Source organism: Nicotiana tabacum, chromosome 10, assembly GCF_000715075.1.
Source record: "Nicotiana tabacum cultivar K326 chromosome 10, ASM71507v2, whole genome shotgun sequence".
NCBI lineage: Eukaryota > Viridiplantae > Streptophyta > Magnoliopsida > Solanales > Solanaceae > Nicotiana > Nicotiana tabacum.
Window position 1 is genome coordinate 27,196,799 of NC_134089.1, and position 72,089 is coordinate 27,268,887.

At 38.0% G+C, this 72,089-nt stretch overlaps 2 protein-coding genes across 6 annotated transcripts; one reads left to right on the plus strand and one right to left on the minus strand.

The window, feature by feature from the left end:
• Positions 1-24,362: 24,362 nt before the first annotated feature.
• Positions 24,363-24,677, minus strand: LOC142165042 (putative mitochondrial protein AtMg00820). The gene has a single exon (XM_075223686.1). The coding sequence runs from the start codon at positions 24,675-24,677 to the stop codon at positions 24,363-24,365; it is 315 nt and encodes a 104-aa protein (XP_075079787.1).
• A 7,389-nt stretch (positions 24,678-32,066) lies between these two features.
• On the plus strand, positions 32,067-46,170 carry LOC107814625 (ultraviolet-B receptor UVR8). Of its 5 annotated transcripts, none has more exons than XM_075222747.1 (11): positions 32,067-32,411; positions 42,436-42,512; positions 42,607-42,688; positions 42,852-42,983; positions 43,091-43,324; positions 43,496-43,735; positions 44,023-44,066; positions 44,437-44,625; positions 44,995-45,085; positions 45,631-45,674; positions 45,749-46,170. In XM_075222747.1, exons 1-11 carry the CDS (start codon positions 32,186-32,188, stop codon positions 45,869-45,871), a joined length of 1,482 nt encoding a protein of 493 aa, XP_075078848.1. In that variant the 5' UTR covers positions 32,067-32,185; the 3' UTR covers positions 45,872-46,170. The 5 variants fall into 5 exon arrangements, with proteins under 5 accessions (XP_075078848.1, XP_075078849.1, XP_075078850.1 ...); XM_075222748.1 differs by having other exon boundaries at positions 42,439-42,512; XM_075222744.1 differs by having other exon boundaries at positions 32,068-32,411; positions 42,604-42,688.
• Positions 46,171-72,089: the final 25,919 nt, after the last annotated feature.

Consider the following 72,089-nt stretch of genomic DNA (forward strand, 5'->3'; position numbering starts at 1 on the left):
GGTATAAATATGAGAATAAAGTAAGTTATTCACCAAAATAATAATTTTGGGAATAATTATTGGTTTTTGTACTGCTAAAATGGGCAATAAATCAGTTTAAAAATCTTTTAGAAATTAGGAAAATTATTGAAACACTTGGACATGCTTATATATGCATATATATGCTATTTTGAAAGTATTTGCATGTAAAAATACATAGGAAAAAATTGGTATCAACAATGAACACCTATAGTAGGCCCAAAGTGTACTGATTAGGCATATTTTGCACTGGCTTGGAAATACGATAAAGGGTGAAAAGTGCATATTTTGAGTGTGTTTGTATATTAATTCTTGTATGAGTTGCAGGAGTTCACACCGTTTTTGAAGTGAAAATATGCTCATTATATTTTTCTTATGTGTAGGAACAAACTTGCACGGAAAAGGGTCAAATGGGAGAAAAATTGGTGAAAACTGAGCTGAAGAGAAAAGTCCTGGACAACGAAGCGAGAGTCACTTTGCCAGATCGGGACCGGAGCATAAAAATATCAGCTTTTACAATCTGAATTAGGAGAAGTCAAACCTGCCCCTACTAAACCCTAAACCATATAAATATGATTTTTAGTCACTTTTTGAGGGAGAAAAGACCTTGGGGAGGCAAGAACACACTTGGAAGCAGAGAGAATCCATAGCAGAGTTTGAAAACCGTGGAATTCATCTTGAGTTCTTCTTTTTCCCTTTTATTATTGATTTTTATGTATACTTGGGAATTAATTGAGATTGCTACCATGACTATGCGTTGCTAAAATCGTTCATTATAAGATTATGATTTTATAAGAATGTTGATATTCGAATATTGATTTGACAAGTTGATTTAACATATTGGGTTATTTATTCATATCCTGACCTAGTTATTTACTGCCTAGCTATCAGTGAAATACTATATATGAATCTAGAGTTGAACTTGAAAGAGATAATTCGTGATTGCAATATGATTGAATAGAGCGCGATCTTGAACCTAGTCATTAGGGAATTGATTTGCGCATATGGATAGAAATATACCTATCTGTCGTGCTTAGCCAATTTGTAAGAGATTATTAATGTGTTTTCTTTATCTCTAATCTCATAGGAATATAGCGTTAGAATAGAATGAATAGGTAAGTCGAAGTTGTTAAATTTTTACGAGTATTATTGTCCTTGCTGGTTAATAACCCGAATAATTAATAAGTTGAGTTAATTGATGAATTCGACAGGATTGTTATATAAGCATGATACCAGAATATTATTTCTCATTGAATTAAACCTTTCATGCTATATGTGCTAGTTGATTAGTTCTTCTCTTAATGGTAACTTTAGTTAGTAGAATTAATCAAACAAAAATTACCTTGAAATTGTTCTTGACTTGATCAATTGGAAATTGCTTAATTTAGTATATAATTGATCACAAGTCATCGTGGGAACAATACTATACTCACTATTTATTACTTGATTGACTGTGTATACTTGCATGTACGGTTTATGGCAACAAGTTTTTGGCATCGTTGCTGGGGACGTAGAAATTAATTATTTTACTACATTAAGCTTTTACTACTCATTGAGTTTTTTTTAATCTTCTTTTTGGCTGGGTGTTTGATCTCAGGTACTTTTCTTGAATACGACGGGTTAGAAGCCATGATAGACTACATGATTTTGACCCAGAACCTGAGAGAGCATTTCGTAGAAGGTTGAGAGAAGCTCGGGAGGCAAATAATCTACAACCACCCATTCAATTTCCTGTGGAAATGGCGGAAGAACACCCATTGGCGGTACAAAAGATGTCTATGCCCAACATTGCTATTGTCACCTCAAATATTGTTAAGCCTAGGATCACTAGGCATTTTGAGCTTAAGCCGAGCATGATCCAACTACTTCATGCAAATGGACAGTTCATGGGACTGCCATACAAAGACCCCCACCAATATATTCTGAATTTTCTGGAGATTAGTGATACTTATATCACTAACAGGGTCACACCTGATTATGACAGGCTCACATTGTTCCCTTTTTCTCTATTGGGAGAGGCCAAGAGATGGCTGAAATTTGAGCCAGCTAACTCTATGTATCGTGAAATGAATTGGCTCGCAAATTCTTGGCTAGGTTCTTTCCTTCTGGTAAAACTGCAAATATAAGAAGTGAGATAGTTGCATTCAAATAGAGAGAAGGTGAATCACTTTATGCAGCCTAGGAGCAATTCAAGGGGCTACTAAGAGATTGTCCATAACCAAACCAACAAGGTACTGGCTCACACTTTTACTGAAGGTATGCACCCTGAAACAAAAATAGTGGTAGACGCAGCAGCTAGTGGTCAAGTATTGGAAAAGTGCTTTGATGAGATCTACGCATTGTTGAACAAGTTTTCCAAAAGCAACCTAGATTGGCAAGGGGAAGCAGGTAGACACACAGTCCATAAAGCTGCTGAGGTACTAAAATTGGATGTTATATCAGCACTATCTACAAAGGTAGCATCTTTCGCAAATCAAATCAGCAAGATGAATGTGACCCAGAACCAACAACAGTTCCCACCAATGCAACAAGTTCAACCACTACAGCAAGTGTAGGTGTTCTGTGAAGTCTACAGCGACGGCCATACCAGTGATGCCTATCACGTAAATCCAGAGTCAGTTTACTTTATGGGGAAAGTGAATAGAATCCAAGATAATCAGAATCAGTATGGTAATACTTATAATCCAAATAGAAGGAACCACTCAAATTTCTCATGGTGTGAAAATTAGGATAATCAGAATCAGTTCAAACCACAAGGTCAATACCAGCAATTTCGCCTACCACAAGCAGATCAGTCCCCAAATCTGATGGGTAATATTGAGGAGATGCTCAAGAAGATTATGGCTGATAATTAGAATCAAGCTACTGCTATTCGAAATTTAGAGCGACAGATGGGGAAACTTGCTAGTGCCCAGAACACCAGACCAGCAAGAGCATTACCTAGCAACACTGAGGCTAATCATAAGGCCCTATTAATGTTGTGCCATTGAGGAATGGGGGAGAATTAGAAGAAGTCCCATCGAAGAAGAGAAAGCAAGTGACGTTTAGTGAAAAATAGCCCACCACAGAAGTCGAATCGGAAACTGCAAAGGAGTTAGAGAAGCCAATTGAGGAGGCCGCGGCAAAGCAACCACAACCAATAGATGCAAAGCCAACACCTCCATTCCCTCAGAGATTGCAGAAAGTGAAAGATAATGCAGCGTACAAGAAGTTCCTTGATATTTTGAAATAAGTGCAGATTAATATCCCATTGGTGGACATTCTACAAGAAGTGACAAAGTGTCACACCCTAACCTTGGGGAACGCGACCGGCTCAATCGAGTGGACCCGATCGAGCAAGCCTATTACACATTTTCTACCCAACCCACTTATGACCAAGAGAAGGCGCATTTCCATTTGTTTAAATAGTAGAAGGATCATACATTTACAACATTACTAATTCACTTTATTTTACTACATCATTGTTTAGTTTCTAAAATACATAAACTTTACAATCTAGTGGAACAAGAGTCCAAAACACATTATAACCCACCTGACCTTTCTGGCACCCATACACAACCCAAATAAATGTCTACGAACTCTCTAAAGAAATAAAAGATAATTATAATAATGTCAGCAACAAGGCCCCGGCTATACCTCAAAACGTGTTAAACATATAAACAAAAGAAGCATTACATGACCCCGGGATGGAATGGGGCTCACCAAGTCTGCTGGAAAGATAATGATGATGCACTGCTAGCTACGATCAACACTATCTGCTATGGAACCACCTACATCCATTTAAAGATGTAGCGCCCCCGACAAAAGGGACGTTAGTATTATCGAATAGTACTAGTATGTAGAGCTAAAACAACATCTTAATAGAATAAACAATGAAACAAAGGGGAACAATCATGATGTACAATAAGAGCTTCAAACATTACTAAAACATCAAGTAAGGATCACATAAGTTCTCAAGTTAGTTTCCATCTTTATTAGATTGGTAATATTTAGTGTCATATTTCACAATCCATAATACCATCGTGTTCTTACACGGAGTCCGATCCTGACCCGATCGGCTAGATCATCTCATTTGAGACATCATCCATATCCACAATTTCAATCATCATTTCCAGCACAATTACCACCATGTGTGCGGCATGGCATCCGATCACGGCTCGATCGGCTAGGCCATCTCACTTGAGACATCATCCTTTCAATCATTCATCTCACTTCACACTTCTTTCCCATCTTTCAATGTGTTGGCACGACTGACCTCTTTTATTAAGTCGTTCTTGGCATTTGACTGTATTTTACAATTCAAGTTTCCCTTTTTACACATTCAATATTATTGTCATATCAAAGCAACAAGGTCTTTCATTCAAGACTTAACTACACGCGAGAGCGATTTAGATTCTAGAGCACCTAGAGGCCTTTCAAACAATTTGACATAATAATCTTTATTTGAATTTGACTTGAAGTCTAAGCATTTGTAGCACATATTACATATCTTTAGCACATTCCCAAATGATAAGATAACACGATAAAAGCACAAGGACACATATTGAAACTATATCCATCAATGCAAGCACATTTGGAATAGCAAGTTTTATACGATCAATTTGGGACTTACACCGATTTCATGAACACCAAGGGGGTTCAATTCTAAGAAAAGGGGTTTTTAGTCATACATACCTCAATTGAGCCTCTTAAAACTTTAAGCTTTTCCAGAATTAGCAACTTCAATATCTTGTGAACAAGACCTAGGTACCTCTTTTGATAATCTTTAAGGATTTAGCAAGAATGATGGATATTAGTGTGAAGGTTTCTCTCTCCCTCTAAAAACTCTCCCCACCACTCTACAACATCAAAAAAAATAGCTCAAAATGGTGTATGATATGTGTTTTAATGAAATAGGGTCAAGCTTAAAGATTAGAAAATAAGAGCCCTGACATAGATCTACGGTCGCATATGCAATCGCATAATGTCTATGCGGTCCCCCAAAAGACCACGAAAGGTGGCAGGGACCTGAATTTTCTACCTCGGTATACGGCCAATATGTGGTCTGTAGACCTGTTTTGCGGTCGCATAATGCTCCGCAAAACCTCCCTTCACAAAAATCCAAAGTTGATTATGCAACCAAAGTGCGGCCCGCAAAATAGATATGCGGTCGCATAATTGGCCGTGAAGCTGACCTCAAAATTGGTCAAAAAGACAACCTCACTCTGCGACCTGCAGAGTGATTATGCGGCTGCATAATGGGTCGCAGAAATGCACAATTCTGCAAAACATTTTCCTTTAACTCTATAGCGTACTGTTCAATCCAAAAAGTCCGAACTTCAAAAATCTCTACACATAATCCTAACTTGGCACCACAAAATTCTAGATTTTAGGAAATATTTTACGGGGCCTTATATAAAGTATGCAAAGTACATTAAGGAAATTGTGGCAAACAAGTGGAAACTAACTGAGTTCGAGATTGTATCACTCACTGAGGAATGTAGTTCCAGAATTCATAATAAGTTGCCTCCTAAATTGAAGGACCTAGGAAGCTTTAGAATTCAAATTTCAATTGGGAAACATGTGGTTGAGCAGCATTGTGTGATCTTGGGGCGAGCATAAACCTAATGTCGTTGTATGTGTTTCAACAATTAGGGTTGGGAGATCCTCGACTGACTATGGTGGTATTGTAATTGGAAGATAGATCATTAGCCATCCCCAAGTGCGTCATTGAAGATGTGCTGGTCCAAGTGGGCACATTCATATTCCCAGCTGATTTTGTCATCCTGGATTACGAGCTTGATCAGGAAGTCCCATTTATTTTGGGACGACCATTTCTAGCCACGGGTCGCGCAATTATTGATATATGTAAAGGACTAATGACCATGAGAGTAAGTGACAAGGTGGAGGTCTTCAATGTATACCGAGCACTTAAATTGCCAGCATATTATAAAGATTTGTCCATGATCACAATTGTAGATGATGATGGCAGGCATAACACCATACTTGGTATCTGAAGATCCTTTGGGAAGAGCTTTAATTGACGAAGAAAAAGAAGAGGATGAGCTGGTGGAAGAAATTGTACAAGTTTTGAACATGACATGCCAGTATGTCAACGGGTTGAAGAGATTTGAGGAAATCGATGGGCCATTGACATTAACACCACCTGAACCAAAGCTTGAGGAGTCTCCAAAGTTGGAGCTCAAAACTTTACCTTCTCATCTTTGGTACACGTAATTAGATGTTTCAGAATCCTTACCTGTGATCATCTCATCTTCATTATCACATGTGCAAGAGGACAAGTTGCTGCAGGTTCTGAGGGAACACAAAGGGGGCATTGGTTGGACTATTTTCGATATCAAGGGAATTAGTCCATCATTTTGCATGCACAAAATATTCCTGGAGGATGGACAATGACCAAGTGTGGAGCAGTAGAGGCGATTGAATCCTATTATGAATGAGGTGGTAAAAAAGAAGATTATCAAATGGATGGATGCGGAGATCATATTTCTTATTTTTGACAGCAATTGGGTGAGTCCTGTTAGTGCATGCTGAAAAGGGGAGGCATGACAGTTGTGGCAAACGAGCAAAATGAGTTGATACCTACCAGAATGGTGACAGGCTATAGGGTATGCAGTGATTACAGAAAACTCAACAATGCTTCGTGTAAGGACCACTCCCCTCTCCCTTTTATTGATCAGATATTAGACAGGCTAGCCGGGCATGAATATTATTGCTTTCTTGCTGGTTACTCCGGTTTTAACCAGATAGTGATAGCACTAGAAGACCAGGAAAAGACTATATTTACATGCCCCTATAGCACCTTCGCCTTTAAAAGGATGCCATTCAGGTTATGCAATGCACCAGCGACTTTTCAAAGGTGTATGATGGCCATCTTCACCAACATGGTGGAGAAATTTGTGGAGGTGTTCATGGATGATTTTCACTCTTCAGGTCGTCCTATGATAATTGTCTGAAGAACTTGGAGTTGGTGCTAGCACGCTGCGAGGAAACTAACCTGGTGCTTAATTGGGAGAAGTGTAATTTTATGGTTCAAGAAGGTATTGTATTGGGACATCGAGTGTCCAAGCAAGGAATTGAAGTCGACAAGGCCAAGGTGGAGGCGGTGGAAAGACTACCACCCCCCATCACTTTTAAGGGCATCCGCAGCTTCTTGGGATATGCAAGTTTTTATAGACGCTTCATTAAAGATTTTTAAAAATTTCTAATCCCTTGTGTTGGTTGCTAGAAAAGGATGCCACATTCAAGTTTGATGATGTATGTCTGTAGGCATTCTAGGAGATGAAATTGAAGTTAGTGCCTGGCCCAATCATTATCCCATCTGACTGGAGTCTGCCCTTTGAGTTAATGTGTGATGTGAGTGACGTAGTAATTGGGGTTGTTCTAGGACTGAGGAAGAACAAAGTGTTTTATTCAATTTACTATGCCAGCAAGATCCTAACAGATGCACAACTCAATTACACTACGACGGAAAAAGAATTGTTGGCAGTTGTCTATGATTTTGATAAGTTTTGGTCCTACTTAGTAGGAAATCATGTGATCGTGTACACAGATCATGCGGCGATTAGGTATTTAATCTAAAAAAAGATACTAAGCCAAGACTGATTAGATGGGCACTTCTTTTGCAAGAGTTTGACTTGGAATATCATGACCTAATTTCCCTCCGTAGAATGTCGTGACGACACCTAGTCTCTAAGACTAGGTAAGACTAGCCCTTACTCAATTATTAGAAGAATTTAACCATTAACTACAAAATATGAAATAGAAACCTTTGAACACAACTTACAATTTCCCAAAATTGGGTGTACAAGTCATAAGCTCTACTAAGTTTGCTAAGAAAATCTTTAAGGATAACTATTTGGAATGGAAATCAAACAGTACATAAATGAAATCAGAATGTGACTCCGAGGCTTGCGAATGCGATGACACGTTTACCTTGATCTCCACAGCTCGACCAGCCAACTAATATTCAACAACTGTGGCACCTGGATCTGCACAAAACATGCAGAAGCATAGTATGAGTACACCACAACGGTACCTAGTAAGTATCAAGACTAACCTCGATGGAGTAGTGACAAGGGACAGTCAAGACACCTAAGGTGAACTAATAGAGAACAATAATAACATAAAGTTAAGCGGGATAAGGGATACAAAACAATACTTGCAATGATATACTAGTAACAATAATATCTAACAGGAAGCAGTCAGGTAATAATACTATAGAGTAAACTGAACACAGTCTTAGTACGCAAAACCAAATAAGGAAAACCAGCAACAACTCAATAAGAACAATCTCTTTCACTCCATATTTGTTCAAGCATTTCCACGAGGTACCGACCTCAAAATCACAGCTCGCGGGTTCCAATTCTTGAACCCTAATCACTTGGCACCTTGTGCCCATATTTCAATTTATAACCGCATGGACTACTTACAAGCCATGAGGACAACTCTCACACAGAAGTCAAGTAGACAAGAGTGTATGTAATGGTCAATAACGTTAGGATTCACCCCCTTAAATCGATATGGGGGATTCATCTACGTGTATGCTTGTGCAAGTGTTCTACCACAATTCAAGTCCATAATTAAGAATAGAGATAAGGAATGGCACATAAGAAGTGATCTCCACGAAATATATAGTGTAAATAAGACAACAATGAAGTGGGCGTAACGACAAGCACAACACTATTGGCTACATAGAACTGAGCAAATAGAGCAACACACAGGAATACAATTAGCAGTATGCTAAGGAAAACAATAGTTAAAGACAAGTGCGTAGAAAGGGGAAATGACAACAGAACCCTCCTGAGGTACCGCCTCGTAGTCTCAAATCATAAATGAATCACAAGCACGGGTAAAACCCTCGTACAAGCAATAACCACCGCACGGTAAAAACCTCGTGCAACAATAAACCTCATGCCACAATAGTATTCACATGGTAGAAATTGCGTGCCATCATAACATCCGCACGGCAGAAACCTCATGCCACAATAACATCCGCATAACAGAAACCTCGTGCCACAATAACAATCCGCACGGCAGAAACCTCATGCAAACACAACACTGAATACTACGGCAACAACGGCAATAACACAGGAATACAATAAGTAAATCAACTCAGGAACTCCAAAACACAAAAAATATGGAAGAACGAACTCACAAGGAAAGACACAACAGGAGATAATGGTACAACATAGCAATAACTCAACAAGGAAGAGATATTGTGTAGCAATGATCCCACATAAATACAATTCAAAGATAAGAGGGATAACATGAATCAATGACTCCAATTAAGGGTAAGCCAACAGTGATAAGGGATAACAAGTCTTCACTTAGGGTGGAGAAATTATGGAAGAGGTTCAGGAAATTCAATTAAATATGAGCAAATTATGGAAAATATAATAATAACTTCAATCAAGGATAAACAATTATGGAAGAGGTTCAGGAAATTTAATTAAATATTAGCAGATTATAAAAAATATAATAATAACTTCAATCAAGGATAAACAATTATGGAAAGGATAACATAGCAATAAAAGAGGCAATAATTTCAGTTAAGGCACATAAGAGCTTAATCGACAATAAGGGTAAAACATGGAGCAATTAATTTCAAATAAGATAGATAAGGGTGAATTTAGTAAATGGGGTATTTAACATAATAAAGCAACTTCATATCTAATGAACATAAGAACCTAAGAACCCTAAATAGTCAAATTTTCACAGATAAGCCCGAGTACGTACTCGTCACCTCGCGTACACGGGCTTCACATGACATAATTAGCACCAAAGACTCAAATCTTAAGGGGTAGTTCCCCTACACAAAGTTAGGCAAGATACTTACCTCAAAAAAGATAGATCGTTACTCTAAAATGAACTTCTCAAGTGAAACAACCTCCAGACGGCTCAAATCTAGCCAAAATAACTTCAAATTATAAATAAAACTCATAGAAAAATAATTTCAGATAATAAAGCTTCAATATTTAACAAGAACTAAAAGTCGACCCAAAAGTCAAACCCTGGGCCTGCACCTCGTAACCCGATAAAATTTATAAAACCTGAACACTCATTCCGATACGAGTTCAACTATACCAAAATTACAAAATTCTGATACCAATTCGTCCCTTAAATCATCATTTTACGTTTTGAAAGATTTCTTCAAAAATATCCACTTTTCCTCAACTCAAAACACTAATTTAATGATAAACATAAAGGTAAAATCATGAAATGTAATGAATTTTGGGTGAACAACACTTACCCCATTGATTTGTTTGAAAAACCCACGAAGAATCTCTCAAAACCAAGCTCTACAAGTCAAGATATGATAAAAATGGCTAAACCCTCGATTTTGAAAGATATATTTTGCTGCCCAGGTGTAACACATCGCGATCGTGGAACAAGTAATGCAATCACGTACAAGGAATTACACTGCCCAAAAAAAGCACTACGTGATCGCGTGAACAGGAATATGATTGCGTAAAAGAGCACACTGCCCCACCAGAAGCCCTTACGCAAATGTGGACAGAGTGATGCAAAAGCGGAGAAGGGTGATGCACCCGTACGCGATCATGGGTAGTAGCATGCGAACGCGAAGAACAAATATTTCCTGCCTCCAAATTACACTACGCGAATGCAGAGGAGTTGGCGTGAACGCGCTGAACAAAAGCAGATACCAGCAAAATAGTAGTCCAACAACATGGAGAAATTGCCCGTAGCCCATCCGAAATACACCTGAGGTCCCCGGGGACCTCACCCAAATATACCAACACGTCCTAAAATATGATACGAACTTAGTCAATATCTCAAATCACATCAAACAACATCGAAACTACGAATCGCACCTCGGGTCAAACTTATGAAATTTCAAATCTTCTAACTTCCAAAACTCACGCTGAAAAATATCAAATCAACCCGGAATGACGTCAAATTTTTCGTGCAAGTACCAAATGGAATGAAGGGTATTATCCAACTCTTAGAATTGCATTCCAACCCCTATATCACCAAAATCAACTCTCAGTCAAACCTCTCAACCTTCCAAAATTTCAACTTTCTAATTTTCGCCAAAATACTTCAAATTACCCTACGGACCCCCAAATCCAAATCTGGATGCGCGCCTAAGTCCAAAATAACCATATGAAGCTATTGAAATAATCAAAATACCATTTTGGAGTCGTCTACATAAAAGTCGAATTCCAGTCAACTTTTATCGCTCAAGCTTCTAAAACATGAATCCTTCTTCCAAGTCAATCCTGAATCATCCAAAATCCGAACTCGACTACGCACACACGTCATAACACTCAATACGGAGCTGCTCGAGACCTTCTTCTTCCGAACAAGACGTTAATTTTCAAAATGACCAGTCGGGTCGTTACATAGAAATTTCTGATCAGAGGGGCATAGAGAATTAGGTGGCTGACCACTTGTCAGAGCTGGAAAATCATGAGCATGTGGAGAAAGGAGGGATGATTAAGGAGACATTCCTAGATGAGCAACTCTTTGCAGTCAGACATGACTTGCCACCATAGTATGCGGATTATGTAAGTTTCATAGTAAGCAGAGTACTTCCCCCAGAAATGCCACTTGAAGGGAGGAAGCGATTCCTACATGACATAAACTACTATTTCTGGGATGAGTCGTTCTTGTATCGGCAATGTGCTGACCAACTGATGAGGAGATGCATTCCAAAGAAATAGGTGGAGCAGGTTTTGTACGATTGTCACTCCTCACCTTATGATGGGCATCCTGGTAGTGATAAAACAGCTGCAAAAGTTCTGCACTCAAGATTCTATTGGCCGAATCTGTTTAAAGATGCACATTCATTTGTGAAGAAGTGTGATCGGTGTCAAAGAACTGGGACAATCACTGTAGACATGTGATTTTTGTCCCTCCCCAAGATTTTAATATTTTAGCATGTAAATATTTAATTTAGGCATAATATAGCTATTTCAACTAATTTTTACTCTTTTACTTTATTTTATTACAAGAAAAATGAAAATTACAAAAAGATATTTTAGTTTATGTATTTTTCATAAATTTAAAAAAAAATACAAAAATAGTACCTTATTTTTATATTTATATAATTTTGAAAACACAAAAATAGTTTCATGTTTAGTTTAATTAATTAGGATTAGCTTTGGCATTGTGTAGTATTTCTATCTTATTTTAAAAGGAGTTAATTAAGGTGTTAGACCACAATTTTAAGAGTTTTAGAGCCCAATTCTTGGCCCAATACCCATTAAGCCAACCCTATGGACCCTACTAGACTCTTCTTTGGAACAAAAAATAAATAAAAAGACCCTAAGGACTTAACACAAAAGACTTAGGGACTAATTAGTAAAATACACAAAATGTAAACCTAGACTCGACCTATAAGACCCTAGAGCTGAAAAATAAAAAGGGAGAAAAAAGAGAGAAAGAACTGGAAAAAAGGATTAAAACAGAGAGTGACGAGAAAAAAAAACCGTCAACCTTCTTCCTCAATTGGAATTCCCGTTTCTATAGGAGAAAATTCATAGACTTTCAGCTCTCTTCTCCAGCTTTAACACCACAAAATTTTCACCCATCGCACCACCATTTCCCACAAAAATCAGCCCAAAACAGTTGCAACGCACCTCTTAAATGCAACTGAAAAATAAAGTAACAAAATTCAGCCAAAGAAGCAGCCATTTAACCCCAAAATCTCCCGAGAAACAGTCCTCAAAGCAGCAACATCAGCCGCAAAACCCAGTTGAAATCGATCTTGAAATCAACTCCAAATAACCACCAAATCCCGTTATAAATAGCTTCTTCCTTCTAGTTTTTGTTGTTGTGGGGATTCGAGTTTTTCGGCAGGTTTCGAGGTCGCCAGCGAGGTCCTATTTGAGTTCGACGATTGGTTTCCGGTCTCTGTTCGTTGGAATCAATTTCTCTGTATGTTGTCTTTGAGTTTAAACATTTTTGCTCCAAGCTCTGTTCAAATGTGAGACCCTCTACGCAAATTGAGTTTCAGAAATAAAAGACAATTAAGGTTATTCCCTTCACTGTTCATTATAGATTCACATTATGTTTCTTTTTGTTGCAATTTTGGAGTGATTTGCATCTTATTCACTATTTTTGCTTGATAAAGTATCGTATTAGTTCATTGCTTTCTCTACGATAATTGTAGAGTATGGTTAATTAATTTTTTTTTAAAAGAAGTTTAGTTTTTTTTTTCAAAAGAAATCTACAGAGAGCCTTGAGGTTTGATAAATAGAACTTAGAAGAATTTTTGGGTCCATGTGTTTTAATATTAAAGAAGATAAAAGATGAATTTAAAATGGACTTTTAAGGCATTGAGGCCGTGATTGGGTTTTAAATGAGCCATTGAGTAGTTAAAGGATTAGCCCTCACTGAGGGCTGATATTGGCTCATAGGAGAATCAACTTTGTCACTTAGGAATTAAATATAGAATACCCAAACGTTGTCCCTGTTATTAAGGCCAAACGTTGAACGATTTCTTGATAGAGATAGCTAACAATTTGATAAGTTGTAGGTATCTCAAATTTATATTTTTCTACAATAATTTTCATAACCTATGGCCTTCACTATAATCTCAAAGTCGTTTAAGGAAAAATAGTTCATGAAGTGTGTAGCTGCTTTAGGTGCGCTATTTAAAATTACTTCCCTAAACTCAGGTGTGCATTTATGTGACCCAAATCCAAATCTCAACAATGTAAAATAAAATGTATCGTGGACCGCGGGTGCATTTATGTGACGTGGTTCAAGATGTGTTTTAGATAACGTTGAAATTTTCCTTAAAAATAATTAAAGCGGTTATAAAGTTTAAAATTGAACCATAGGTTAAAACATATGTTAAAATCAGATAATAGGCCAATTATAACAGTTGAGCGACCGTGCTAGAACCACGGAATCTGAGAATGCCTAACACCTTCTCCCGGGTTAACAGAATTCCTTACCCCAATTTATGTGTTCGCAGACTGTAAAACAGAGTCAATCTTTTCCTCGATTCGGGATTTGAACCTGTAACTTGGGACACCCTAAAACTATCCCAAGTGGCGACTCTGAATTTTTAAATAAATAATCCCGTTTTGATTGTCACTTTAAGTTGGAAAAAACTTCCTTTATACACTCCTTTTCCGGGGTAGGTAAAAAGGAGGTATGACAATCACTAGAAAAAATAAGATTGTGTTCACAAACATTCTTGAGGTGGAGATTTTTGATGTTTGGGGGATCGATTTTATGGAACCATTCCCATCATCTAGAAGGAAAAAATACATCTTGTTAGTAGTGGACTACTTGTTTAAGTGGGTAGAGGCCATTGCTTTACCTACTAATGATGTGAAGGTGGTAGCTAATTTTGTCAAGAAGAACATTTTTACACGTTTCGGGATTCCTCGAGCTCTGATAAGAGATGAAGGTACACGTTTTTGTAAGAGACTTTTGAACAACCTTCTAGCTAAATATGAGGTCAAACATAAAGTTTCCACCACATATCACTCTCGGACAAGTGGGAAAGCAGAGGTGTCGAACAGAGAAATAAAGCAAATCTTGGAGTAAATGGTCAATGCAAATAGGAAAGACTAGGCTGCAAGGTTGCATGACGCTCTATGGGCGTATAGGACTAATGCTGTATTCTGGCTCGGGCCTTAGTGGGCCTAACGGGCCGGGCTTCGTGGTCCCGGGCTTCGTGGGCCTGGGCTCTGGCGGTCCCTGTCTTCGTGGGCTCAATGGGTGGAACCGGCCCGTGACGGGCCTAAGCCCACATGGTCATGTGCTTAACTGGCCGGGCTCGTGGGCTTCGCGGGCCTATCGGATTTTTTTTTTTAAGGCAATTTCTTGTAGTATCATGGCTATATTAAAAATTCATATGTAGTATATATGTAGATCTAATTATTAAAGTGCTTGACGAAAAAGAAAAATAACAAAACAATAGTAAAACACTAAATTGTCATGCATAATATATTGTCTTGTAGTATATATATTGTATCTTATGTATATATATTCTCTTATATATTTTCTTGTAGTATATATATTGTATCTTATGTATATATATTCTCTTATATATTTTCTTGTAGTATATATATTGTATCTTATGTATATATATTCGCATAATATATTTTCTTGTAGTATATATATTGTATCTTATGTATATATATTCGCATAATATATTGTCTTGTAGTATATATATTGTATCTTATGTATATATATTCTCTTATATATTTTCTTGTAGTATATATATTGTATCTTATGTATATATTGTAGCTTATAAATAATTCTAAGTAAAGACAAAGAAATATTGCGAAAAGATATTCAAGGGTAGAAGCCTTGTAGTATATATATTGTATCTTATGTATATATATTCTCTTATATATTTTCTTGTAGTATATATATTGTATCTTATGTATATATATTCGCATAATATATTTTCTTGTAGTATATATATTGTATCTTATGTATATATATTCGCATAATATATTGTCTTGTAGTATATATATTGTATCTTATGTATATATATTCGCATAATATATTGTCTTGTAGTATATATATTGTATTGTATCTTATGTATATATATTCTCTTATATATTTTCTTGTAGTATATATATTGTATCTTATGTATATATTGTAGCTTAATATATTGTCTTGTAGTATATATATTGTATCTTATGTATATATATATTCGCATAATATATTGTCTTGTAGTATATATATTGTATTGTATCTTATGTATATATATTCTCTTATATATTTTCTTGTAGTATATATATTGTATCTTATGTATATATTGTAGCTTAATATATTGTCTTGTAGTATATATATTGTATCTTATGTATATATATATTCGCATAATATATTGTCTTGTAGTATATATATTGTATCTTATGTATAAATATTCTCTTATATATTTTCTTGTAGTATATATATTGTCATATTAATTATAATTATGCAATCTATACCACACAAAAATATATTCTTAAAACGTAAGAGTTGAAACGAGTTTACCGGATTGCCGAACAACTTCTTGAAAATTGAAAATCGTTGAACACTTGAAAACTTCAATTCAACAACTTCACAATTTTTCACGAAATTTCAACAATAAATTAAGTAATTGTAGTAGAGAGATTGAGAGAGATTGAGAGATATTGATGAATTGGTGAATAAAAATGAAAGAATGAGGGGGTATTTATAGTTGAGAAATGGGGAAAAGTGTAATTATATAAAGTTTGGGGGCCAAATGACCATTTTTTAAACTTAAAAACGGTCATATTTTCAGCCCAAACGGCTAGATTTTAAATATGGCCGTTGGAGATTTTTTTTTTTTTTAAATAGCCGTTGGGCCCGTTAGGCCTGCCAGGCCCGCCAGGACCGGCCCAGGCCCGGCTGACGGTCCCGGGCTAAACGGTCCCGGGCTCGTGGGCTCATACTAGAAAACTGGCCCGTCACGGGCTTCTGAGGACCACCAGGACCGGCCCACCCAGGATCGGCCCACCAGGCCCGTTAGGACTGCGGGCCCGGTCCGGTCTGGTTCAGGCCAGGCCCACCGAGCAGCCTTATATAGGACTACATATAAGACACCTATTCAGACCTCACCCTACAAGTAGATCTATGGAAAAGAATGTCACCTTCCAGTTGAGCTAGAACACAAGGCCTTTTGAGCAGTCAAAGCGCTCAATATGGATATGAGAATTTGCAGGAGAGAAGAGATTGCTCCAACTAAATGAGCTAGATGAATTCAGGCTAAATGCATATAAGAATGCCAAACTATATAAAATAAAGACCAAAAGGTGGCATGACAAGCACATCAATCATCGCCATTTCGACCCAGGCCAGTTGGTATTGCTATTCAATTCCAGGTTGAAGTTGTTTCTTGGAAAATTAAAGTCGAGATGATCTCGACCTTTTGAAATAGTGTGTATGACACCATCGGGGCTATAGAGTTATGAGCACCAAATTCAGAAAGGACTTTCTTGGTCAATGGGCAAAGAGTTAAGCATTATTGGGGTGGTGACCTAGATCGTCATAAGTCCTCAATTGCCTTCAAAGATGCTTAAGAAATGGTTTTGTCGTGCTGCGACATCAAATCAGGTGTTTGTTGGGAGGCAACCCAACTTTATTGCTTTCTTCTAGTTATTCAAAAAAAATATGGGTAGGCAGCAGCGAACTGGAGCTCGTTTCACGAGACTGAGATCGAGAATGTTGTGGAGCAAACTTTTGGGGGCCAGTGAAGTGTGTCTCACTTCGCGAAACTAGGACCAAAAGAGAGAAAAAAATAGAGTGGGCAACGAAGTGCCCATGGCTTCGCGAGACTGGGACTGGCCACAACTGAGAGAGCAACAGGGTGCGTCTCTAGGTCGCGCGTTGTATAGGCCGGCGCGACCCCCAGGTATTTGTTTTATTTTATAATTTTTTTCCCTTTTGTTTCCAGTTATTTTACCAAGAAAAAACCCTATCCCATCTCTCACTCAAGAACGTACAGCCCCCTCCCCACTTTTCTTCCTCGATGTTCCCCATCGCCCCATCGCCTCATCTTCACAAGGTTAGAACCTTTTTCCTCTCAATTTTTTTTCTTTTTCGTTTACTCTTCCCTTTCCCATGGCAGTCCCCTCAGATATTTTGGTGAGGTTTAGTGAAGTCTGAGTAACTAACCTACCTCTATTATCAATATAACCTTCTCTTAAGTGCGGGATGGTCATTGGGTGTCTTATGAACTTCAATTGTATTCTTTCTAAAACTAGTGTCATCCACGGCCGACCTAGGCACGACTTAGATGTTGCCTTCCCCACTTTTTGTTGAATTGTGCTAATTAATATGGAATAACTATAAAGTTGCTAACTGATACAGAGGTGATCTAGATGGTTGATTTCAGTGCTACTGATGGCACTATTGTGGGAGAGCCAGGACTAACCGGCATGACTGTAGCGGGTGTGGGGAATGCTGCGATTGGGTTTCCTCCTATTTGGGAGGGCGAGCTAATTGAGCATTTGATGCATCTGGTGTGGAACTAGAAGATCCAGCATTTCCGAGGATCGAGGTTTACAACCGGTCCTTGGCATGACCCCAGTGATTTTGAGGGAGTTTCTGACACCCACTCTACTTTTGATCTTGATTATTTATATTTTTGTGATATTGTGCAACTGAGGACAATGCACATTCTTAAATGTGGGGTGGAGTGTTAGATCTTGATTTTTGTAGCATGTGCTTAATTGCCAGTGATACATTTATAATTGCATGACCACACTTATGGTCATTGTAATTGTTTAATTGTAGTCATTTTTTTAGTGGCTTAATCCCGTATTTTCTTTAAACCACGGATCTTTTCCGATATGTCATTTTCTTGATCCAGATATCTTTAGGTAGATTTTTTTATTTAAATTTTGTAAAGATTTGTGGACTTCTACCGATAATGGATTACCAAGATAGTTTTTTTAAGGGATTAAAGTCTAAAAATATACAAAATATTTTTTTTCTTTTTGAACTGGTAATAAAATGGGAGGAACTTAAGCATCTATGCTGTTGATATATTTTATATCGGGGCTTAGGTTCAAAGCGTTTGAACTAAGCACTTTCGTCATGATCTTTATTTTACATGCCTTGATAATATGTGTGGTTTTCTTTTGACGCTTAAGCTCATTTTGCTGACTCCTGTAATTACTTCCTAATTGTTGGAATTGTTATGATGACTATGCTTAGTTGTTTAACTTGAGAGTCGGGCCCGAGGTGTCCGGAGTAAATCATGTGCATTGTATGATATGAGGTCTTGATTATATTCTGTGCTATCTTGTGTTAGTTTAAAACTTGCCCTGTGTGTTAGTCGAAGTAAAATAAGTAAGCTTTGTGAGTCTAGGAGATAATGTAGGCATTTCTTTGATTGCCCATTGAGCTAGTATGCCACCATAAATAAAATTATCCTTAGATAGCTTATTTGAGCCTATAAACCTTTTCTTTGGCACCCATAGTACTAGATGATTCCCTTTTTGTTCTTAACTAGATCTTCTTGAAGTTTTATCTCCGAAAGCACTTAAGTCGCTACAAGAGTATGGTGAGAGTTCAGGTGGCTTTTGAGTGGAACCATAGAAAGGCCAAAGGTGCACGTGTGTTTTGAAAGATCATTAGCTAGGCAACCTAAACGGGGAGAGTGTTGAAAAAAAAAGGTCATAGAAAATACAAAAAAAATAATAGAAAATACACATCCTAGTTCTCTTATCCGGGCTAGTGAATGCGTAGTTGTGCTTAAAGAGAAAGGCTACATGGTTTCGTGAAATTGCTTGGATTGGTCATGAAGAGTGTGGATTTGAAAGTTAAGTGTAGTGTATTAAATTGCCTAGGAGGGTTAGTCACTATATTCAAATATATCCTACCCATCCCTTAGCCTACATTACAACCTGAAAAGACCTAATTGATTCTGGACTTCGTAAGCTTAGATTAGTAGAGACAAGACACTGTGGGCAAGCCTATGATACGACCTCATGATGCAGATGAATTTCTTTGAGAGAGCGAGCGAGTTATTTTGATTCGTAAGTCCTTAAATTGTACTTGAATGCATAGTTGAGTGTGTGGACTAATTTATATCTTTGATTTATGGTGAGGGCACATGATTTACAAAGGATTGGTAAAGTCCAGGCACTTTGAGTTGGCATAAGAAGTGAGTTATAGTAGGAAATGTAATAGAGTCATCTTTTGAGGTTAAGCTATTAGAAGAGTCACACAAATATTTTAAATAGTCTTGGCATGGGTCTAATTTTGAAGAAAAATGTCAATAGTTCTTATGTTGGATTCTAAGCATTGATATAAACCATTGTCATTGGTGTGATGCTCGAGTATGTTTTAAAATGTGTTTCTTGCCTATGCGCTTAATTTCAAGTTGCTCGATGACGAGCAAAAGTTTAAGTATGGGGTGGTTATAAAAGGTGAAAAGTATATGTTTTGAGTGTGTTTTTGTCTTAATTCTTGTATGAGTTGCGGGAGTTCACACTGCTTTTGAAGTGAAAATATGCTCATTACGTGTTTCTTATGTGTAGGAATAAACTTGTACGGAAAAGGATCAAATGGGAGAATAATTGATGAAAAATGAGCTGAAATGAAAAGTCTCGGACATCGAAGTGAGGGTCACTTCGCCATACCGGGACCAGAGTAGAAAAATATCAGCTTTTCCAATTCGAATTAGGAGAAACCAAATCCGCCCCAACTAAACCCTAAACCATATAAATATGATTTTTAGCCACTTTTTTAGGGAGAGAAGACCTTGGGAAGGAAAGAACACACTTGGAAGCAGAGAGAATGCATAACAGAGTTTGGAAACCGTGGAATTCATCTTGAATTCTTCTTTTTCCCTTCTATTATTGATTTTTATGTATTCTTGGGAATTAATTGAGATTGCTACCATGACTATGCGTGGCTAAACTCGTTCATTCTAGGATTATTGTTTTATATGAATGTTGATATTCAAATATTGATTTGACAAGTTGATTTATCATATTGAGTTATTTATTCATATCCCAAGCCTAATTATTTTACTGCCTAGCTAACAGTGAAATACTACATATGAATCTAGAGTTGAACTTGAAAGAGGTAATTCTTGATTGTAATAGAATTGAATAGAGCGTGATCTTGAACCTAGTCATTGAGGAATTGATTTGCACATATGGATAGAAATATACCTATGTACCATGCTTAGCCAATTTTGCAAGAGATTATTAATGCGTTCTCTTTATCTCTAATCTAATAGGAATATAGGGGTTAGAATAGATTGAATAGGCAAGTAGAAGTTGTCAAATTTCTACGAGTATTATTGTCCTTGCTGGTTAATAACCCGGATAATTAGTAAGTCAAGTTTATTGAAGAATTCGACAGGATTGTTACATAACCATGACCCCGAAATATTATTTCTCATTGAAATAAACCTTTCATTCTAAGTGTGCTATTTAATTAGTTCTTCTCTTAATCGTATCTTTAGTTAGTAGAATTAATTAAACAAAAATCACCTTGAAATTGTTCTTGACTCGATAAATTAGAAATTGCTTGATTTAGTTTATAATTGATTATAAGTCCTCGTGGGAACGATACTTTACTCATTCTTTATTACTTGATTGATTGTGTATACTTGCGTGTGCGATTTAAAGCAACAATATACCTCAAGCTCATGTATGTAAGCGCTTCTTATGCAGAATAGTAAGCCAATTAAATCATTTTGGTGTGAAGGATAAACCTAAGAAGAAGTTTGAAAAAATGTCTAAAAGAGTTGTGAAAATGACTTGTTCCAAATGTAATCAATGCTTTAATTGGCTAATTATTCCACATAAGGAGCTCATGCAGACACGTGTTTTCACATTATAGTGTAAAAGATGAACCTAAGAAGAAGTTTGAAAAAACTCTCCAAATGTGTTGTGAAAATGACTTGTTCCAAGTGTAATCAATGTTTTAATTGGCTAATTATTTTACATAAGGAGCACATGCATATATGTACTTTCACATTTAGTATGAAAGATGAACCTGAGAAGGAGTTTGAAGATGGTCTCCAAAAGAATTGCGAAAATAACTTGTTCTAATATAATTAACACTTTAATTGACTAATTATTTTATATAAGGAGCGCTTGCAGACATACGCTTAAGATATTTTTAATCAGTGTAAAATGTGTTTGATTGGTTTACTTTGAACGTGTTCAATTGAAACAAAATCTAATTAACGTATCTAAATGAAGAATCACAACTTTAAGGGTGTGTTTGGTAATGCTTTCTAATTTTTTCATATTTGGTTGGCTTAAATATTTTCCTTATAAACTCATTTTCCTCCAATTATTTTCCTTATCAAGAGAAGGAAAAATATTTTCCAAAACTCATTCTCAACATTCCCACCCTATTCCCTACCCTCACCAACCCACCCCACACCCCCACCCACCACCCAATCCCACCCCCTCTCCAAAAAGACTTTTTTTTTAAATTTTAATTTTTTTTCCGTCACCACCCACCCTTCATCCATTCCCGCAAAAAAAAATTTTTTTTTACTTTTTTTTTGTAATTTTAAATTTCTGTTTTTTCGTTTTTCTGCACCACTCACCCCCATCCCCCTCACAAAAAAAGTTTATTTTACTTTTTTTTTTTTTGTAATTTTTAAATTTCTATTTTTTCGTTTTTCTGCACCACCCATCCACTCTGCTGCCCCTGCCACTCAGTCCTCCCTCCCCTCCCCCTCCCCCCGCCCACAATTTTTTTTTTGTTTTTCACTTTTTTTGTAATTTTAAATTTCTGTTTTTTGATTTTTCTGCACACCCCCTGCCCCCTCCCCCCCCCCCCCCCGAAAAAATATTTTTTTAATATATTTTCAATTTTACTTTATTCATCTTTCGGTGTACAGGTTCGAAATTTTACAAGTTCCAAAGTTACGAGTTCGAAGGTTTATGTGTTTGGAAGTTTACGGGTTTGAAAGTTTATGTTTTCATGTTTATTGTGTCTAAATTATTTATAAATATTCTTGAGAAGTTATTTTTCTTAATTTGCGTACCAAATACCGGAAGATAAATAAGATTACAACTTGTTTTCCAAGAAAATATTTTCCACGAAAAATAGTTTCGTCATACCAAACACTCCCTAAATGACTGTGTTATGCATTCAACCAATACCATTTAGTGCATCCAACTAGTGACAAACATAAATCTATATTTACTTAAAAGGAAAGAAGTCAGCCCTAAGATTTTGCGTATATATAAAATGCCATGTAATAACTTTAGGGCAAATTAGTTATTTTAGATAAAACTAGTTTCTCTTTTAACTAATTGAGTATTTTGAAAACAATTTAATAGGTATATATTATTTTTTAAAGAAACTGTCGTTTCTACTTTTTAAAAAATGACAATTGGGAGCACTATTTTCACATGTTTGCCCTAAAAATTTCATCCTCCAAATTTGGCGCTTCAATCCCACGATCTCTCATCACGATTTCAACTCCTCACCCACGAATTCTTCTGCGCTGGATTTCAGTAACATGGTGTCACAGTTTTATCAAATCAGTTTAATTTTTACAGTATATAGTTCTATTCTTTATCCATCGTGTCCATATCAAACTGAAACAAGTAATATTTCTTGATGAATATTGTTGCACATACAATGAGCTTCTATAGTTACATGCTGATCTAAAAGATAAACATTATCTCTAAGTACAATAATGATTTAAAATTCAAAAATTACAATATATATTTATCATTCCCCTCGAGCAATGCATGGTCTGGAAGAATGCAGAGCTTGTTGCGCAAAAACAATAACCGCGGTGAAGGAAGTGCCTAGGTTAATAAATTTGCAAGTTAATCTTGACTAGAGACATAATAAACTCGAAGAATACCAGCAACAACTTTTTCACGAACAAAATGAATATCAATCTCGACATGCTTGGTACGAGCATGTTGAACAGGATTTTGTGCCAAATATATGCTACTAATATTGTCACAGAAAATTGTGGAAGGCGAAGAAGAAGAAACATGAAGTTCCTTTAAAAGAGAATGTAACCATGTGATTTCAGCAGTCGCGTGAGCAACTGCACGATATTCAGCTTCAGCACTTGGTCGGGAAACAACATTCTGCTTCTTAGAGAACCATGAAATAATATTCGAGCCAAGGAAGATACAGTAGGCCGAAGTGGATCGACGAGTTATAGGGCAACCATCCCAATCTGCATCACTATAGCAGTGTAAACTGTCAATAGAACCACCAGGAATAAATAAACCGTGACTCAGTGAACCATGCAAATATCGCAAAATTCTTTTTACAGCCGTATAATGGATGTCTAAGGGAGAATGCATAAATTGAGATACTTGATTAACTGCAAAGGCAATGTCTGGACGGGTAAATATCAAGTATTAAAGACCACCAACAAGACTTCTATAAAGTGTGGGATCAGAAAAAGGGAAAGAATCATCTGAATGCTGTAGAGACTTAGGAGAAAGAGGAGTTGAAACTGGTTTGGAAGAAAGCAAATTTGCACGACCAAGGAGTTCTTTCACATATTTGGACTCAGATAGAAAATAACCTCCATCACGAGTAGTTATAGAAACACTCAGAAAATAATTAACTAATCCTAAGTCATTCATTGAAAATTCGGATTTAAGAGTCTGAATTAAAGATTGAAGTAAAGTAGTAGAAGAGGCAGTGAGGAGAATATCATCAACATATAGTAGAAGAATAGCAATGTCTGAGTTATGTTTATAAATAAAAAGAGAGGGATCAGACACGCTATTTTGAAATCCAGTACTTAGAATAAAAGAAGTGAACCGATGGAACCATGCCCTAGGGGCTTGCTTTAAGCCATAAAGTGCTTTGTTCAATCGACAAACATGATGAGGAAATTGTAGATGAACAAAGCCAGCAGGTTGTTTCATGTATACCAGTTAGTTAAGATTACCATGCAAGAATGTGTTCTTAACGTCTAATTGATGAACATGCCATTGCTTAGATGCAGCAAGGGCGAGAATAGGACGAATGGTTACTGGTTTCACCACAGGACTAAATGTTTGATCATAATCTAGTCCTTGGTGTTGTTTGTAGCCTTGGGCCACAAGACGATCCTTAAAAGGCTCTAGAGAGCCATCAGATTTTTGTTTAATACGATAAACATAACGACAACCGATAACATTAGCAGTAGGTGGTGCAGGCACAAGATCCCAAGTGCGGTTGACTATAAGAGCATTGTATTCTTCGGCCATTGCACGTCTCCAGTGATCTAATTTGTTGGCTTCCGTAAAAGAAGTTTGTTCAGGTGGAAGTGATGAAATGTGAGAGATTAAGGATGGGAGAATGCGAGGCTTAAGAGAGCCTGTTTGTTTGCGAGTGATCATGTGATGTGTTTTAGCATTAGAGGAAGATATGTGTGGAATTTAAGGTTGAGAAACAAAAGAGTCAAGGCTTTGAATTGGAGATATGTTGGTCGTTGTAATGGGTGAATGTGAGATAGTATGGTTAGGGTGGATGAAGAAGTGACTTGTCCAACATTTGGAGGAGAATGAGATGTGTTACGTTGCTGCACAATTGAAGTAGTGTTAGGAGTGTTTTGTCTAGTTGGTAAAGAAGTTTGATGTCTTCTAGAAGAATTAAAAATCTGATTTGTATTCCTAGAATTTATCAGATTAGGAGATAAGGGTTGAGATAAGATAGGAGGTAAAGTAGGAATAGGAGAAAAAATTCCAACATTTGTAGGAGATAAGAAACGTGAATATTTTTCAATATCTCCATGCTGAAAATTAGGAGATACGATTGAGGTTAGAGAAGGATTAATATTAATTAAAGAGAGAATTTTAAAGAGAGTAGAAGTGCTAGATTCAGGTAAAGTTGAGGAGAGAAGATGTAGATAAGGAAATATATCCTCATTGAACCTAACATGTCTAGAGATAAATACTTTATTACTGGAAGGATCAAAGCATATGTATCCTTTGTAGTTAGATGGATAGCCAAGAAAGATACAATGTTTAGAACGAGGACTCAACTTGTGGGATGAACAGTCATGTAAGTTTGGGTAACAGAACAACCAAAGACACGTAGATGATTGTACGTAGGAGGCTTGCCAAAAAGAACTTCAAAGGGAGTCTTAAAACGAAGCTTAGAGGAAGGAAGAATATTTAAAAGATGGACAACAATGTGCAGGGCTTCAACCCAGAATCGAGAGGGAAGTGATGCTTGAAATAATAATGAACGAACTATATTTAAAATAGTACGATGCATGCGTTCAGCTTTGCCATTTTGTTGATGAGTATGAGGACATGAAATGAGAAGAAAAACACCATTATCATTAAGGAATGATCAAAAAGCTTGAAGTTTAACAAACTCAGCAGCCCCGTCACATTGAAATGCTTTTAATTTCGTAGAAAACTGGGTCAATACATAGGCATAACATTGCTTAAATGTAGTAAAAGCATCAGATTTACGCTTGAGAGGAAAAACCCATGAAAACTTCGTCAAATCGTCATGAAATAAAATATAATATCGAAATCCAGTAAAAGAAAGAACATGAGAGGTCCAAATATCACTATGAATTAACTCAAATGGAGAAGAAGAGAAAGAACAAGAATCCATAAATGACAATTTTTGGTGTTTGCCAAGGTGACAAGCATTACATAAATTGTATAAACCTTTAAATGAAGAACAAGGTAGCTTATTAACCCTAATTAAAATAGCTAAAATAGCTGAGCTTGGATGTCCTAAACGACGATTCCAAAGATTTGGAGAGACATGTGTAGTAGCAAGAGCAGGACGACGAGTTGCAGGAAAGCCAGCAGAAGAAGAAGTAAGGGCATAAAGTGGTCCAAAACTATTGCACCGAAGGAGAGGCTTCTTCGTCTTGAGTTACTTAATGGAAAAACCAAAAGGATCAAATTCCATAGAACAATTATTATCTGAAACAAATTTACGAATGCTTCGTAAATTGGTGGAAAGATAGGGAACAACTAAAATATCTCTAAGAGAAAAAAGAGAATCAGAAGTAGAGAAAATACTATATCCAATGTAGGAAATATGAAATTGAGTTCCATTACCCATAACTACACTATCTGAGCTATTGTATGGAGTAATAAAGGATAAATTGGATGCATTTGGAGTCATGTGAGAAGATGCTCCACTATCCACAAACCAAGAAGCATCACCAGGTGAAGAACATGAGTAGTTAGAACTAATATCTGAGACAAAGGCCTTAGAATTTAGAGAAGGACAATCTCGAGCAGTGTGGTGTGGCTGATAGCACAGTTGGCAGTAAAACGTCACATTATTAGGTTGAGATGGATTGAAAGCAGCAGGATAAGAAATTGGAGGAAGACCTAAGATGGAAGGAAGACGGGGACGTGGAGTGAACTGTTGAGGCCCAACATTAAAAAATTTGGTATTCCCTTGATTATAGCGACCTCGACCACCATTGTTATGACGACCACGTCCACGACCATAAGAGGGAGACGATTGCTGCTTGGCCATAAAAGCAGTGGTGGAATTATTCATAGTAGAATTAGAGAAACTACTTAATTGGGCTTCATGAAGGAAAATTAGAGAGCGTGCTTCAATAAAAGTAGGAAGAGGAACACGAGTAGAGATAGAGGTGCTCACCGACATATATTCTGGAGTTAATCCAGAAAGTATTTGTAGAACAAGATCAGATTCAGAGATTGGATTACCTATGGACGTCAACGCATCTACAATGGATTTGAGATGATGGACATATTAATTAATTGAAATGTTACGTTTCTTAAGGTTATGAAACTGGACTTTGAGTTGAAGTGTTCGAGAACTAACTTGATCACGGAAAAAGTACTCGATTTGAAGCCACGTGTCTGTAGAAGTGAGAGAATGATTTGGCTTGATAATAGCTTGGAGAATCTCTTGGGAAATTGTTGCTTGAATCTATGAAAGAACAAGGGAGTCAAGTTGAATCCACTGTTGAAAGGAAGTGTTCTGGAATTACCATCATTATGAAGAATAGTAGGCTCAGGACAGGGAAAACTTCCATCAATAAAGCCATAAACACCATGACCTTTGAAAACGGGTAAGAAAAGCTCTCTCCATAACATATAGTTTGTATAGTCAAGAACAATAGGGACAAGATTTTTAATGTTTGAGACGGAAATAGCAGAGGGAGAGGATGGAAGAATGGAGGAAGCATTAGTGATTCAGGTTGGGGAAGAAGGAACTGATTCCGTAGAGGTGTTGGAAGCCATGAGTCAACAAAGGAGAGAAAACCTAGACTTCTGATACCATGAAATAAGTAATATTTCTTTATGTAATATTGTTGCAGATACAATGAGCTTTTATAGTTACATGCTGATCTAAAAGATAAACATTATCTCTAAGTACAATAATGATTTAAAATTCAAAAAGTACATTATATATTTATCCCACTTAGTACAACAACAACAACCCAGTATAATCCCACTTAGTGGGGTCTGGGGAGGGTAGTGTGTACGCAGACCTTACCCCTACCATGAGGTAGAGAGGCTGTTTCCAAATAGACCCCCGACATCCTTCCCTCCAAGAACTTCCCACCTTGCTCTTGGGGAGACTCGAACTCACAACCTCTTGGTTGGAAGTGGAGGTTGCTTACCATCAGAGCAATCCCTCTTGCCTATCCCAAAAAGAATACAAATAAATTCATGCTTTATATGTCCCAATTTTTCTAACACTCTTTTCACCTGGGACATACAAAGTGTTTGATCCATAAATTTGACAACTTAAATTGGAATTCAACTTGACAAATTTTGTCTTTTGGTGTGAAATATCTTATGCAACCAACTTTCTTACTATAATTGTATTATTTTGTCTACTAGCACTATATGATAAATAAGCTAGATTAACATCTTGAGCTTCTTATTCTGTCAAACAGAGTCATATAAAAAGGGTAGATAATGCAATAGTCTCTGGCATCTTCAATTTTAGAAAATTGTTTAAAAAAAAGCATCTTCAATTCTAGCATCGTATGCCTTTGGGATAGTTTTATTTGATGTGCATTGGATACTTGGGCCGGAGCTTGAAGGACATATGTTGAAGCACCTTTACTTTCAATATATTGCTTTTTAATATGTAGTCTACATATAATATACTTTTTGCGAAAGTTTGTTAGAAGGGAGAAGTGATTCCATAAGCTCAAAACGTTAGAAAGGTTTCTCCAGATAGACGTGCATGAGAAACAAAAATGCTTTAAGATGACAAACTCAAAAGCAACAGATTGTCACATAGTTAGTAAGAATCTTGAGAAATGATTTAGTGAAGATTTTTGTGTATTCTTATGGTTATTGGACAAACAGTTGTGCACTGCAAGTGTTGCAGTTCTGGATAGTTCTTTTTCAATTGAGATTATTTTGATGGATGAAAAGGTTATATTTTTAAACTTTAGACTTAATTCTATTTTGAACTATATATATATCTGTTAGTATACTACAATCATATAATAGATTGTTTTTGAAAAAAAAGAAGAAGCATTTTTTGTCATAATTCTAGACTAAAAAGGATTGACATCCTTACTACTAATTTCATGACTATAAAGTTCCCTTCTCCTTGTGATTGCAGAAGAGATTGATTGGGAGGGGAAAATCAAGGACAGATTTTTCTTTAAAAGATGCAATGACTAAAAATATCCCAGCTATTGTCCAGAACTTCTCCAATTGTTAATTACGCATAAGTCTGTAAAAGTTTCATACTCAGAGGAAACATGCCTCCACTCAGTTAATGTCAACACTCATTGTTATAGAGATGCAATTTAGCAAGCATATCATCAATTGCCCTGAAATAGAAAGGACAAATCAAACCTTCAAGAACCATCAGAAGTTTTGATATGATCTTTCGATCTAGGATGTTTTCTATGTACCATACAAGAAATAATACATTTTTACGTACCATTCTATGTTGAAAGAAAAGAATCACTGCAGCTAAAGTTTATTTTTCAATAAAAAAATTACTCAGGGGTATTTTTTTATTAGTTATATTGTGTTCATTTTTGCAGGTTACATATTGACTGTATGTGGTACTAGCACTTGATGCTCATTCAGTTAAGTGATTGTCAATGGATGGAACTAGCATGATGAGTTCGAGATGCAAAAAGAGGATAATGGAGTTGAACTACTGTTTTAGTAATTTTCTCAAGAGTTGCTCGATGATTTTGTGCACAAGGAAATTGAGAATTTATGCAATTTATATTTGCATTAACCCGTTGATTAGGAGGTGGAACATTGAGCATGTTTTTGCTGATTATTGCTTGATTTCTTAAGACAATGATAATTCTCTATTTGAGTATAATTACGGGGATGATTTTTCAAGGCTATTTTTTGTCTATCATATTTGCTGTTACACATGATCTATTTGCTGCATGTCATGCTCCTTTGAAGGATGGGAAGTGATCAATATTAAAGCGACTATGTGATCTGTGTTGTCGCTGGTTAAAATAGAATTTCATGTCATTTGGGGCTGATTGAGGTAAACGTTATTCTACATTTAATCTACTTCGTACATAATTACTATTTTGAAATTGGAAAGAATGCTATCTTTTGCCATTATTACCATGGAAAAGATTATTTTCATCAACAACAAGACTGTGGTTGCTCTTTCTGTTTTCATTTTGTTGGATTTAATTAGGTAATAGTTAACTATGATAACAACATAAAGTATTATGACCATCTTATGTTGTTAGAGAGTAATCACAAAGAGTAGCGGAAAAGAAGATGAGAATGTAAATAATATGTTATATGGAATATGATGGGTTTAAAATCAACTTTAAACTGAAGCTAAGCAGTGTGGGAATAAGTAACAACTATTTTACTTATGGTCTTACATTTTTGCTAATAAATAGAGAACCTTTTATTGCTTTATAGCTGGGTAAATTGTTGTCTATGCCTTTGTTGATACCTGATTTTACACTATAATATACCCTTATTAGTGAGTTTTTTAATTAGATACTCGATTTAGCAGCACACACTAGGGTGGTCACTATTTAAAAAGGAAAGAGGAACAAATATTTTATCGATCAATTCATCTAATAGTTCGTAATATACATCTGTTTCTACAGGTAACAAAACTTACCTTAAGTATGCAATACCGAACTTTGTTCATCGGCTACAAAGGAACAAGTAGCTTCTGATAAAGGTGTTTTCGGTTAGAACAACAAGATCACTGCTACATCAATAATTGGCACATAATCTCGATGAGAATTAGTGTTCTTAGATTAGGTATTTCTAGGATCTTGGTTAGCCATATGAGTCTTCGTTTATATTATCGACCAACATGATTAACTTGCCCATGTGCTCATATAATTCTGATCCAAAATACATCACAACGGAAGGTGATGTCTTAATTACTGTGATTATAAATATTTTTAATTGTTCTTTATTTTTGCTGATCAGAACTTTAGATGAAAAATTTTGTATTTTCAAGTGGACTAATCTTTCTAAAGTCAAGTATTTCTGTAGCATTACTCCAGTATGATCTAACATCTCTTGAAAATTGGTGGTCCCTGACAATAATTTTATAGAGAAAACTCGATTAAATTCATCTAATTTTTTTTGTTTTAATTCTTTTGAATATTGTTGCTAAATGTAGTCTGCAATTTATAGACGTTTCTAATATCTTTCTCCCCTATATTTTCCTTTGAAAGTAACTATACTAGTATTATTTAAATGAAGAGTCAATTGAATGTTAGACCCACCACCTTGCACGCAATTAAAGGAATATTGAACACCTGTTCTCCAGGAACAGTTTGCATCAAACGTGGCACTATTATTGTCCCGTTAATGATACGCACTAATTTTTCACATTATTTTATTTCATTGCTACAATTAACTAACTTCTTCTTTTTTTTCATAAAAAACGAAGATCCTGCTAGCTTCCATGATGCCTTAGTAACATGCTTTACAAATATTATCCTCTCTAGTCCACATTATCTAATGTTTTTATTTTTTTATTCTAAAATAAGTACTATATTTACATAATCAAAAAATATTTATTTTATTGTTTCAAGTTTACCCTTATTTACCCTGATTTTCAAAAAGTATTTCTCAATTATAATTTCCTAAAAGTACATTTATTTAAAATGAATTCAAATAGTATGTTTAAGTCCACTCGAGACATCGTGAACTGAGACAATACATCTTCATTTACAAGCTGGAAAAATGATACACTTTCACATAGTTAAAAAACACACACACACAAAAAAATACGAATAAAGTCCTCGAATTGTTCCCCCAACTTTGTATGTGTGACAAAAACTATCATCAACTTGTGGAAAAAAATAACATCAAGTGAGTACAAAGAATATCATCCCAATCTAACGATAATCTAATCTACTCTTAAGTTGGCTACTCGCGCGCTGTCCGTTGATGTGCAGAGCATCTCACATCGTACGGATGACGTTATGCCACGTCAGTTCAGTTAAAAAACACATCACGTGGCACGCACGCGAGGGACGGTTATAGCTGGGGTAGGTATTAACCCCCTATATTTCCAGAAACTTCTAATGAATTCGTGGCTTACAACAGAAGAGCCTCCACCATCGAACACGTGTCCTTCTGGGACCAATAAGATCCGATGTGGCACTATGAATTAACCTGTTAATGATACGCCCCCGATTTTTTGCATTATTTTATTTCCACCACCTCGATTAATTCAATTTTTTAAAACTTCATCTTCTAGTAGCTTCCAGTTGTTTCTGGAACCAAAATTTTTACAGAGAATATTGCTTCGATTTTCCGAAGCAATGAACGGAAATGGTGAAAGAGAAAAGGAAGAGGAGAAAATGGAGGAAGAGAATGATGAGGAGAAGAGGTATAAGGTGTTAATGTGGGGATATCTTCCCGGAGTATTGACTCATAAGTCGCCGTTAACTTCTCCGGTGTCTGTTCAGTCGCCAGAGACCGGCATTGATGTTCAATCGTGGAAGGATGTTTGTGGTGGAGGTTGTGGTTTCGCCATGGCCATTTCAGGTTATATACGTATTTTTTTTTTCTACGAATTTGTGTTCCTAGGCGAATTTTTCTCTATGTTTACGGATTTATGAATTAGAAAAAGTAGATCTCTTACTTCTTCTAGCTTTGTGTGGCAAGCTTTTCATTGATATTCATATAGTGAGATCTGCGACTATGAACGTTTGTAGCAAGTTTGACTTAGATCTTAGCAAGTTAGACGTGAATTTTTCCTCGTATTAATGTAGTGAATCAATAAAAGAAAGTTAATTTGGAATAGCTAAATGTGACGATTAGGTAGACGCCTGCCTAATCCTATGTGTGCCTTCATTTTTATTTGTAACAGCGTCACATTGGTTGAGGTATGAGGCTTCGATAGAGTTAAGTTTATGGGTTCTGAGTTCTAGAAAAGGTAGCTTATTGAGTACTAGATAAATTATTTATACATATTAAGTGGATTTTTTAACATAAATGTAGGGTTTGATCCTAACACAAATACATGGTTTGGTCCATACCTACTAGGTGCTGTAGAACCCCTAAATAGAAGTAATATATACTTGGCCGATTCCCCGATATTAGTATAGGTTTTTTAATAGGTTCTTGCCAAATTCAAATATTTTTTCAATATGACAATAAATACATCTTTGAAGTTAGACATAGGAGCTATGTTGCTCGAACTTTTCTAAAATATTGTCTTAACCGTATTGGATCCTCCAAAAATGAACTACTTTTTGATGATCCGACATGCATTCCACGTTAATTTTTTGGAGAGTCCGAGCAACATCGCCTAAGAGTCCTAAAATCTTAATGAAAGGAGCTTGGTATCCATGTGTTAGAGGTAGAAAATGGCCCTTATGGCAGGGTTTACCGGGTAATTCAACGGGACCCTATCTCGTCGTTTGGTCAGCTTCTTAGTCCTTCTGGTGTATGACACATACCTCTATATCTTTTTCTATTTGTAGTTAGGGGACCTTTGCTCATGGTTGAGGGTATGAGTTGTGGGCATAAGCGGTTGTCTAATTATATAGTCTTGGTTAAATTTGTGGTTGAGTTAGGTTAAAGGTTCATTTTTTAATATGGTAGCAAAGTTAGACTCATCTTTTATTTTTGGTTTACCTAATGTTGAGCCCTATTTTATTTTTTACACGTTTTAGTCATCCACACGTAGGTAGGTGGGTGCCAATTTCATATTGGTTGAGGTATGAGTTGTTGTCCCTTTATTTGATCTTAAATAAATCTCACCTCATGACTTCTCGCACGCCGTGTTCTATGCAAGCTTGGTTGTTGGAGTGAGTTTTGAATCTTCCTTCAGCCCTTACGTAGATGCCATAGTGTTGGTCATGTGGTTGATTATCTTATAAGTAGAAGACAATTTGTTCTATGAATTCTAGAAACCATTATTCTTGTAATACCTCCTAACCATATACCATGGCTAATTTAGCTTACACAGTTAGATTGTTCCTACATCTAGATGAATAGTGCAAACTTTAGGTTAATTCTCTACCTTGACCGAGAATTGAAAGCTCTAATTGTCTCCCAACGGGGCCGACATCTATTGAGTGAATCCATAAAAGCATGCAAGGGCACTTGGCAAAGGGGCTCTAGGTTGCCCTGCGCCATCATGCAGAGGGGCTCTTGCTTGTAATGCTCCTAACCATATACACATCCAAAGGGGCTCTAGACTGCTCCGTACCATCATGCAAATAACAAAGTTTTAACCACAATTATAGCCCATAGGCTAAGAGCATTTTTTGGCTAGCTGATTATAAATAAGTGATAAGTTTAAGTTCTGAAATTTATTTTATAAATAAACAGCGTAAATGTTTGGACAGAGGTGTTGAAACAGGTAATAAGCCGTTGATATGTGGTAAAAAGTGCGGATAAACTTTTTTTTCTTTCAAAAACGACTAAAATACGCTTGAAATTTTTACAAAGAATTACAAAATTTAAAAGAATATTTGTAAGAAATATGAGGAATGACAAATATAGAGGGGAGAGGAAGTTGGGAACTTTGTTTCGGGAAAGATATTTTGAGACAACAACAACAACTATGCCTCAATCCCTAATAATGTTGGAAATGATATTTTGACAATTAAAAAATAATATGAAGGACAAAATATGGTGTTCATTGATTTAGATGAAACATATAGTAGAGTATCACGAAAGGTCCTTTGGTGGGTAATGAAGAAAACAATTCATATTAAATATATACATGTCATAAAGGTATGTATAAAGGGGTCGTGTGTGAACCATAATACGAGATACAAAGGAGTTTCTCATACCTGTAGGTCTACATTAAGGATCGACATGGAGCCCCTATTTTTTACCCAAGCTACGGATGAGCTAATCAACATAACACAAGATGAGAACCATAGTGTTTTCTATTTACGGATGATATTGTGTCAATTGATGAAACTAGTGAGAGTGTCAACCAAAAGCTTGAACTACATAGAAGTACCTTACTAAGTAAGAGTTTTAGAATAAGTAAAAGTAAGACTGAATACATGCATTGCAAGTTTAGTCAGCATAAGAAGAGCGAAGTTAAGGTGAGACTAGAAGGGTTTGCTGTCCCAAAATGCAAACAATTTGGATATCTAGATTCATTGTTTCAAGAGAAGGGAATGATGATGAAGATGTTCGTAGGATTAAAATCAAATGGTTGAAATGCAAAAGTGCTATTAGGGTGTCATGTGATGAAAGAACGCTCTATAGAATAGCTATAAGACCGACCATGATATATGGTAGCGAATGTTGGGCCTCTAAAGTTTAGCATATTCACAATATGAGTGTTGCAGAGATGCGAATGATTAGATAAATATGTAATCATAAAAAGATTAGATAAGATTAAGAATGACCACAGTTGCCAGAAGGTGCAAGCAGGATGCATTGAGGATAGAATTAGAAAAGGCCGCTTGAGATGGTTTAGTCATATCTTGCGTCAATTTATAAATGCACCAGTTCGCAGTGTTATCAAAGGTTAAAAACGTAAAAAAGCTCTAAGGTCTATTGGGGCTTTAAGTGCAAAGCGCAAATAAAGTGTAGGCTTTAATGAAGAAAGGCACAAATGGAGAAAAACGATAAATATGTATGTGTAGTCCAAGACTAATATCTATAAGCATGAATACCAAATATATGGACAAAGAAATTGAAGAAAATTACAATAATGTGAAATATCAATTGTTGATTGTCGCCTCTTCAAGATTACGCTCATTGGCAAGGAAAGGTATGTCTTAGAGCCTTAATGACAGCACTGAAGTGCCCATTGAGCGAGGCGAAGTGCTCAATATGTTTTGAACCTTGCTTCAGGGCTTAAGCGCGCTTTTGATGACACTACCGGTTTGTATTGGAATAATGGTGAATGAAGATGTTTAAAGGGAATGGGATAGACCTAAAATCACATGGACGATAATTGTCTTGAGAGACTTACCAATCCTTAGCATCATTGCAAATTTTGCTAAAGATAGAATATCATCTGGATCTTCCAGATATTGAAGTTGTTGCATCCACTGAATCTATCAATTTCAAACTTCATGGAACTCATCTTTTCTTGTTCTTCCTCCTTGGATCGTTAAAGAATCTTGTTGCTCTGATACCAATTGTTAGCGGAAACGTAAAAGAAAGAACACAAGATTTAACGTGGTTCGGATCAAAATAATCCTACGTCCACCAGAGAACAGTTGCCTTTTTAATATTAACAAAGGAAGGGGAGAGTTCCCAATTACACTTAAGAGAATTTCTCTCTTAACTCTCTACTTACTACAATGTGTTGTATTATTTTTGGGATGGTTTCTACAAATGAAGGAGTGCATCTATTTATAGAGGTAAAGACCTCCTCTTGATGTCATTGGTGACATCAAACTACCTCCTCTTGATGTCATGGGTGACATCAAAGGAGGAAGCTTCCTCCTAGCATCCACACCAACTCTTTCCACCAACTCTTCCAATTGGCATGTCATTGTTGACTAAACATAAACCAACACCTTCAATCTCCACCTTGGTTTGCGTTTCAAGCGTGCGTGTGAACAACTCTGGCCAAAACTTCTAAGCTTACTGGGCAACCCCATTGTAAGAAACAAGAAGAATCAAACCATTGTTGAACATACCACCTCCACCTAACAACTGTTCTCTTCGGAGTTGCATCAGTTGATGCACACCCCCTCCAAGTCCTTGCAGTGTGCAAACTTAGCGAGTGAGACTATCTTGGTCAACATATCTGCAGCATTATCATCTGTGATAACCTTCACGACCTTGATAGTTCCCTCTTCAACAACATCTCGAATAAAATGAAATCTGACATCAATGTGTTTAGTGCGCTCATGAAATCTCTGATTTTTCATTAGATGAATAGCACTCTGACTATCACATCTAAGAGTTGATTCCAGCTGAACCAAACTCAATTCTGCTACTAAACCTTTCAACCAGATAGCTTCCTTCACCGCCTCCGCTGCTGCCATGTATTCTGCTTCTGTCGTAGACAAAGCGACAATCGACTGCAGAGTCGACTTCCAGCTAACGGCACTGCCAACGAGGGTAAAGATGTATCCAGTTGTGGACCTTCTTCTGCCAAGATCTCCTGCATAGTCAGAATCTACATAACCGAGAATTGAAATACCTCCACCACTTTTTCGAAAGGTCAGACCAACACCAGAAGCTCCTTTGAGATATCTCAATATCCACTTGACAGCTTCCTAATGCCTCTTTCCTGGGCTGGACATGTATCTACTTACCACACTTACAGATTGAGCAATATCTGGACGTGTGCATACCATAGCATACATAATGCTACCAATTGCACTGACATAAGGAATCTTTGACATATGTTCCACCTCATCCTCGGACTGAGGCATTTGTAACTCTGAAAGTTTAAAATGAGGAGCTAATGGTGTACTTACAGGCTTGCACGTATGCATATTGAATCTCTTGAGAACCCTTTCAATATACCTCTTATGAGAAAGATGTACAACATCGTCTTCTCTTGAAATCTCCGTACAAAGGATTTTCTTTGCAGCTAAATCCTTCATGTCAAATTCCTTACTCAACAGTTTCTTCAAAGCATTTATCTAGCTATCAAATGCACTTTTTGAGAATTCATGTGTAGTCATGAATGCATCAAACCTCTTGTACCACTGTCTAGCGGATTGTTTCAAACCATACAAAAACTTCTTTAGTTGGCATACGTGATCTTCTTTTCCCTCAGCTAGGAAACCTTCAGGCTGATCCATATAGATTGTCTCTTCTAGATAACCGTGTAAGAAAACAGTTTTGACATCAAGCTGTTGAAGCTCCAAGTCAAATTGGGCAACCAATGCTAGTAGCACGCGAATTGAGCTATGTTTCACGACTGGAGAGAAAATCTCATTGTAGTCGATTCCCTCCTTCTGACTGAATCCTTTTGAAACCAATCTCGCCTTGAACCTAGCATCTTCCACTTCAGGAATTCCCTCTTTCTTTCGGTAGACCCACTTGCATCCAACTGTCCTCTTCCCCTTTTGTCTTTTCACTAAGACCCATGTCTGATTCTTGTGAAGAGACTCCATCTCTTCCGTCATGGCTAACCGCCATTGTACAACATCCTTGCAAGAAGTTGCTTCAATATACGAGGAGGGCTCCAGATCCTTAATCTCTTCTTGTGCAGCTACGAACGCATATGCAATCAAGTTTGCTTGATCTATAAGGCGTTCCGGTTCTCGTGTCTGCCTCTTCTCCCTCCCCTTTGCAATTGTGTATGGTTCATTGACACCAAGTTCTTCAAGGTCTACATCTTCTGACTCATCTTTAACCTGAGTCTCTTGATCCTTTTCCTTGGCAAGCTCCACCGGAAGCTCCACCTGCTCGTCGTTCTTGTTTCCTGAAAACTCCACGGAAACTTTATGGGGATCAAGTATAGAGGATTCATCAAAGGTGACATCTCTACTAACTATAAATTTGAGTAAAGACAAACACCAAAGTTTATACCCTTTTACTCCATCCACATACCCTACGAATATGGCCTTCTTAGCCCTTGGTTCAAGCTTTCCTTCATTAACGTGATAATAAGCTGGACACCCAAATACTTGTAAGTATGAATAGTTAGAGGGTTCACCTGACCATACCTCATTCGGAGTCTTAAAGTCAATTGCCGATGCTGGAGATCGATTGACAATATGAGCAGCAGTGTGAACTGCTTCAGCCCAAAATACTTTGGACATTTTGGCTTGTAGGAGCATACAACGAGCCTTTTCAAGAAGAGTTCTGTTCATTCTCTCGGCAACTCCATTCTGCTGTGGGGTATGCCTGACAGTCCTATGACTTGAGATCCCATGAACCTTGCAGAATTCATTAAACTCTTCATTGCAAAACTCCAAGCCATTGTCTGCGCGAAGATACTTGATTTTCCGCTCCATTTGATTTTCAACCAAAATCTTCCACTCTTTAAATGCTTCAAAAGCATCACTTTTTGCCTTCAAAAAATGCACCCAAACCTTTCGTGAGAAATCATCAATAAAAGTGAGAAGATACCTCTTTTTGCCCTTCGATGGAAGTTTAGAGGGACCCCATAAATCTGAATGGATGTAGTCTAGCACTCCTCTTGTCTTGTGTTTGCCAGTGCTGAAGCTGACCTTCTTTTGCTTCCCTAGAACGCAATGCTCACAAAAGTCAAGTGTGCTGATCTTCTCACCTTCCAAAAGGTTACGATTGCTCAACATCTCCAGTCCACGTGCGCTCATATGACCCAGTCTCATGTGCCATAGTCTTGCCTTGTCATCATTAGATAACTGCACTGTAGATGCATTTGCAGAGCCAACAATGGTGCTTCCGACCAATGTGTAAAGGTCGTTCTCCATCTTGCCTTTCAGCACGACTAAAGAACCTTTAGTCACCTTTATAGTTCCTGCTTCGCTCATGTACCTGTAGCCTTGTGTAAAGGTCGTTCATCCAGCGTACTCAGGGAGATCAAATTCTTCTTCCGATCAGGAACATGACGGACTTGTGTAATAGTCCTCACGACTCCATCATGGCAGCGAACCCGAACTGAGCCAATGCCAACTATTGCACAAGTTGCATTATTGCCCATTACTACAGTTCCTCCACTTTTCTCATAGCTGCTAAACCAGTCTTTTCGGAACGTCATATGCAGAGTGCAAGCAGAGTCTAACACCCATTTGTTTCCATAACTACTATTATTATTACACGATGTTGTTAGTACATAATCATTATCAAAATCATGTACCTGTTCAACTGTGGATGCACTCGCCTTTTCCTTGGACTTTGACATTGGGCAGTCTCGTTCAAAGTGCCCCTTCTTGCCACAACCCCAACACTCTGTATGCTTCTTGTTCACACGAGACTTTGATCTGTGCTTTGATCTGCTCTTTCCCTGTTTGCTAGTCCGGCCTCTCACAAAGAGCCCACTTGCCTGGTCATCTCTATCTCCTTCAATGTGCCTTCGCACATCACTAGAGTTAAGTGTCTGCCGCACTTGCTCAAGCTTGATAGGCTCCTTGCTATACATCATTGAATTCTCAATATTACGATATCCTGAAGTCAATGAAAATAGCAAAGCACATGCAAGCGTCTCCTCCTCCTTTTTAATTCCCGCAATCTGTAAGTCCATGACAAGTTTATTGAACGCATCTAAATGATCTTGTAACGAAGTACCTGACCCCATATTAAATGTGTGAAGACGCCGACATCCTTGTTGTCACTGATCGGTCTTGGTATAGCCCTTCTAGCTTTTCCCATAACTGTTTGGCCGTCTCTCGGTACTCGTACTCACTTCACAAAGCACGTTAGGTGCAAGGGATAGTTGGATTGCACTCAATGCATCCCCTTCAATCTTCTTCTTGTCGGGAGTTGATATATCCTTAGGATACTTTCCGTCAATAGCATGGATTGAACCTTTCCTCCGCAGTAACGCCATCATCTGGATCTTCCAGATATTGAAGTTGTTGCGTCCACTGAATCTATCAATTTCAAACTTCATGGAACTCATCTTTGCTTGTTCTTCCTCCTTGGATCGTTAAAGAATCCTGTTGCTCTGATACCAATTGTTAGCGGAAACGTAAAAGAAAGAACACAAGATTTAACGTGGTTCGGATCAAAATAATCCTACGTCCACCAGAGAACAGTTGCCTTTTTAATATTAACAAAGCAAGGGGAGAGTTCCCAATTACACTTAAGAGAATTTCTCTCTTAACTCTCTACTCACTACAATGTGTTGTATTATTTTTGGGATGGTTTCTACAAATGAAGGAGTGCATCTATTTATAGAGGTAAAGACCTCCTCTTGATGTCATTGGTGACATCAAACTACCTCCTCTTGATGTCATGGGTGACATTAAAGGAGGAAGCTTCCTCCTAGCATTCACACCAACTCTTTCCACCAACTCTTCCAATTGGCATGCCATTGTTGACTAAACATAAACCAACATCTTCAATGATTATATGAGTTGAGCTTAGAAGCGAGGATTCATATAAACGACGCCAACTTGTTTGGGGCTGACGCCTAGTTATTGTTGTTGTTGTTTTGTAAGGATAAAATAGTAAAAATTACCGTCAAACCAAAAGTGCTTATAAGCGGAAAAGCATTATGTTGGGGTGACCAAATAATGGCTTTTGGTTGTTTTTGATAGATAAATCAAAATGTACTTTTAAGCTAGTTTGACCCGCTTATAAGCTTAGCCAGACACCCTCTTCGCCATGTCAAGAGAGGTGTCATCATGAGGCGTATATGTGTAAATTCCAAAACTAATATCTACCTGCAAGTGGTCATGGAGCTTCTTAAAACTACAGTAATATGAATTTGAGACAGAACATAACCCCATAATGCCAAAGAAAGGAAGAACAGAAGGTGCCACAATGGGTCAAGTATGGGGATTACCGCTGAAACTATGGATGTGGTGCTCAACTCTGGTGTTCGAGGCTGACAGAATCTGTATGACATAAAAGCATAGGGAAAGTATAAAATTCAGTTTGTCAAATAAACCACCTCTAAAAGTTGAATCAAGTTTTTTAAAGAAAATTTCGCATTTTCAATGTAATGCTTCATATAAGTGCATAGCATCATTTGAACTTTGAAGACTGTTCAAAACATAAGTGAGCTTGTAAGTCTTGGTGACTCGTCTTGGCACCCAAATGTCATTGATACATAATAATTCTAATGTATACGTCATGATTATGACATGTATACATCATGACATCTGATCACCCTCCCAATCAGTTACTGTTGTGCATGCTGTATTACAATAAGTATGTGATAAGGAATGCTAGCAAAATAATGGAGGTAAAAATTGAAGAGAGATGCATTTTTGTGAAGAGATGCATTTTTGTTAAAGAAACATTTTTGATCAATAGAAAAGAGATGCATTTTTGTTCAAGGTGTAGATGAAGAGATACTAGTTATAATACCAAATAAGACAGTCGGAATTGCATCTAACCAACTAATCCTTGTGCTTTGTGTCATCAATGTCTACTTTCATAAGATAAGAATTGCAGTTCACATAAGCACAACTCAGCAGAGCATTGTTGCTTGTTAGAAGAGAGAGATGCTTCTTTGTAAGCTGTCTATGAATCTACACAAGCTATACTAGACAGTTGGAATTGCACCTACCAAGGGAAAACAACTAATCCTTGTGCTTTGAGATTAGTGTTCCATCATGAACACTATAAATTATGTTTGAGTTACAGAGCCTTGATTGATTTTCCAGCCTCCATTAGTCACTGTTTTGGTATATTTAACATGGCGCAGAGGACATCATCTTGAGAATAAAAAATGAAAGATTCCACACTGGATCTCTCCATCCATTCCAATCTCATTTCTTTTTCCACATCTTCTCAGTGATTTCCTTCTTGAAAATGACGATAGCTCCGCGGCCGTTGATTTTATGTGGTTTAACTATGTATTATTTGTGATAAATAGCAGGGGAAAACTATATTATTGATGTACATAATATAACACAAGGATCCCTATTTTTAATTATACTCTACACAATACATACTACTCCTATTTCAATGTGGGATTAAGCATACTTATATACATAATTCTAACGGTACGATGAAATGGCAGCAGGGTCTGGAAAACTTATCACGTGGGGTTCTGCAGATGATCAAGGCCAAAGCTACTTGACTTCAGGAAAACATGGGGTATTGTGGCAAATCTTTCTTGTGTGGACTCGTTTATATAGATCACTTAAAATTGATGTTGCTATCTTCTTTCCTGACTGCATTTATCAAGGAGACTCCAGAGCCATTTCCGATTCCAACTGATGATCCAGTCGTGAAAGCTGCAGCTGGTTGGGCGCATATTGTATCTGTTACAGGTGATATACTGTTTGCCAGTCTTTCTGAGCTGTCAGTCACCCTTCAGCTAATTCAGAACGTTATTTGCAGGAACCTTCTCAATCTCTTTTCTTTTTTTCTACTTCAAACCATAAGAAAGATAATGGAGACATATGGTTATAATATATTTATATTTCTGTACAGAAAAGAATGATGTATACACATGGGGCTGGAAAGAATGCGTGCCTTCTTCCAAGCTTGTTGCAAATTTCGCTGCTGGAGGAAGTGTTGAAGGGGATTCTTTTCGGAAAGAAAGTTCAGTATTAACTGAGCAAGGTAATGGAAGTTCGGTTTCCAATTTGAACCAGTTAAGATTTTGGTAAGTTCATCTGCATGCTTATCTCTGGAGAGTTAACTAATACTACAAAGACTAATTTTTGCAGAGAGCCCTCAGTCTCAAGGCTCCAAGTTAACTGCTAGTTCAGTCGCTCACCAAGATAATAAAAAAGCTGAAGAAACTGCAAAGAGGAGAAGAACAGTGACAGCTAAACAAGAACTTGAAAGCCCACCACCTGCTGACGAATCCCTTTCTGCACCACCTTGTATTGTAGAACTGGATCCTGGGGTGAAGATAACCTCAGTTGCTGCAGGAGGGCGCCACACATTAGCATTGTCAGGTAACTTCACTCCTCCATGCAGGTTGTAGTGTGTTGCTGTCATTTTGGAAGTGAAGTCGGTTGCTTTGTGGTTACGCCATATAGTTTTGTAGGTCTTATGAAGTACGAAGATATGGAAGAACTTTAATATAAAGCAAGACACCTGATGCATCATATTTTTGCCGGATTTAGATGTGGGACAGGTATGGGGTTGGGGCTATGGAGGTGAAGGGCAGCTTGGTTTAGGCTCCAGGATTAAAATAGTGGCTACTCCTCATCTTATACCATGTCTGGATATGTCTTCACATGGAGCAGACCGGAGTCTTCGGAGTCCTCAAGGAAGCATTACCCCAGGGAGTGAGACACGTAAAGCTTTGGGGAGCTACATAAAGAGAATTGCTTGTGGTGGCCGGCATAGTGCAGTAATCACAGGTTAGCACTGAGTTCAGTTTTAGTACTTCTGCTGACCACATAGAGTACAATATCTTTTAATAAGGACACTTTTCAAATTTAAGTTTCACATTGTGAGAAGAAAAGAAGAATGTTTCTGGAAATATGTTTAAGTTTTTCAAGTTTGAATGGCTTTGAGTTACTCCGTTTACAACAAAGTCAGACTCCATCTCAAATCATTGTCTTTACTTTTTGCTCCTTGAAGTTAAAAATGATACTTAATCCTCGATTATCTTTCTGCTCACCTGGGTATTTGTTTCAATTGTCAGATGCTGGGGTGCTGCTTACATTTGGCTGGGGATTGTATGGGCAAGTGAGTGTTTATATCATCACACTTCAAATGCGATGCATGTCTTGTCCTCTTATCCATAAAAGAACTCTTCACATGCTATTCTCTACAATTTCAGAATTAATAAGATTGATTAATCTTGAGCAAGGAAATATCATAGCCAGGTCGCATCTTGCTTATAGCGTTGTCGATATATGTTTTGTTGCCGGAATAGAATGTCCACCACTTAATATTGTTTTTTTTCAAAAAGCAGACAATTGTAATCTTGTTGTATCTTGTAAGAAATTGATCTGAAACACCAAAAAATATACACCTGCAATATCAACTTGGTGTGCCTGGTTCAGTGTTCACTGCTTTTCTTTATAAGTCCTCTAGTCTCATTCGTTGTATTCAGTGTGGACTAGGTAATACAAATGACGTGCTGAGGCCAACTTGTGTCTCTTCTCTATTGAACACTAGAATAGAAGCCGTGGCAGGTGGACTATGGCATTCTGTGTGCTTATGTGATCATGGCCGTGTGTATACTTTTGGGGGAAATCAGTTTGGCCAATTGGGTCTAGGTACAGGCGCAGACCATGCAGAGGTGCGTCCAAGATTTATCACTTGTTTCGTGTCTTTCTAATAAACTCTTGTTTGTGGACTCAACAGTTTCAATGTCCAATAGTAATATCTAGTTGAGGCTGAATTATGATGTCATCTAAGAGTTTGGCTAGTCGTACCATGAGATGTGCCAAGAAGTAGGATTTGTTGAAATCACAGTCCAGAAACTTTCAACCAGAAGTGGTGGCTTTAAATATACCTAGCACTTGAGGGATAAGAGATTATTGTCAATTTCTGACAGCCAATTAGTTAGACCATATAATTCCTTATATATTGGCAGTTTTGCAGCTGCATTATTCTAAACCTTATTGTTTGAGGGCTCTAGAAACTCAACAGGAGATTTCTGTTACAGACATCACCTAGGCTTGTGGATGACTCAATACTGGAAAACAAGAATGTCAAAGTAGTGTCTTGTGGAGCTCGTCATAGTGCCATAATGACAGGTAAGTGTCGAGACTATCAAGAAGATGAAGTGCATTTCGGCCTCTAATCCACTGGACAACCTGAGTTCTTTTTTTTTTCTTTTTTTTTTCATAGAGGACAACTTTAGTTCACTTAGTTTGATCTCACACACCTATTCCATTTGTGGTGATCTGTGGTGGAGATATTATTCAGTACATGCAATTGTTTACATAACTATGACTAGCGGGTCTTGTCCAAATATATATCTGAATCTTTGGAATTTTATGAGTAGCAAAGTATACTTTTGATGGTGAGTTTGAATATACTTGTGTCTTGCCCATGTGGTACACCTTTTTTGCTGTTGATCATTATCAAATGTGTGTTAAATCGATCAGCTGCGGTAGGAATTAAACAATAGGAAGCAACTAGCACTTAAATATGTCTTTTTATTGTGAAACTATTACTAGTAAAACAATAATATGTCTACTATTTGCTAAACTGTCACTAGTAGGGTAACACGTTAATATCTCTATTATCCGTTTGCTATATGTTAGTATCTAAAGATACCTTTTGCTTTAACCTTTAGAGGATAGCAAAGTGTATAGCTGGGGATGGAACAAGTATGGTCAGGTATGTGAGAGATTATTGTTCTTTAAAAAAATTTACGATGAGTATTCAATCTAACCTTTTGCTTTTCATTCCAGCTTGGCCTAAGTGATACAATTGACCGTAACAATCCTTGTGAAGTACCCATCGATGATTGTACACCAAAAAATGTAGCGTGTGGGTGGTGGCACACACTATTACTTGCTCAAAGCCATCAGTGATCTGCCCAGTATTTGGAGAGAACTTCTGTTGTTTAAGTAACCCACTGACAGTGAATTTGCACAAGATCAGGGAGTGGCATGTGGTCACCTGGATCTATCATAAGTCTCAGGTCCACTTTAAGGATTCCAGAGACATTTGGAGACAATTTTTTTAGAGTTGCAGTATTTGTTGAACCAATGTACAGTATGTTGAATGTAGCATATATTTAACTGAACCTATTCTCTTCGAGTTTAAATCTGATGTATTTCATAGTTTCAACAGACTTATTTTATGAAGCTCTTTATCCTCTTTCGGTATAGACCTGGTGTGACCTATTCTCAAGTCGCATGTTTAAACAATTATACTACCTTGGACAATATATCTTAGACAGGTGTAATTTTTCTAGAGTCATAGATAATGTGGATGATTATCTTAGCATGTTAAAGAAAAATGTGGCGATCTGAAGAATCATGTAACGCTTCAACGTGGCTGCAGGAGAAGGCGATGACTGGGTCGAAGAGAAGCATTTAAAGCTGCATAGGGGTGCTGAATTAGAAGAGCCTTTTGCAACTCAGTTTTCAAAATTGGTGATGCTCTTTTTTAATTATTATTAATGCATTACCCATTAAAAATTCTCAAAATTTTTTATTTTATAAAAACTAATGTACTCCTCTTTCTCCCCTCGCCCCCCTCCCCCTCCCCCTCCCCCTCCGCCTCTCTTACCCCCTATCTTCCTCCACAGTCGTGTAATAAACTGGGCGTGAGTTCATTAAGGAGTGGACGACGTCGTTTAGCTATTAATTAAGTGAAAGGATCAATAGAAAACGAGAGTTATTCAAATGATAGTTAGGTGACATGGAGGGTCCTGATTAATTCTATCGGAAGGCTTAGGTTCACTCAAAGAAGAATTGTATAACTAAAATTTGATTGAGAAAAATTGTAGGAAAAATGGTATGTTCACTCTATTGTGGTCTTCGTTCTTTCTCTCTCTAAATTTCAATCTGAATCCTTCTTTTCCTTTCCTTCTCAGATACTTTCTCCTTTTCTTTCCTAATTAAAGTCACTATTTAGTTCTTCTTACTACTTTCACTTAGAGTTGCGAATTGATCTCCTTTTTATGTTTGTTCTCTAGAAGTATTTGACTGGGTCACAGAGCTAGAATTGAATTCTTGTTACTGGATTAGTAGATGTTTTATTGTTTTTGGTTACATTTCTGAATTGTTGAATTCAGTAGATAAAATTTAGTAGTTAAGGTGTTGTTGGGAATTTGTTGAACTTCTTATTGTAATTTATGTTTCAGAGTTGCTGAATTGTAGTTAAGTTGTTAGATGAATTTTATTGAATTCCTTGAAGTACATTACAATTGGTATCAAAGCTACGATTTTGATTATACTGTGGGAAAATGGTTGGGGCTGAAGCTGCTAGGCCGAAACAAAAAGAGGAACAAATGAGAAAATTGGAAGGCCATATCCAATCTAGTTAGAAATTGATTTTTAGTTTAGCGCCTTAGACGTAAAGTTTGTTGAAATGAGTTCAGATCAATCTGACATGAAACAGATGATGGAGAGTATACAAATGGCGTTGATGAAGTTGATTGAGAGAAGGAACGACAAATGACCATCTGATTGTGAGGAGAGCAGCCGAGGTGATGTGGACATACCTAGGTATAGAGGAGTTGAGATTATGAAGGGACGTACCAATGAATGGTGGAAAATTTCCGCCTAAGTTGCAGTTTTCATTATATAATGAGGGTGAGCCTAGAGCTTGGTTGAGAAGATGCGATATGTGTTAATATTTCAATGTGTACAAAATCACTTATCAAGCTAAGAAGTTAGAGATGACTACTTTGCACTTAGAAGAGGAAGCTGAATCATGGTATTTCTCATTCACAATCACTAGAAGACAAGTGAGGTGGGAAGAGTTTTGTGAATAGTTAGTCCTGAAGTATGATGATGCAAATGGTGACGAGGTTGTGACTGAATTTAAGATGCGGGTTCTGACCAACACAATGAATGCCTATTTTCAGAAGTTTGAAGACCTTCAGGCATTAGTGTTGATGAAAAATACAAGGGTTACAGAGGATTTTTTGTTGGAATGTTTCATTGGTGGGCTCAAAGAAGAAATTGGAGAGACTATGAGATGCAGGATCCCTACTCTAACTCGTGTCTTTTGCTAGGAGCAGGAAAGAATAATTAATGACAGAGGTAAAATGTGAGTATAGGAAGATCCTTGGTGCATGCTGGAAATGTGGGGATAGATACCACCCTGGCATGTATGCAAGGACAAGCAGCTGAACATTATGACTAAAGAAGAAGTGGCGAAGAAGAGGATCAAGAAATTGAAGAATCACAGGAACATGAAGAAGTGGAAGAGAAAGTTGTGTGTCTGAATGTTATGACTAGTATACATATGCCTAATACTTTGAAGCTTAAGGGAATGAATAAGAAGATGTCTGTCATTATACTAGTGGACTCAGGTGGCACTCATACCTTCTTGGACAGTCAAACTGCTAAGGACTTGAGGGTAGTACAACAACTAAATACTCCCTTGAGGGTGACAATAGAAAATGGTCAACAGATGTATAATCACCCGAGTGTCACTAAAGTCAAATGAAAAAATCAGTGGCATAGAATTTGAAGATAAGTTTTGGTTGTTGAATATAGGCAGTTGTGATATAGTACTGGGAGGGGATTGGATGAGATCACACTCTTGTCACATTTGACTATGAGCCCTATGTTTTGAGAATCAAACAATTTGGTATGATGGTGATATTGAAGGGTGATACAGGACAACGCGAGATGTATCAGATCACAACCAAGCCTATGGGAAAATTGATAAGGAAATGATAGACACTTCTAGCTCCTTTTTTCACTATTGTAAGCAAAGAAGTAAGACCATTGAGAATACACCAGAACAGGTGTAACATGTTCCGCAATTTTATGCACCTATTTTTGAAGAACCCAAGTCACTGCCTCCACCAAGAGATTATGATCATGCTATACCTATTAGTCTAGGAGGTAAACTAGTATTACAAAGACCTTACAGGTACAACCATTATCAGAAAGCTGAATTAGAGAAACAAGTTTCAGACATGTTGCAAGGTCTTTGGACCATTCCTGGAAAACTTTTCAAGCAAGAAGCTGAATTAGAGAAGCAAGTTTCAGACATATTGCAAGATGAATTAGAGAATTAAATGCACCGCCTACTTTTCAGGCCCTAATAAACTCACTATTTGGACCATTCCGGGGAAACTTTATATTGGTTTTCTTTGATGATATAGTAGTGTACACCAAGATACTATCAGACCATGTGGAGCATCTAAAACAAACATTCAACATACTTTGGCAGAATCAGTTGTTTGCCAAGAGGTCCAAGTGCACCTTTTTCAAATCCCAGGTGGAGTATTTGGGACATAATATCACAACCAAAAGAGTGTCCACTGATCCATCCAAGGTGGAGACCATTATGAATTGGCCCAAGCCTAAAAACATCAAAGGATTGCAGGGGTTCGTGGGTTTGACAGGATATTATAGAAGATTTATTAAGAACTGTGGGAATATGAATAAACATCCGAATTCACTAATTAAGAAGAATGCTTGTAGTGGGGACGAGAAGAAGGAGAAGCTTTTATTCAGTTGAAACAGACCATGAATAACACTCATGTGCTAGCAATGCTAGATTACACTAAGACCTTTCTTATCGAGGCTGATGCTAGCAATCGTGGCATTGGAGCTGTGTTAACACAAGAGAACAAACTCATAGCTTACTACAACAAGACCCTAGCACCAAGACATCTAGGCAAGTATTATGAGAAGGAGTATATGGTTGTCATTGCAGCCATAGACAAATGGAGGAATTACATTCAAGTGGGGCATTTCATCATCAATACTGATCACTTCAACCTCAAATTCTTAATGGAGCAAAAGATAACTACTGCAATGAGCCTTACATGTCATGACCCAAACCTATGGGTCGTGATGGGCACCCGGTACCTTACTCAACCGAGTACCAACATAACGTATCTTTCATATCATTCTATCATAGATAAATGAACCGAAGTAAAGCATGAGGGAATACAAACTTATACATATGAAGTACAGGCCTATAAGGCCGGCATGATTCTTTATATACTCGAAACATAGGCCGACAAGGCCATACAAGTATCCGTATACATGATATCTGTCTACAAGCCTCTAAGAATACATAATATCGTAAAGGTCGGGACAGGATCTCGCCATACCAATCTATACATGTACTAATCATACTGACCAAAGAAGCAACTCTGGAGCAAATGGAGTGCACAACTACCTTCCACTGAGCTGATAGCATAGTTGGAGGACTCTCGACCTGTCTATCAGGACCTGCGGGCATGAAACGCAGTGTCCCCAAGAAAAAAGAATGTCAGTACAAATAATGTACCGAGTATGTAAGGAATGAAAATCAGTAACTAGTAGACATGAGAGAAACATGGAGTAAAAGACTCAACATGTATATTTGAATAACTCTATGAATCATTTAATATTATAATGTTATGCATATGCGTATAAATGTCATACCATGCATGGGTATATGTGTTCATAACATCATCAAGCCTCTGAGGGCATCCCATCATATCATCTCGGCCACTATGGGCAAATTATCAACGTATACCAGCTGATCTGGTGGTGGTGCGTATATAATGCCATAACCTTTTCTCATATCCCTTATATATATACATATATACGCGTATATAACGCAATGTGGTCATGGTCAATGTACATGAATGTAATGCATAAGAAGTACATCAATAAAATCTCTTGGAATGTCATAAGACCATTATGCCTTCGACTAATATCATGAAGTGAAATCTTTCAACTTACGTATTTTTTTGAGACCTATGAACAGATGATAGAATAATATGACATATGGAGAATCAAGAATATAAGCATCTCTAGCGTTTCTATGAATAGAGTCATTTATGGAAGTTGTGCATTTACACGTTTCATTTGCATCCTATGGATCATGCCAAAAGAAATAAAGGATAGCCTTAACATAAATACATGACATCTTCCTTATTACTCAATCAAGCTCGACACAATGACTTGCATCTCAACAAGTGAAATGATATTGCCGTTAACATATAATGTTGTACCACCATATTTGGCTAGTCGTATGGCTTAAGAAAAATCGGGCAGAACCTCCCCAATTTTTAATTCACGCAAAGACCACTAAGGGTCATCAACAGCCCAACAACAACAACTATAACCAACAATAGCAACAACAACAATGCAATCCAATATGAGTTTCTCTGATTATCTTAACAATCATATTGAGCGACAAGCTCGTTTTTACTCATAACAAGATATGAATTGAATCCAACTCTTATTTCATAAATTAGTTTACAACTTTCAGAACATCATACTTATATGTACCATATTATTTCTAGTTGAAAACATCCACAAAATGCCTTCCAAAACAGCCCCATACGTCTAACACCTTAATTTTTACCGTCAACCACTTGTTTTTCATCTTTTCTTCTTCAATCAACTTAATTAAAACCTAGAAAAGCTTAACATCAGTAGTTACAACATTATCAAATTATTTCTCACAATTTTCAGCCACCACAAACAATATATTTAGCCACAAAACAGCCCAAACAAAGATACAACCATATCTCATGTTCTTTCAAGTGCTATCTTATGATTTTTCACTCAAACAACACAACTAACATAAGATTAGCCTTAGGCACAATCAAGAAGATGTTATACATACCTTGGACAACATCTACAACTCGAAACGCTATCTCAACTTAGCTCACAATAGCCCTCAATCACACCACAATATCATTGAAGCATTCTCTTGTAGTCTTTAACACCTTTAATGATGATTTGAGTTGATTTCCATTTAGTTTGGTTCTTGGGATCTTAGGCCAGCTCTTAGAGAGAATTGAGAGTGTTTTATTGTATGTTTTCTATGTATAATGATGAGATATACAAGGGAGAAGATAAATTATAAGCCTACTGCCTCAATTCTCCAAGTAGGTGAGTAAGCTTCCTGCTTGGCAGCTTGAGCGGTGCAACTTCGGACGCGTGTATCTCTCTAATCCGACATCGTATTGACAAATGGTTTGCAGCGTTGAAAACTAAACATATAGGGCTTTAATTCCATATAAATATCTCCATGTAACTCTCAATAGATTGGGAGAAAACAACATCGCAAATGGCCTATAAAACTGCCAGCTTCTCTAAAGAGCGGCGACGTGACTTGGCGACCCTAATATATAAATTCATATTTCTCTCCCCCGATGTCATATGAATAACTGGTTTGGACCGTTGGAAACTAGGTTCCAAGAGCTTCATTTTGGTATATAATATGTCCCAAAACAACCTCATGTGACACATGAAATATATTGCTCAAAATGTTTCATTACAAGGCAAATCCTTAGTCGGTTTTTCCGCAATTTAAATCCGATTTTTCCCAAACTTTATATTTCATATCCAACATCATATATAGTCATATCTTGACTTTAAACTCATTTAAATCATGATTAACAAGTCTCATATTCATCTTAACTTGGTTAAGACTTCAGTAAACCTTTCTTATTCTTGTAGAAGAATTTCGTCTTTTTTGAGTTTACGTTAGATAATCCTATAATGACTGTGATGTCTGAAGTGCGAGGTGTAACAACATTAAATCACTTTATATACTTTCAAAGAATATCTCATTTTCGAGCTTACATCAATTGACTTACTACATACTTTCATGTACAAAAACATGAGGTGTAACATCATTCCTCCCTTTGGAACATTCGTCCTCGATTGTTGACTGATGTGCTTATTAGTCTCATATCTTATAGATCTCATGAATATTTTCATATTATCCACCATCTAGGCAATTGTTCTATGAATATATTCAAAGATCAGGACATTCCCCCCTTTAGGCATCTTCTCACATCACGACTTGTGATCAGAATTCTTCCAATCCCGTAACTTTGACTACCTTCTGTGTTGCAACATGTATGACTCTGTCCTTTTATGTGCAGATCTTCTCTTATTTTTTTTCCAACTTTTTCCAATCTCTTTACCTCACCTTGTGAACATATACAGAACTATAACAAGATGTCCCTCGGAGCATATATATGTGTACTGAAGTTCTTCGCTTGGTACTTTGCCGAACTTACAACTATTTTTATATTTTGTTTCCTAGTCTTGGTTATTTGTCCTTATGGCTTTATTGCATCTAAGTATGTCATACCGTACTATAACACTTACTTAGGTTTATTATTACCAAGGTGTGCTACACAACTCTAGATTACTTTCTCACTACGTATCCCATAACTTGCTTGCGCAACCCTGCCACATTAGGAACACATAATCGACCCTGATATCGGAGGACTCCATCTCCTATAATCTCAAATGGTGTCTTCTCCTTTTGAAGGGTTGTATCTCTGTAAAGATCTAGAACATGATCTTCATACTTGCATTCTTTCACTTCAGTTACTAAAGAGGATGTTGCCATGTCCTAAATTGTAACTCCAGTACCACCTGAATCTAGTAATCGAATTCCAAGATTATCTAGCCGATGAATCTCACAAGCTATGTCACTCTTCTCTGGGTGTAAATATGATAGGCTACCCATAGATCTAAGGCTGGGGGCGTCGACTACTACATTCGTCTTCCTTTGACTGTATAAAATATCAACATCATAGTCTTTCACTAGCTCCAACCATCGTATCTGACGTAATACATTATCACTAGGGCTCACGTCTAATTGAGGAACATCTGAAGTGATTTTCCTGATCCACCTAGGGGTGATACTATACTTCAATAATCGTACTTCATATCATCCTAACATGATTCATCTTATGAGGGTATTCTAATACCGTGCCATCCATAAAATCCCTTTATTTTAAATCATTACTCAATCGAAGGCCCAAACGTCATCCTCTTATTTATCACAATTACATCATTATTCTACTACAAGGGCAACATTTCATCTCTTCTAAATGCTCCTATTCTTAGACTCATCTGCGTCCATTCAGACTGTACCGAGCTTTCTATAGCTTATGGAAACCATCAGCTCTCTTGTTTTGATGGGCTTAATCTCAAGGCCTTACCTGTTCTCGTCACCTTCTCACTCACTATTTCACACCTTTACTCCTATATACCTAAAACCTTGTCGCTATCGGATACTTTAGCGTGCGACCTACGCATATCGATTCATAGTACTCAAAACCTTCATTTACTTGGTAGCATCATATATTTCCTTTCATGCCTTCTCAGTTGTCTTTAAATATAAGCAATAGCTTTTCTAGGTCGTTCTGCTACTTGTTGCGTTAATACTTGGCTCATCTTAGTGCCCTCATATGTTGGAATTCCATGCAACCCATATGATCTTGAATATCACCTTTTGATTTTTTTTTATTCTGTCGTTCATTAGCCACCATAGGTGCCACTTTCTTATAGAGTGCATACAATGTTGTTGTGATAATATTGTTACAAGACCATATCTTCTTTATGTCACTATGCTTAAGTTAAAGCCTACTTCCTTATTTCCTCAACTAGTCTTAACTTACCTCTCGCACGGGCTCCTTATGTATTGTAACGACCCGACCGGTCGTTTTAAACTTTTGCACTTTGATCGTCAGTCTTCGGGCATGACTTGCCCCGTGTATACATTATGCCTTATGTAAATCGTTGGTTTTGATTTTCAAGGTAATCAAAATGAATTTGGAATAACAGTTTTCAGTTTGAAGCCTTAAATTTGAAAGGTTTGACAAATATTTGACTTATGTGTATTTGATTTCGAATGGGAATTTTTATGATTTGGTTAGCTCCGTTAGGTGATTTGGGACTTAGGAACATGATCGGAATGCATTTTGGAAGTCCGTGGAAGGTTTAGGCTTGGATTGGCGAAATTGAGATTTCGGCGATTTCCGGTTGATAGGTGAGATTTTGATATAAAGGTCGGAATGAAATTCCGAGAGTTGCAGTAGCTTCGTTATATCATTTATGACTTGTGTGCAAAATTTGGGATCAATCGAACCTGATTTGATATGTTTCGGCGTTGTTTATGGAATTTGAAATTTCTAAGATCTTAAGCTTGAATCCGAAGTTGATTTGGTGTTTTGATATTGCTTTGAGTTATTCGAAAGCTCGACTAGGTGTTAATGATGTTATGGGAGGTGTTGGTATGTTTGGGTTGAGGTCTGATGGCTCCGAGTGTGTTTCGGGTGAGTTTTGAGCGATTACGGATATTTCGGAACTTAGAAAATGGATGGGGGCATAATTGTTAGCGCTGGCCGCGGTAGAATTAGCGCTGGCCGCGGTAGAATTAGCGCTGGGCGCGTAAAAGTGACCACGGCCGCGGTCATGAAGATCTGCAGATCGTCGGTCCAACTTCGGAAGCTCATATCGTTTGATCCACAAGGAATTTTGAGACGATTCAAAAACGAAAGTTGTAGCCCTTCGTGTCTAGTTTCCAGAAAGGTAAAAATATCGCAATTTGGACATCTGTAGCAAACATTATGGCTAAAATACTAAAGCCTGTCACTGCAGAGGAAGGCCTATGCGGCCGCGGTTGTGTTTGCGTGGACCGCACGGGCTTGCGTGGACCGCGATCGTTTTGGTGCGGCCCGCGGTAGTTGAAATATGAGGGGGTACCTATAAATACGAGGTTTTGGGTTTTATTTAATATTTTGACCTAGAGAGCTCAGATTTTGGCGTTTTTTCGAAGGTTTTTCAAGAAATTCATCGGGGTAAGTGATTTTAACTCAGATTTGGCTAGAATACATGAATCTATCACTGAATTCATCATTTAATTCGTGATTTGGGATGGAATTTGGGAAGAAAATTGTGAAACCTTTCAAAAATGTAAAATGATGATTTGAAGGACCAAATGGTATTGGAGTTGGATAATTTTAGTATGGTTAGACTCGTGAGGGTATGAGGATTCTGAAAATGTAAATTTTACTCGATTCCGAGACGTGGGCCCAGGGCTTGGGTTTTGCTAATTTCGGGATTTTTGATATTTTTCGAAAGTTTTCGCTTGGGCTATGTTCCCTTAGCATATTGTGACCTATTCGTTCTGATTTTGGATAGATTTTCGACGTGCGTGGAGGCCAATTTGAGAGGCAAGGGCATAGCGAGCTAGAGTTTTGGCCAGTTTGAGGTGAGTAATGATTTTAAATGATGCCTTGAGGGTTTGAAACCCCGGATTTGCACAACATAGTGCTATACTAAGTTGAGATACACGTTGTGTGACGAGCGTGAGGTTCAATGCTATGGGGATTGTGACTTGGTCCATCCCAAATGATATTTTACTACATTCTTGATTGAGACATATACTTTATTATTGTGAATTGGGCTTGTTGCCATGCTTGGAGCCTTGTGCCAACCTGTAGAACCCTTAAGGGATTTTTGACTGATTTTCCTTACTTGTTTTGCTAAAGGATTTATATCCTCAGTCATGTTTCCAATTGTTTAAGAATGATATGAACCAGATTTTTGAAATGTTAATCATAAATAGAAAGAGATATGAGGGCTGAGATCCCGACCGTACATTATGCCCGAGAGGCTGTGATTTTTAAATGACAGAGGGGTCCAGGACCCAATAGTGAGGATATTTTATATGATATGGATCGGGTTGCGCGCTACAGCAGATATATATATTATACGTATTATGGATCGGGCTGTACAACGCATCAATTATTTATATGGATCGAGCTGCACGTCGCAATAATTATATAGCGCTTGGGCTGAAGGAGCCCTTCCAGAGTCTGCACACCCCCAGTGAGCGCAGTCAACTATTATTATTATTATGGATCGGGTTGTACACCACAACGATATACAGATCGGGTTGCACGCCGCAGCGGTATATGTATTTATTGTTTCGGTTATCGTGAGAAGTATATGAATTGAGAACTGAGGATAAAAACGAATAAATGAACTGAAATGTTTGAGGAGCTAATTTATACTGATTATATCTGTTTTACCTAGTTTAAAGAATTTCACATGATTTCCTCATTCACTGCTGCTTAAATGATTTTTACTGTTTTGATATAGAACTGCTTTGTGCCTTTACGTGATTTTATACTGTCAGCCATTATTTATTGTTATTACTCACTGGGTCGGAGTACTCACATTACTCCCTGCACCATGTGTGCAGGTACAGGTATTTCTGAGGCATAGAGCGAACTTTCCTGCCATTCTGTTTTCATCGGAGTTAACGAGGTAGCTGCATGGCATTCGCAGACCCGATTTCTCCTTCTATCTCCACTTATTATTCTGCATTTTAGACATATTTCTGTATTAGATTGTTGAAACCTTGTATTAGAGGCTCAGACTTGTGACACCGGATCAGTGGGCTCTTTTACAGAGATTTTTCGTGTTTATGGTTTCCGCACATTTCATCTGTTAAAATTCCATACTTCTATTTATATTAAATTGGTATTAAATCCCGAAAATTGGTATTGAATTATAAAGAAAGAGATTGTGAGATGCTAATTGGTTGGGCTTGCCTAGCATTGTGTTGGGCGCCATCACGACCGGGGTAGGGGTCGTGACAAGTTGGTATCAGAGCCAGGTTACTTGGTCTCGCGAGTCATAAGCCGGTTTAGTAGAGTCTCGCGGATCGGTATGGAGATGTTTGTATTTATCCTCGAGAGGCTGCAGAACCTTTAGGAAAACTTTGCATTCTTAAATTTTTATCGTGCGCCCTTGATTCAGCTTGAAAAGTAACTCTTGAAATTCCTTCCACGCATTCGTATGTGCGCATGAGCGCTCAGTATCAGATATGTATGGATGGCTTGTGATTCCCTGATCGAGGGGCGATATATGATCTCTGTGAGTTTGATGTTGGGCCAGTCTAGAGGACTTGAGGCCGGATCTTTGCCTATGGCTTGAGCACCGAGGTGCTGATTGTGTGAGCAAGCATTTTGAACTTATATGTGCGGTATTGTCCCTATTAGTAGAAGTGATGGATGATAGATGAACTATTAAGTGTTTGATTTCCATTGTGGTTGGATGTGTAGCCTCGAGTTATGGGCGCGTGAAGAATCTTTTCATGTCTCCTAGTTGGAGTGAAGTAAATTTCATATTGCGGTATGAGTTCAGACTCAGGAAGATTAAGTGACTGTGTAATGTGTATGACGGTGGAAGGTATACAGAAATGTTATATTGAGGCAAAGCAGGCGGGTTGTCTCCTGTGGTGTTTTGAGATTATGTGATCTTTATGCTGTCTGTTAGAAGATCTCATTCACAAGTGAAACATATGTGTTGAAATTTAAATTTCGGTCACTTAATAGAGTGAGCTTAACTGTTACGAGAGTGAATGCAAGATTTGCATAGAGTTAAAGTACCCAATGTCGGTGTTTCAAGAGCTTATGAAGGACTGAGTCTAATCTCACTATGGTATTATGGAAACAATAAAGTATACGCGTTATAAGTTATGGTGTGTGTTTTGATCTATGGCTTTGAGCCAAGTGGGGGAGTCCGCTATTGAATAGTTGATTGCACGGTTATGTGCTCTATTGGTTCCAGTTTGAGGCGTATTTGTGAATCAGTTATGGCTCGAGTAAAGGAAATTTCAATAAAGGTTATGTTATGCCTTATGTGTGTACGAGAATCGGGGAAAGACTTGAGTTGTGGTTGGTAAGGAACGCTCGGTGCATAGGGCATGAAGTTGCTTGGTTATATCGAAATGAGGTCACATTCTATAGTGTCGGAGCGCAAATGAAGCACAGGTTGTTCGGTTCGTTTAATCAATCTAACTACGGTTTAAGTAGAGTGGATGCCTCTAGAGAATGGTCCTATTGTGTTCAAAATTTTGTGTGAGCACGTGATTTTTGCCTCACTAAAACTACTCCAAAATAAATCAAAAATAAACTTAATTTCTTTTAGTGTGCAATTTTAGAAATTGTGTTGCGTTTATTAATTGTTTGTGTTTTGTCCGTAAATGTTTGCTTTGTTATAATTAAACAAAATTAAAATAAAAATACATGTTTCATGCATATCTAGGATTTAATTATGCATTTAATAATTGAGTTAATTAAAATAAAATCACAAAAAATATGCATGTTTCACTATGTGATTAATATTTTGTCTATGTGTTAATAATTGTTAAAGGTTGATTGAATGTCTTGTAAAGAGTAATTTTGTTTTTTATAATTTTAATTAGGATTTTAATAATTAAAGAATAAAATTGGAAATTAAAAAAAGAGTGGAAAATAATAGGCAAAACGAACTGGGCCAATTAATTGAAAAGGCAGGCCCAAAACTAATTTAACCCCCCCCACAGCCCAATTCAACATCCCCATATCTGGTCCAGTGCAAAGCAAACCAAACGACGACGTTTGGTTGTGTTTCATCAAGGGCCGTTGGATCAAAGCCATCCAACGGTTGAGTTCCCACACTCCTTACCCGTAACCCTTACCCGACCCACTGCCCCGATCCAGCCCGACCCCAGCATTAAACCAAACGACATCGTTTGGCTAAATGAACTGATCCTGGCCTTCTATTCTGTTTGATCCAACGGCTTGGATCAATTCACCCCTCCCCTATATAAACCCAAATCCTTACCCCGGCCCCCTAACTAAACACCCCCCTCTTCACTATTCATCATCTTCTCCGAAAGCACACCCCTAACCCTAGCCGCCCTAGCATCCCATCGCCTGAAACCCGGCGGCAACAACGCCGCCGGTCACCACCTTAACACCCCAGACTCCTCACACCATCAATGGCCCAAACTCAGGATAATCTTACCACTGAATTATCCCCAAATTTCCCCATCTACCAACACTACCGAGGCACCACCTCTCAGACACCGCAGTCTCCACCTCCGAAACCAGTTCCATACTTTCCTCCACCTGTGACTCCTGTTTTCGTAGCACCTCCCCCGGCTACATTCCACAAATCTCCTAGTGAGCCCATATTCCAGGCCCAGGACAATCAATATTACCCCCCGGAACCCACCCTCAAAGCCTCCGAAATCCATTCAACTACTCCTCGTTTTGACCTCCCAACCGAAAGTGACAAGCCAGCCAAAAATGCTGAACAAGAAGAGATGTTCAGGAAGGTCAAAAGTCTAGAACAATCGTTCCGAGACATGCGAGGGTTAGGTGGGCAAGTCAGTGTAGCATACAAGGATTTGTGTTTGTTCCCAAATGTACAATTACCAGTTGGCTTCAAGATGCCTAAATTTGACCTATACAATGGGCACGGCGACCCAGTAGCCCACTTAAGGGGATTCTGCAGCAAGATGCGAGGAGCTGGGGGAAAGGACGAATTATTGATGGCTTACTTCAGTCAAAGTTTAAGTGGATCAGCTTTGGAGTGGTATACACGCCAAGACCATGGGAGATGGTACACCTGGGATGACCTGGCACAGGCATTCGCATACCATTTCCAATACAATCTGGAAATCATCCCAGATCGACTATCTTTGACAAAATTTGAGAAAAAACACAATGAAAGTTTCAGAGAGTATGGCTTCCGGTGGAGAGAACAGGCAGCAAGAGTGGATCCTCCTATGAAGGAGAGTGAAATGGTAGACTACTTCCTTCAAGCCTTGGAACCAACTTACTATGCCCATTTGGTTTCAGCGGTAGGTAAATCATTCAACGAAGTAGTAAAGATGGGAGGTATGGTGGAAGAAGGCATCAAGACAAATAAAATCATGAGCTATTCGGCCATCAAAGCGACTACTCAAGCCATTCAAGGCGGGGTAGGAGGAATCAGAAGAAAGAAAAGGGAAGAAGCAGCGGTAGTTGATTCACGAACTTGGTTAGGATCGAGAGGTTCACCTCCTTACTATAATCAACATCGACCTCACCAATCAACTCACCACCACAATTCATCTCAACACTACTATCACCCTTCGGAACCTCATTTTTCCATCAACCATACACAAGCATACAATCATCCACCGGCACACGCTAACTGGCGTGCTCCTGTCATACCAGGTACTTACCCACGAGCCTATCCCGGACCAGGTTTCAGGCCTAGGCCAACATTCAGGGGAGAAAGGGAACAGAAAAAGAAAACCTACACCCCATTGGGAGAGTCCTACACCAGTCTGTTCCACAGGCTGAGACAGCTAGACATGCTAAGACCAATACAATCCAAACTACCCAATCCTCCTCCAAAGAATCTGGACTACACCATTAGCTGTGAGTATTGTTCCGGTACACCAGGCCATGATACGGAAAAATGCTGGCATTTAAAAAATGCAATACAAGAGATGATTGATACCAATAAAATCGAGGTTCAAACCCCCGAAACTCCCAATATCAATAGAAATCCAATGCCCGCACATCAGGAGGCCAATATGATAGAAATAGTACAGGTTGATGGGGGGACAAAGAAGCCGTCACAAACTGTCATGATGATCAGGTCTCATGAAGCCAAGCCGGATAAGCAGTTAACAGAGGAGAAGTCGGTACCTAAGCAAAACAGAAATGGTGATGAACCATCTGTGGTAGTCGAGAAGGGATCTTCGAGCAAAGTTGCCACAAAGCAAGAAAGGTCGAAAGTAATAGTACCAGGGGTTGCCAGCAAACCCATTGTAGTCGTGGAAGGAGCCCGTATAGATCGGGTTATTATCAAACTTGTAACCCAGCTACCAGTGATCAACAACAAGGCCATTCCATGGAACTATGAACGGGTGACTGTAATGTACAAGGGAAAAGAAGTCAAGGAAGAAGTCTGTGAGGTGCAAGGCTTGACTCGTTCGGGAAGATGTTTTACTCCCGAAGAGTTAAGAAAAACTAAAAATAATCCAGCACCAATAAAGAGAGCTGTGACGGAAGAAGAAGTGGAAGAGTTTTTAAGAAAAATGAAGCTCCATGACTATTATGTTGTGGATCAACTGAAGAAGACGCCCGCTCAAATCTCGTTATTGTCATTACTGATCCATTCAGAGGAGCACCGTCTGGCTTTGATGAAAATCCTGAATGAGGCTCATGTTCCCGATAAAATCTTTGTAAATCATTTGGGAAGAATAGCCAACAGAATCTTTGAGGCGAACAGAATTACATTTTCTGATGAAGAATTGCCTGTGGAAGGGACTGAGCACAACAGAGCTCTTTACCTCACTGTGAAATGTGAAAACTCCGTAGTAACCCGGGTATTGGTTGACAACGGGTCAAGTGCAAACATCTGCCCTCTCTCCACTTTAAGCAAATTGAAAATCAAAGAGGAGATGATCCAGAAGAATAGCATTTGCGTACGGGGGTTTGACGGTGGAAGCAGAGATTCATTTGGCGACATAGTGTTGGAACTAACAATAGGGCCAGTTGAATTCACGATGGAGTTTCAAGTACTGGACATAATTGTTTCTTATAATTTGTTGTTGGGTCGACCATGGATCCATGCTGCTAAAGCAGTCCCGTCAACACTACACCAGGCGGTCAAGTTTGAATGGGATCATCAAGAAATAGTTGTGCATGGGGAAGAAAGTTTAAATGCTCACAGCAGTGCCATTGTACCGGTCGAGGGAATAAAAAATGACCAGGGACCATGGGTATACCAAGTGTCCGATACAGTGTCGGTAGAGAAAATTCCAGAGAGGAAGTACATTCCGAATCCAAAAATAACCTCTGCATCAGTCATGGTAGCCTATGAAATATTAAAAAATGGTTTTATACCCGGCAAAGGTCTGGGCTCATCTTTGCAAGGAATTATACAACCAGTATCTCTTCCCGAGAACTGGGGAACATTCGGTTTGGGGTTCATACCCACTATCACCGACGTGAAAAAGGCCAGAAAGCTGAAACACAAGGCATGGGTTCTGCCAAAACCAGTCCCACATCTATCAAAGTCTTTTGTCAAGACCGGTGCTAAAAATCGCCCGATAACAACAATTCCTAAATCCCTGGTCAATCCTGAGGAGGAATTAATTGAAAGATTCGAGAAATTGTTTGACGATGTGAATATGGTGGAAAGCGGGGAAGGTTGTAGCAACGCAGAAGTTCAATTCGTTGGGCCAGAAACAAAGCTTAATAATTGGAAAGCCACTCCTCTCCCCATTCGAAAGGAGTCTTGGTAGTTTATTTTGATTTTCTTTCAGTTTGTTTGGGTTACTTCAGGGTTGTAATCCCAAATGCTTATCTTACAGTTTGTTTGAAGTGTGCAAACCTTGTTATCTTTCATCATCCAATAAAATACAGTTTCCTTTTTCATTATCATTCCTGATAGTTTTCTTTTTCCCTTTCTTCTTTTTCTGTACAGTTCTTTTTACGCTGGCTCTAGTGATATGGCATGCATGAGAAATCCTCAGCCCAGTCTTAAAAATCAATCTGGTTCCGAAATAATAATTCAAGAAATATATTGTGATTATGAATTAGAATATGATGAAGATGAGGTTTTTGAAGAGATTATAAAAGAGTTAATTCACTTTGAGGAAAAAACCAAACCTAACCTGGGTGATACCAAAGACATCAATATAGGGGACACGGATAACATCCAAGAGACTAAAATAAGTGTCCACCTTGAACCAGAGATACGAGAAGAGTTAATTAAAACACTCATAGAATTCAAAGATGTTTTTGCATGGTCGTATGACGACATGCCAGGTTTGAGCACTGACTTAGTGGTTCAAAAATTGCCCACTGATCCAACGGTGCCTCCTGTCAAACAAAAGTTGAGAAAGTTCAAGCCTGATATGAGTATGAGAATTAAGGAAGAAATCACCAAACAGTTGGAAGCAAAGGTCATTCGAGTCACTCGATATCCTGTTTGGTTAGCTAATATCGTTCCTGTACCAAAGAAAGACGGCAAAATTAGAGTATGCGTCGACTACCGCAATCTCAACAAAGCAAGTCCAAAGGATAATTTCCCATTACCCAATATCCATATTTTGATCGATAATTGTGCCAAGCATGAGATAGGATCATTTGTGGATTGTTATGCCGGGTATCATCAAATTCTGATGGATGAGGAAGATGCAGAAAAGACAGCATTCATCACACCATGGGGAACTTATTGCTACCGGGTAATGCCATTCGGTTTGAAGAACGCTGGAGCAACCTATATGAGAGCGATGACCACAGTGTTTCATGATATGATACACAAGGAGATTAAGGTATACGTGGACGATGTGATCATAAAATCAAAGCATCAGGCTGACCACGTTGGGGATTTGAGGAAATTCTTCTTAAGACTTCGCAGGTACAACCTCAAGCTTAACCCTGCCAAATGCGCATTTGGAGTTCCATCTGGAAAGTTGCTGGGATTCATAGTCAGTCGGCGAGGCATCGAGCTAGACCCGTCAAAAATCAAAGCCATCCAAGAATTGCCACCTCCAAGGAAAAAAACTGAAGTAATGAGTTTGTTAGGGAGGTTGAATTACATCAACAGGTTTATTGCTCAGCTCACGACAACCTGTGAGCCTATTTTCAAATTGTTGAAAAAGGATGTTGCGGTCAAATGGACCGATGAGTGTCAAGAAGCGTTTGATAAGATAAAAGTATACTTGTCAAACCCACATGTGTTAGTCCCGCCAGAGCCAAGAAGACCTCTGATTCTTTACTTGACGGTCTTGGAAAATTCATTTGGTTGTGTATTGGGGCAACATGACCTCACCGGCAGAAAAGAACAGGCCATCTATTACCTTAGCAAGAAATTCATGACTTATGAGGTTAAGTATACTCATCTGGAAAAGACATGTTGCGCCCTAACTTGGGTAGCTCAGAAATTGAAACACTATTTGTCATCCTACACTACTTACCTCATTTCGCGTCTGGATCCATTGAAATATATTTTTCAAAAGCCGATGCCAATAGGAAGACTTGCAAAGTGGCAAATATTGCTCACAGAATTTGACATCATCTATGTGACTCGAACTGCAATGAAAGCCCAAGCACTGGCTGATCATTTAGCTGAAAACCCGGTCGACGAGGAGTACGAGCCGTTGAAAACCTATTTTCCCGATGAAGAAATAATGCATATCGATGAGATCGAGCGAATTGAAATACCTGGATGGAAACTTTTCTTTGATGGGGCCGCTAACATGAAAGGAGTCGGGATAGGAGCTGTAATCATTTCTGAAACAGGGCATCACTATCCTGTTACGGCTCAACTACGATTTTATTGCACCAATAATATGGCTGAATATGAAGCTTGTATTTTGGGGTTAAGGCTAGCCGCAGACATGGGTATCCAGGAAATCTTAGTCATGGGAGATTCGGATCTTCTGGTACATCAAATTCAAGGAGAATTGGAAACCCGAGACTTGAAGCTCATACCATACCGACAATGTCTACATGATCTTTGTCAGCGGTTTCAATCAGTGGAGTTCCGACATATTCCAAGGATCCATAATGAGGTTGCCGATGCATTGGCTACCCTGGCATCAATGCTGCACCATCCAGACAAAGCTTATGTAGATCCACTACATATTCAAGTCCACGATCAGCACGCTTATTGCAATATGGTTGAAGAGGAATTTGACGGTGAACCGTGGTTCCACGACATCAAGGAGTATATCAGGATGGGGATATATCCAGCACAAGCCACAGGGGATCAAAAGAGAACCATTAGGCGATTGGCAAATGGATTCTTCTTAAGCGGAGGAGTTTTGTATAAAAGAACACCAGACCTTGGATTATTAAGATGCATAGATGTCAGGCAAGCTACAGCTGTCATGTCGGAAGTACATTCAGGAGTTTGCGGACCCCACATGAGCGGATATGTGTTGGCAAAGAAAATCCTCCGAGCTGGTTACTATTGGCTTACCATGGAACGAGATTGTATCAGTTTTGTGCGCAAGTGCCATCAATGCCAGATACATGGAGATTTGATTCATTCTCCACCATCCAAGTTGCACACAATGTCAGCACCATGGCCCTTCGTCGCCTGGGGCATGGATGTGATTGGACCAATTGAGCCGACAGCATCCAATGGGCACAGGTTCATTCTGGTAGCCATTGATTATTTTACCATATGGGTTGAGGCCAAAACATTCAAATCAGTGACCAAGAAAGCTGTGGTCAATTTTGTCCACTCGAATATCATATGTCGATTCGGAATCCCAAAGGTGATCATCACAGATAACGGTGCTAATCTTAACAGTAACTTAATGAAGGAAGTATGTCAACAGTTTAAGATTACACATCGCAACTCTACCCCATATCGGCCCAAGGCGAATGGAGCAGTCGAGGCAGCCAACAAAAACATAAAGAAGATACTTCGGAAAATGGTAGAAGGTTCAAGACAATGGCACGAAAAACTACCATTTGCGTTATTGGGATATCGCACTACTGTTCGCACTTCAATAGGAGCAACTCCTTATTTGTTGGTATATGGCACTGAAGCAGTAATTCCTGCAGAAGTTGAGATTCTTCCCTTCGGATCATCGCCGAAGCAAAGATTGATGATGATGAATGGGTCAAAACCCGTCTGGAACAGTTAAACTTGATTGATGAAAAATGATTGTCCGCAGTATGTCATGGCCAATTGTATCAAAGAAGAATAGCAAGAGCATACAACAAAAAGGTGCGTCCCCGGAAGTTCGAAGTGGGTCAACATGTGCTGAAATGTATTCTTCCACATCAGGTTGAGGCAAAAGGCAAATTTGCCCCGAATTGGCAAGGACCGTTCATTGTGACCAGAGTATTATCGAATGGTGCACTATGTTTAACGGATATCGAAGGAAAATGCATAGACATGGCTATCAATTCTGACGCGGTAAAGAGATATTATGCATAACTTTTGAATGTTTGTATTTGACATTATTTCGAAGATTGGAATGACAAAGACAATTTATTCTGTTATCCAAACACTATACCCTTTGCTTCCCCTTTGAGCCATATTTGTTTCGTTCCTACCCTCTCTTGGAACCCTCTCTTGGAATCGATGAAAATCAAATATATATATATAAAAAAAAACTCAAGTACATGAAAAAAAAATCACTATTATTTTAGTGAACTACGTTTGACCTGATTCCTCAAAGAAGGATACGTAGGCGCCTCACGGCTCGGTCATAGGTGCACGATATGCATAATGTGCACAAAAAGAAACATCAAGAGACCCCAATCAGGAAATTGGGGCAGTAATTGTAAATAAGAAAAAGATTCCAAGAGTTGTAATTTTAAACCCATATCAAAACTGTTAAACTTTTGATACTTTTCCATTCCGACCCCATACCAAAAAGACCTTTCAACCAATCTTAGAAAAATACCGAGTCGAGCAAATGAAGATGGTTCCTAACACTCTGGTCCAAACAAGAAATGAAAGTAAAAATGAGAGAGTCTTATAGGTGAAAACCCACACGGGCACCATGAGACGATGAAAGTTGAGAGAAAGTAAAATGAGAGAGTCTTATTGGTGAAAACCTTCGCAGGCACCATAAGGCGAAGAGGAATGAATAAATAAACAAATGATGAAGGTTTGCCGGTGAAAACTCTTTTAGAAACAACGACACAAATTGGGTTGTGGAAAATTTGGGAAAACAAAATGAAACAATTGAAAAGAGGTTGGTTGAAAAGACTGGGTTGATTAATCCAAAATGCATACCATGATCATTGGTGTCAATGACTCCAATCAGATAAGTCCTTTATTTTTTCCTCAACAGTCATCCAAATTTGGATTTTTCTTTTTCATTCTAGATTTTCGAAATCGTCATGTTTTCGTCACTGATAATCTTACTCTTCTAAAGTTTTTGAGATGAGTTTTGTTCCAAACAAATAAGAAGGAATGTCAAGGTATACTACCAAGATTCAAGATTGCATAAGACAAAAATACGGCCATGATGTGTAGGAGGTAATAGGATAAAAAAAAATAAGATATGGGTGTAAGAAAGGTGGAATCAAAAGTGGATCAGCAATGTTAGGAGAGACATATGATTACGGTTAAAAGGGTTTGAAGTGAAAACATTAAGTCGGGGATCCTATAGTTAAGGATCAATTACAAGGACAAAACAGTCTTTACAACCATTCCGAGGCAATAAAACAAGACGAAGAGAAGCCCCACCGTCGGCAAGAATGCCCAGTTAACCACCCTGCTTTAAACTAACGAAGTTTTCTTTGATTTAAAATAGGGGTAAAAACAACATTTGTGTCAGGAAACACCCGGTAAAGAATTAAAGAAGAAATCAGGCGTCCACCTGGAGAATGAGGATGAAGAATTAAAGAAGAAGTCAGGCGTCCACCTGGAGAATGAGGATGAAGAATTAAGAAGAAATCAGGCGTCCACCTGGAGAATGAGGATGAAGAATTTAAGAAGAAATCAGGCGTCCACCTGGAGAATGAGGATGAAAGAATTTAAGAAGAAGTCAGGCGTCCACCTGGAGAATGAGGATGAAGAATTAAAGAAGAAGTCAGGCGTCCACCTGGAGAATAAGGATGAAGAATTAAGAAGAAATCAGGCGTCCACCTGGAGAATGAGGATGAAGAATTAAGAAGAAATCAGGCGTCCACCTGGAGAATGAGGATGAAGAATTAAGAAGAAGTCAGGCGTCCACCCGGAGAATGAGGATGAAAAATTAAGAAGAAATCAGGCGTCCACCTGGAGAATGAGGATGAAGAATTAAGAAGAAGTCAGGCGTCCACTTGGAGAATGAGGATGAAGAAATAAAGAAGAAGTCAGGCGTCCACCTGGAGAATGAGGATGAAGAATTTAAGAAGAAGTCAGGCGTCCACCTGGAGAATGAGGATGAAAGAATTTAAGAAGAAGTCAGGCGTCCACCTGGAGAATGAGGATGAAGAATTTAAGAAGAAGTCAGGCGTCCACCTGGAGAATGAGGATGAAGAATTAAAGAAGAAATCAGGCGTCCACCTGGAGAATGAGGATGAAGAATTAAAGAAGAAATCAGGCGTCCACCTGGAGAATGAGGATGAAGAATTAAAGAAGAAGTCAGGCGTCCACCTGGAGAATGAGGATGAAGAATTGAAGAAGTCAGGCGTCCACCTGGAGAATGAGGATGAAGAATTGAAGCAACAGAAGTCAGGCGCCCACCTGGAGAACAAGGGAATATAATTGAAGTATTGAAATCAAAAGCCCGTTCGTATGAGAAAGGAGCACACTTAGAGTTAATAGAGCAGAAGAGTCCAACAAAGTCCCCAGCAGGAAACAACAAGAGTCCCAAACAGAGAAAGAAAATACGAGACACAATGAAAGGGAATGTGGAATAAGCCAAATGCCCAAGAGTCACCAAGATATCAAGACAACAAGAAACGCAAGGGCATGATCTAGATAAGATTTTATAATTCATGTATCATAGTCTAGTTTAGTTTTTTGTATTACCTTTGAAGCAAAGTGTAATATGGAGGTCAGCAAGCAGTAAAAGCAGCACGAAACAACAGTAGCATCACAGTCCCATGGTAGTCCCAGCTACCCAAAACTTCCCGAACTACATTGACCTGATTCCTTTAAAGCCAAGGATATGTAGGAAACCTTTGAAGCAGAGGTTCGGTCAAATCTTTCAAAAAATGCTTCCCACGGAGTATTTGAACGGGCAAAAATCGCTCGTATCCGCTCACTTTATCTTTGCACGAAAAACTCTTCGAGTTTCCGCACAAAGAGGGGCAGCTGTGAGCACGTGATTTTTGCCTCACGAAAACTACTCCAAAATAAATCAAAAATAAAATTAATTTCTTTTAGTGTGCAATTTTAGAAATTGTGTTGCGTTTATTAATTGTTAACTTTGTTATAATTTTTTCTTTGTCATAATTAAACAAAATTAAAATAAAAATACATGTTTCATGCATATCTAGGATTTAATTATGCATTTAATAATTGAGTTAATTAAAATAAAATCACAAAAAATATGCATGTTTCACTATGTGATTAATATTTTGTCTATGTGTTAATAATTGTTAAAGGTTGATTGAATGTCTTGTAAAGAGTAATTTTGTTTTTTATAATTTTAATTAGGATTTTAATAATTAAAGAATAAAATTGTAAATAAAAAAAAAGAGTGGAAAATAATAGGCAAAACGGACTGGGCCAATTAATTAAAAAGGCAGGCCCAAAACTAATTTAACCCCCCCACAGCCCAATTCAACATCCCCATATCCGGTCCAGTGCAAAGCAAACCAAACGACGACGTTTGGTTGTGTTTCATCAAGGGCCGTTGGATCAAAGCCATCCAACGGTTGAGTTCCCACACCCCTTACCCGTAACCCTTACCCGACCCACTGCCCCGATCCAGCCCGACCCCAGCATTAAACCAAACGACATCGTTTGGCTAAATGAACTCATCCTGGCCATCTATTCTATTTGATCCAACGGCTTGGATCAATTCACCCCTCCCCTATATAAACCCAAATCCTTACCCCGGCCCCCTAACTAAACACCCCCCTCTTCACTATTCATCATCTTCTCCGAAAGCACACCCCTAACCCTAGCCGCCCTAGCATCCCATCGCCTGAAACCCGGCAGCAACAACGCCGCCGGTCACCACCTTAACACCCCAGACTCCTCACAACCTCCTCTTCACGGATCTGGCCTTAGTTTCCTTCGAATCAGACCCCAACTCTTCGAATCTTAAATCGAAGGTTGGTCTGAAAACTAAACCCTCTCCGATGGTCTCCAAATTCACACTGTAGCTTCCCCTAACTACCCTAGCTATGGATCTAGTGTTGGTTTGGTTCAAATCCCCTCAGAACACTTCGAATCTTCTTTTGAAGGTTCGAATCAAATATGAACTCACTCAGATTCCTTCCAAATTAACACCAAATGACCCCTAGGCTTCCCTCACCCTTGTGTCATCTTTGGTTCCCTTCGAATTTGCCCAGAAGTGTTCAAATTTAAGATCCTCGAATCTGAAACCCTAAAAAATTTCCAATCTTGGAATTTTTTCAATTCAAGCGAGGGATTGAGGTTTAATCGACCTTAGTCGAAGTATTTTCAGTTGAAAATACTTCGACTAAGGTCTGTTTGATTTCAAAAGTCCGAATCCAAGTTGAGTTTGAGTCCGTATGAAATTGAAGATTCAGAGGTATTTTCCTATTTCTTTTGTTTCCTACGTATGTATAGTTGTTTGTTTTAATAACCTGTGTAATTTTCATATTTGTTTAGTTGATTCCATAATTCTGTCTCATACCCGTCTATTTGATCAGAATTATACTATTGTTTCTATTGTTTATGATTGTTTATAATATGTGTAATCGACTCGATTAAGTTCGTCGATTAATTGTTTTGTAAATTCTTATTGCCATTAATGCTGTTTGTAATACCCTGTTTATCTGTTTGGAATTGATTATTATCATTGAAATCAGTCAATTAGTTCTTCCCAATTAATTGATTCTCGTTTAATAAGTCAGAAAGTTTGTCAATGATGTGTGTATGTTGATTTCTGAACATTGAGTTTCAGGGCATTGTCAGTATATTGACAATGCTCCTGTGTTTGTTTGATTTTAGTTCAAAGTTGAAGTTCAGTTTGAATTATTGTACTGAATTCAGTGTAATGTTATTGTGATGTTAAGTTTGAATTCAAGTTTACAAGGGTTAGGTAGATACAACTGTGTTAGGAAGTTGATTAGGATTGGTTCTAGCTGTTTAAATCAGAAGGATAATTAAGCCTGGACAGATTTTAAAATCTGTTTTGTAATAAATTCTGATTTTGTATTAATGGGCAGTAATAACAGTAGGATTTCAGGGCATTTCTGGGAATGAAACAGTAAAAAACAGTGTTAGTGCTAGTGTGTTGGAAGTGAAATGTTAGTGGCTGTTAATCTAATAGGATAATAGGAAACCAAAGGAAGTGGAGGGGCTGAAAATAAAGTAAAGGTATCCTTAGTGCTGTTTGAATAAGAAAAAGCAGTTCAGTGGCAGATTTTAAGGGAAAATCTGCCTTAGATAACAAAAGGGGGGTCCAGGCAGCACTTAAGAGAAGGGGGCAGACCTGTATAAATACAGGAACAGACATTAGAGGAAAGCATCTGATTTTTAAGGCGTTAGGGAATACACACAGAGATACATATACACAGAGAGATACACAGAGGGAAACGATAGAAATTAAGAAAAGAAACACATACTAATCAGAAACAACAATCTGAAAAGAAAGAAGAAAACAAAAAGAAACAGAAGAATGAGAACACACACACACACACAATCTAAAACAGATATAGAAAAAGGAAAGAAAAACCCGAAACATATTTTTCCTGGAATCTGTCCGTATTTTTTTATTGATACTGTGTGGTTTAAATCTGAAATTTTTTCTCAAATCTCTGTTACTATTGGTCTGGTTTCACGGGATTCGTTGATTGTGCTCAAAATCAGCTGCGTTATTTGGCATTTTTTGCCTATTTTGTTGCTGCCATTA

Bases quoted from the DNA above. Each gene is read 5' to 3' on its own strand.
- LOC107814625 (XM_075222744.1), top strand. From the start codon at position 32,186: ATGAACGGAAATGGTGAAAGAGAAAAGGAAGAGGAGAAAATGGAGGAA. The intron at 42,689-42,851 runs GTGATATACTGT...ATTTCTGTACAG, and splicing joins GCATATTGTATCTGTTACAG to AAAAGAATGATGTATACACA. The intron at 42,984-43,090 runs GTAATGGAAGTT...TAATTTTTGCAG, and splicing joins TTCAGTATTAACTGAGCAAG to AGAGCCCTCAGTCTCAAGGC.
- LOC142165042 (XM_075223686.1), bottom strand. From the start codon at position 24,677: ATGGCCGAAGAATACAATGCTCTTATAGTCAACCGCACTTGGGATCTT.